Source organism: Glycine soja, chromosome 18 (assembly GCF_004193775.1).
Source record: "Glycine soja cultivar W05 chromosome 18, ASM419377v2, whole genome shotgun sequence".
NCBI classification, from domain to species: Eukaryota; Viridiplantae; Streptophyta; class Magnoliopsida; order Fabales; family Fabaceae; genus Glycine; species Glycine soja.
The window spans coordinates 14,310,569-14,382,657 of record NC_041019.1 but is presented as its reverse complement, the minus strand read 5'-3'; the positions used below and the strand labels follow the sequence as shown (position 1 = coordinate 14,382,657).

At 35.1% G+C, this 72,089-nt stretch overlaps 2 protein-coding genes and 1 pseudogene across 2 annotated transcripts in view; 1 reads left to right on the top strand and 2 right to left on the bottom strand.

Annotated features, from left to right (window-relative positions):
• The window catches only part of LOC114396764 (serine--glyoxylate aminotransferase-like), a 5,235-nt gene extending 4,190 nt beyond the window's left edge, over positions 1–1,045 (bottom strand). The window contains exon 1 of the mRNA XM_028358912.1: positions 940–1,045. The gene's annotated coding sequence lies outside the window, so the exon portion shown is untranslated. The remainder of the gene's footprint in view (positions 1–939) is intronic.
• A 25,293-nt stretch (positions 1,046–26,338) lies between these two features.
• Positions 26,339–27,243, top strand: LOC114396977 (annotated as a pseudogene).
• A 13,866-nt stretch (positions 27,244–41,109) lies between these two features.
• Positions 41,110–43,083, bottom strand: LOC114396976. Its single transcript, XM_028359128.1, has one exon. The coding sequence runs from the start codon at positions 43,081–43,083 to the stop codon at positions 41,110–41,112; it is 1,974 nt and encodes a 657-aa protein (XP_028214929.1).
• Positions 43,084–72,089: the final 29,006 nt, after the last annotated feature.

Here is a 72,089-nt window from a genome sequence, read left to right as displayed (position 1 = left end):
AGTCAGTTTTAACAACCTTCTGAATCTTTGGTCATAAACTTGGTGCATTTACTACTGATTTACTGTTTCATTAGTCCATGATAGAGGAGATTTTGTAACTGAAACATGAACCAACTATGCAAACTGCTTAATGAAATTATATGAGTTATTAAAGCAAAAACACAGAAAATCCTGTTCTAAATGCTCCAAAATTTAGACGTTGAGAAGGTAAGTAAGAAAAGGTTGATAGCAAGGAGAGAACAAAAACTGTTTAAGGTGTAGATTTTATAACTAAATAATGATTGGTGTTTTTGGTTCATCATTATATAACTGTATGGATGGCCTTGACAACAACACAAAAAGAGAAAATTAAAATAAAAAAGTAAAACTAATCACCCTTCTTCATCAACAGCTTTGTTCTGGATTTATAATTATCATTTAAAATATGCTTGGTGTGTGTCTAGCCTTTGCAAATCCTTCCATGCAATTAATAAGAAAAACTGCAATTATCTTTTGAAATATTTGAACTGATGCACAACTGAATTCTCTGCTTTTCAGAACATCAAATAGAAAGTAATTTCCTCCATAACTTTCTGATATTTGTAACTGAAAATCTTAGTTGAAAACACATCTTAGACATGAAGAAAACACAAATCATAATATACTGATGGACAGAACAAGAGGAAATAGCTGCACCTGGTTGTAATTTGCCCACCAATAACTAAATTAACCCATGAAAAAATTTTGTGCTTACTATCACCTTCACTTGATTTTTCCACTTCCAAAGCCAATTTTATAGTGAAGAGAATGACACAAAGCATGAGTAGGAGATAATTCTTAAATAAATTCAATTGAAAGAACCAACTTAAAACACACACAAAACACAAAACATATAAGTATATGTATGCAGTTGTATATGTATATGTATATGAGGAGAAAATGAGAAAAAAGTGAGTATACGTGGGAAGGAGGATCCTTGGAGAGTTCTTGTGTAATGTGGCAAAAGGAAGTGAGAGCTGTGTGTTCTGTTGTTAGAACCTTATTATTATACAAAACTATAAATGTAAAAAAATTCAATTTTTATGATCAAGAGCGCGGGAGAACCAATGAAGTGCTAAGGTGGGGCCAGATGCTGTCACATGTGGAAGATAAGAGAAAGAAACTGGGCACCTTGAGGCTGAGAATGGATGAAGAGGGAACCTCTCAGTTCTGGCACATCATATCAACATGTTTTTTTTCGAGCTTCATCTCTTAAAGGTTATCCATATTCCAACTTTCTTGCTCCTTCATTTCCTTGTAATTTTTATCATTATCGTAATTATTGATATAATATATCTGTGAGACAATCAATCTCACACGATGTCTTTAAAGAATGAGATTTTATATTCAATTTCTAATAAATGAAACAAGTATCATTTGATGGATAATACCTATCTAAAACTATAAGAAAGTCAAGGATATTTATTATTTATTTTATTTGGACTAAAATCAACTCTAGAATTTGTTTATTTTTATTTCATAAGCTTTAAAAATTCCTTAACAAAAGTGAGAATTAAAATAAGAGTAAATACTAAATAATATAGTGTAAATTATGTTTCACATGGTTCTCTAATTCCGAATCGTCATGCATACTATTTTTATTGAATTTTATAATAATTATTTTAAAATTTATATTAGTGATAACTGTTTATTGGTTGACAGTATAAGAAACTTTCATAATGATAACCAATGTATATTAAACTGAATTAAAAAATTGCTAAATGTGAAAAAAAGTACACTTGACGTGTGCATTGAAGTTGATATGTCTGCAAGTGCAAAAAGTAATAAGAGGGTATTTTACTGCCATACAAATTTTGGAATCATGAAGGTTGAGGCTAAGAAAGCAATATGAAAGATAAAGAGATAAAAGAACCACAACCACACTTCAGTTGTGGGAAATCAGACCACAAAGCCATGGCTTTTGTGCCGACGTGGATTTCTTTTCAAAGTTTGGTTTTATCCCCCCAAGTTTATGGTGTGGCTGCTTGCAAGTGCTCCACGTAGGAGCATTGGCAATCACAGTGAGTGTAGTGTTTCGCACGTATCTTTGTCTTTTGTTTCTTTCCTTTAATTTCGTTGCTGGGTTTGTTTTTGTACAACTTTGTTCTCCAACGCCTTCACTTTCTCCCTTTCTCAAAGTGCTAATTTAACAATTGGGCAGTATATATTGTAGGTGTTAGGCATGAAAAATATTTAGAAGTCATCTATGATCTATTATATCAATTGATGACTAATTTAAGTGGTTTATATTTAATTTTTCTTATATAAAGTTTTAGTTCGAATTTTATGTATGAAAAATTATTTAAATTTATTTTTCATACTATTAATGTTCCGATATAAATAAAATTATTTTTCATGAATTTAAGCATTTAGTTGTGCATAAATTCGTTACAAGTATTCAAATTTTCTCACGTTTAGAATGACAAATTTTCGTCATGTAACATATCAAATGTATTATACCTAGTTACTGTCACATTTATATCAAAATTGAAAGCGCATCATCTTCCTTAAAATTTAGAAGTACTAAAATATATACATAACCGATCACCCAAACACAGGTTTACAAGACATTTCATATGAAATCTCCAATCATCTTTTGACTAATCAAACCAGAAAAAGAAAAAGGCCATTTTCATTCATATTGCAGCTCCAATACTATCTTCGGATGATGGTGCTTCATAAGTTCTTATAAGAGACACAAACTGTTATAATAAGACGAAACATTATTTATGCAGGAATCACTAATTTTGCTTTTGTGTTTCCCTGAGTGGTCATCTTATAACATGAGAAGATCATAATTCCTCGTCTCCAAACAATATTTTCTAGAAAATGATATTTTAGAACATCAACTCTAACTTAAACTAAATGACAACCAGCATCCAACTGCTTATGCCCAAGCAATAGAGGGAAAATAATGTTAAATTCCAAGAGGAAAAAAAACTTAAAACAAGATATAGCATTTTTCAATTTCTACATATAAGAAATAGAACAGAGGTAGATAATGAGACTTGAAACAGTGGATTAAATGACCCCATAGCTCCTACATCTGTTAACATAGATGAGTCATATTTGCTGCAGTTCAATAGGACTTGGAACATATACTCGATATAACTGTTATTTATCTGCTTTTGGACTGCATTACGTGATTCTTCTATCTTTATCTTCTATTGTTTTAGTTTCTGTTTTAGTCAATAAGTGGTTCCTACACTTTAGGAATAAGTTAGGTTGCTATCTACATATTGCTAAAATCTTGGTAATGTGGTAGTTTTCTGTTTTATTTGAATTATTATAAATGTACTCTTGTTAATGAATAAAATTGATCATTCCATTCCTTCTTCAAATATTCATTGCATTCCTCTCTGCTTTGCTCCTTTGTTTTATTTTTCTTTTCTGCCATAAAATCAACAAAGTGATATCAGAGCTATCTTCTTACGGGACCTGTGAAAATGGAAGTTGAAGCAAGCTTTTCACAAGTTGCTCCTCCTGTCTTTGATGGGAAGAACTATGATCTTAGGGCAGTTAGAATGGAGTCCTACATAGAGGCATTGGATTTATGGGAATCTATGGAAGAGGATTACAATGTACCTGCACTGCCAGACAATCCCACCATGGCTCAGATAAAAAATCACAAGGAAAGAAAAACCAAGAAAGCAAAGGCAAAGTCTTGATTGTTTGCTGGTGTTTCAAAAACTGTCTTCACCAGAATCATGATCATCAAAACACCAAAAGTAATATGGGATTATTTAAAGGAAGAATACGCAGGAGATGAGAGGATTCGAGGCATGCAAGTGCTAAACTTGATGAGAAAATTTGAGCTCCAAAGGATGAAAGAGTCTGAGACAATTAAAGAATACTCAGATAGATTATTTGGCATTGCTAATAAGGTTAGATTACTGGGCACTAAATTTGTTGATTCCAGAATTGTAAAAAAAATTCTGGTTATAGTGCCTGAGAGATATGAAGCACCAATAACCACGTTGGAGAACACAAATGATTTGTCCAAGATCACTTTGGCAAGAGTGTTACATGCCTTGCAGGCCCAGGAGCAGCGAAGGCTTATGAAACAAGATTACGTGGTTGATGGTGCTTTACCAGTCAAGCATCATGAAGGTGGAAGTACTATAAATGGCCAAAGTAAAGGTAATGGTAAAAAGAAAAATTACCCACCTTGTCACCATTGTGGCAAAATGGGTCACCCACCATTCAAATGCTGGAGAAGACCAGACGCAAAGTGCAGCAAATGCAATCAACTTGGACATGAAGCTGTAATTTGCAAAGACAAGTTTCTACAACATGAAGACAATGCCCAAGTCATAGAGCAAGATGAAGAAGATCAAATGTTTGTGGCAACATCTTTTTCAGCAAGGAGTAGTTCAGAATGCTGGTTGATTGACAGTGGTTGTACAAACCACATAACATATGACAAAACACTCTTCAAGGATTTGAAGCCTACTAAAGTCTCAAAAGTCAAAATTGGAAACAATGGCTATATTTCGACAAAAGGAAAAGGAACCATTGTAATCTCAACAAGTTTAGGTATAAAGACAATCTCAGATGTTCTTCATGTACCAGATATTGACCAAAATTTGCTTAGCATAGGTCAGTTGATAGAAAAAGGATTTAAAGTATCCTTTGAAAATCAACATTGCCTTATCTTTGACATTGTTGGTTGGGAGATGCTGAGAGTTAGAATGAGAGGTAAAAGCTTCTCATTTGATCCAATTGAGGAGGAGCAGGTAACCTATTTCACTCAAGCCAGCCCCACAAAACTTTGGCATAAGAGACTTGGCCATTGTCATATTCAAAGAATGTTGAACATGAAGAAGAAAGACATGAAAAAAGGTCTACTGGTATTTTCTGATCACTTGCCAAATTGCAATGCTTGCCAGTTTGGTAAACAAAATATAATGCCATTTCCCAAATCAACTTGGAGAGCCTCTCAAAAGCTACAACTAATTCACACTAATGTGGCAGGACCTCAAAGAACACCATCACTACAAGGTAGTTCATAATTTATTCTTTTCATAGATGATTTTAGAAGAATGTGCTGGATTTTTTTTCTTCAAATTCAAGCATGAAGTGGCTGGAGTATTTATAAAGTTCAAGAAGATGGTGGAAACTCAAAGTGGCTACAAAATTCAAGTTCTAAGATCCGATAACGGGAAGGAATATACCTTAGCACAATTTAATTTATTTTGTGAAGAAGTTGGCATTGAGCATCAACTCACAACTCCATACACTCCAGAGCAAAATGGAGTTAGAGAAAGGAGAAATAAATCGGTAATGGAAATGGCTAGATGTATGTTGCATGAGAAGGAATTGCCTAAATAATTTTGGGCAGAAGCAGCTAATACAACAGTATTTTTTCAAAATCGACTTCCAACCAAGGCCTTAGAAGATAAAACTCCTTTTGAGGCTTGGTATGGGTATAAGCCTTCACTGATCTTTCTTAAAGTGTTTGGTTGTGTTTGTTTTGCACATGTTCCATAGGTTAAGCAAGACAAACTTGACAAGAAGGCGATTCCGGGTATTTTTGTGGGCTATAGTTCAGTTTCAAAGGCCTACAAAGTGTATCATCCTCAAACCGAAAAGATGGTTGTCACAAGAGATGTGCATTTCAATGAAGATCAGAATCGGGATTGGAAGAATCCACAAAGAACAAATGGATCCTTCAACAATGTTGAAGACAATCATCTTGAAAAGCAAACAATAGAGTTGTTGCAAAATGAGTTAGAAGATGAACCCTCAATTAGAGGCACAAGGCTGTTGTCTGACATCTATAAAAGATGTAAATGTAGCAATATGCGAACTTGCTAGCTGTGAAAAACCATTAAAAGACCCAAAATGGAAAATTGCAATGAAGGAGGAGATGTCAATGATTCAGAAAAACAGAACATGGGAGCTAGTTGACAAGCCTATAGATAGAAAAGTCATTGGAGTTAAATGGGTTTTCAGAACAAAGCTTAATGTAGATTGTTCAATCAACAAATACAAGGCCAGACTCGTAGTGAAAGGGTATGCACAAATTTTTGGTGTTGATTATTCTAACACTTTTGCTCCAGTGTCCAGATTAGATACAATTAGATTGGTGTTAATGGTTATTGCTCAAAAAGGCTAGAAAGTATTTCAATTAGATGTCAAATAAGCTTTTTTAAATGGAGTTTTACAAGAAGAGATATATGTGGAGCAGCCAGAAGGATTTGTGAAGCGAGGTGAAGAAGATAAAGTCTATCTACTAAAAAAGGTCCTCTATGGCCTAAAGCAAGCACCAAGGGTTTGGTATAGTAGGATAAATGATCACCTTTTGAGCATCGACTTTGTAAAAAGCTTATCTGAATCCACTCTTTATGTGAAACGTAAGGGAAACAATTTTCTCATAATTTCCCTTTATGTTGATGATCTTTTAGTGACCGGAGATAATACAAGGCTGGTTGAGGAATTCAAACAAGAAATGATGCAAGCTTTTGAAATGACAAATCTTGGTCTTATGACATTTTCTTGGAATTGAGATTAAACAAAGTGAGAATGCTGTGTTCATCTGGCAAAAAAAATATGCAAAGGAAATATTGAAGAAATTTTAGATGGAGGAGTGTAAAATAGTTACACAATGAATCAAAAAGTGAAGTTAAGCAAGGAAGATGATGCTGATAAAGTTGATGAAGGATATTATAGGAGCTTGATTGAATGTTTAATGTATCTTACAGCAACAAGGCCCGACATTCTATTTGCCGTAAGTCTCCTCTCTCGATTTATGCATTGTGCTAGTGAAATGCATTTAAGAGCAGCAAAAAAAATATTGAGGTATATTATAGGCACTCTTGATTATGGTGTCAAACTTGAGAAGTGTCAAGAATTCAAGTTATATGGATTCTCTAACAATGATTTGGCTGAATCCATTGATGACATGAAAAACACTTCGGAATATTGTTTCAGTATAGGTTGAGGAGTTTTCTCATGGTGCACAAAGAAGTAGGAGATTGTAGCACAATCCACTACAGAAGCTGAATTCATAGCAGCAATAGCAGCTGTAAATCAAGTTTTGGGGTTAAAAAAGGTTTCATGTGATTTACATATGCAGCAGAATCATATGACATTGACAACCAAGCAACAATTACAATTTCAGAGGATCCAGTGTGTCATGGAAAGATTAAACATTTTAACATTAAGCTCTACTTCTTAAGAGAGATGCAGTAAAATGAAGAAGTGATTTTGGTTTATTGCAAGTGAGAAGATCAATTGGCAGATTTGTTATCCACATATTGCTAAAATCTTGGTTAGGTGATAGTTTTCTGTTTTATTTGAATTATTATAAATGTATTGCTATTAATGAATAAAATTGATCATTCCATTCCTTCTTCAAATATTCAACGCATTCCTCCCTGCTTTGCTCCTCTGTTTTATTTTTCTTTTCTGCCATAAAACCAACAATAACGCATCCTTGGATTCATAAGCAAGCATACGAGTTCAGTCTGAAAGGGTACCTCGTGCAACATACCATGTACAATTATTCACATTTTTATGTATTTTATCCAATAATGTAAGAGTAAAACTCAAAGCCAACGAAAACCTGAAATTTCTTGGTTAATTACCACGTCATAACCACCTCAAAGGCTAGACAAAAATGCATTGGATTATCAAAATCACACTAGATTGGTCATATTTGGAGATACCAATAGTATATAACAAATTCCAAGAGAAAGATATGAATATTTATGATCTACAGTGACAGAATAATGTCTACATTTTAATATAAAGAACTATTCCAGCCAACTCCAAATTTCTTAAAAAGATGCTGGACCAATGTCACAATGATCTGGAATCTTGATACGCGCATTCTTATGTATTACTAGAAATGTGTCAAAATCATGCTGGAAACAAATTTTGGGGAAGAAGCCAAAAATTCATTTTCATTAACTACAAAATTTGTTGTAAGGGCTACACAAAATCTAGCGAGGTGATAGCTAAATTTACTACGAAAAAAATACATTTGTGTGGACCAGCTAACATAATTAGCATAGAGGAAAAATAAAATCCCATAAAATGGCAAAACTAGTAATGTACACTTTCCTAAGTACGTATCTCTATAGCGAGTATAATGTGTTTCCTTCAAGATTTATCACTATACATGTAACACTTTGCTTGGTTCATCATCAAGGGTAAGAAGAATCAATAGGAAAAAGAGGAAGAAAATGGGCAAGCTTGCATTCATCTTGCAATCCAAATGCCAGATACTCATTGGCGTCAGCCACTTTGTTCAAGGATGCAAATCCCATGTCTAGGGATATTACTCAGATCACCACAGGACACCAAAATGGGATCAAATATCTTATTCCAAAGGATGGATAAAAAATCCAGATATACAATAGCTGAAGCTGAGTAAATGTCAACAGCCAACAACACTCAAGCAATCAGCCATTCTGACCCTCATATAACTGACTGCTTGATTCATGAAGAGAATCCTTGTCTTGAAGGACGCGTCTTAAAAGGTTTCTCACTAACCAAACGTTGGTCAGATGGTCCAGTCCCAAGGATACCCAGTGAGTTAGGATCCGTAATTGGAATTCCATTACCTATGGTTCTTTGAGCTGGCAATTGACCCTGGAAATGAACATTACTTTCAGCTCTTCTACGTTTCCATGGTTCAGACATGTCAGTAATATTTATTTGTTCTGGCATTTGGTAGGTAGTCATGTTTTTGTTTCCTCTCTGCTTCTCCATATGGCGAGGGAATGGATAAGAGTGGTTAGGGTTTCTATTCCTGCTAAATGGATCAGATACTGAACCATTGGAATGAGAGGTTTTTTTTTTTTTTTTTTTTACCGTATTACACCTTCTCTCTCCAAAATATGTATGATATACACTAGTTTGAGAATTAATTTCCAAACTACACCACTTTCATGATGGGAGTCGGTTCCCTTCTTCCTTTTTTTTTTTTTATAAATAAGTATATATATTATTAAAATTAAATATTATATTATATAAAATTATTTTTAATTGATTTTAAAATTATTTATTTATTAAATTAATTTATGTAATATTATTTTATAATTTTTTGTAAAGAGAAATATACATATAAAGAAAAATATAAAAATTGGATAAAATTAGAGTATAATTTTTTTATTTATGTTATATGTAATTGTGTAGCTAAATTTATGTTTTGTTAATTTTTGTATGTTCTTGTAATTAAAAAATAATAAAATTAGTTAGTAGTATTAAAATATAGTAAAAAAAAACACCGCAAAAAAATATATGACAAATCTGTCATAGACAAAATACTCAAATTACAGTAACTGAAATGATACTCGACAATAATGAAACATATTAAAAATTATAATTACAATGCAAACATAACAAAACTAATGAGGGTCTGAAATATGTTGTGCAGAATAGTGTTCTTCTATTTATATTACTGGTTTGCTAAAGATAGCCAAAATTTCTATTGTGCATAATTGTTTCCAATACTTGGATTGTGCTAACACTTTTAGCACGTCTTCATCATTCTTCAATTCTGTTATGTCATATTCAATCAAATTTTTGGAATACGACCTGGTAGTCGAAAGAACAATCATCTAACCAATTGCGATCCGTGAATTGCATTAGGGGAACCCCTGTAGGTGCAACTTGCATGATTAAATTCTTGAGTTTCTCCATGCCACATCCCGAAGGAATGCCAAATTTTATTGGATTAGTTCCCGTAAAGGAGTAACCCAAAAACTCACCTTGATGTGGTATGTTCCACTTCCCGTTGTAATACATAATTGCATCATGAGTAGGAGTGATGGTTAGATTGAAGCAGGTTGAGTATAGCATCCAATGTTCTAATAATGGTACATAATAATTCTATAGGACCAACACACGAGTATTTCTCATTGCACATTAACATTGTGTAAACATCATCATCATTTTTCAATTGTAAAGATTGAAAAAAATATTGTTGACCTGCATCTATGAATGGTTGTCGGTAGTAGATTTCCTCCAGTAATTGATCGTTGGTGAGTTGAAGGGTGTTGTGCATTCTACGCTTGAGTGTATCAAAAGAACAATTGTTAGGAACTCGCATTGGTGTTGGAATGAGACTTTGAAAATAAACACCAGTTTGATTGTAACTGATTGATCCATTTGGAAAAATGAAAGCTAATCTGGAGTTAGTAATGATCTGACTGCTTGTTTCTCCCAAAAATGACATAGTAATAAGATGGAATTTGGTTTGTGAAAGTATGTTGTGTGAGATTGTGTGTTTGTATTGTGTCTATGTTGTGTTATTTATAGTTGTATGAGTATTCTGTCACGTTGATGTGTATTGGAATCCAATGTTTCTTTTTCCCTAGTAAGTGATGTAGTAGACGTCCATTATAATTTCAGAGTGAACAAAGAGATTATGAGTTGTCCATCTCATGTTAGTTTTGCACACGTCTCTAAAAATTAAATGTCTCACCTGTAAAACTAACATGAAATGGACAACTCATAATGCAGAGTGTTGTTAATTTGGACTGTGATTTTTCCCATGTAATTAAAACAACAGACGTTCATGATGATTTTTAGAGTGAATAAAGAGATTATGAGCTATCCATTTCATGACAGTTTTGCAGGTGAGACATTTAATTTTTAGAGACGTATGCAAATTGCAGAGTATTGTCAATTTGGATTGTGATTTTTCCCTTGTAATTAAAGCAACAAACGTCCATAATTATTTTCAGAGTGAATAAAGAGATTATGAGTTGTCCATTTCATGTCAGTTTTGTCGATGAGACATTTAATTTTTAAAAATAGTGTAGTGTAAATGACAAAGTATTGTGAATTTTGACAATTATGTTACCATGTCAACTACTGCAGTAAAAGTGGGTAAACTGAAAATTGCTAATTTAAATTTAAAGGAAAAATTATTTCAATACGTAAAGTGATAACTGAAGACAGACATAAGACATTACATGAAAATCTCAAAGAAGAAATAACTTAGACATGAATGATCCGTAGATTACCAATCCCGTTTGAATATAGGTTCGTGGGATGGAGACAGGTTACTTCCTTCGGGCCCGGAAGAGGAGTCCGTATCACTATCATGGTTTTTGAGTCAACAAGTCTCGTATTCACCTGATAAGTCCTCAAGATTAGAGGTTGAGCCATGTTGGTTGCCTGGTGGGTTATTATTGTGACAGATTATGACAAATAACTCCACAAATGGTAGTGATGGGTTGTTGTAAAAAATGTTGAACATTTGTCGTACATCAGCATCATCTCGTAGAATAAAAGATGTGTACATATAACGTTGTCTTGACTCAAATATAGGGCACCGAAAATGGAGATGTTGGATATGTTGTTCTGGGTCAATGTTTAGTTTTTGGTGAACAAGTTCAAGCAATTGTGTAAAGGTTATGACCTTGTCGACCATGAAAGTTTTTGTGTTGTTACTAACGAAGGTGGTGCCCTCGTTAGTATTGCAAATTTGGCCGTCGTAGTAAACACAAACATATGTAGTTAGGTGACACATTGTGGTAGGGATTGAGATGAAAATTTGAAATTGTTACAAATGTCTTTAGTTGTAGTGGTATTTATAGAATTTGGTTATAGTTGAGTGAGTCACTAGTTAACTGTGCATTTAGATGAATGGGTAAATGAACACTTAAGCATATTTACAAGGGTCCATAATGTGCAAATTGCTGAGTGAAAAAAAATTGAGTTGTCCACGTCATGTCAGTTTTACTGGTGCGACATTAATTTTTTTAGAGATGTGTGGAAATTGCCGAGTGTTGTCAATTTCAACTATGATTTATCCCTGGTAATTGATGGAGCAGAAGTCCATTATAATTATCAGAGTGAAAAAAATTGAGTTGTCCATGTCATGTCTGTTTTACTGGTGCGACATTTATTTTTTTAGAGACGTGTGTAAATTGTTGAGTGTTGTCAATTTTGACTGTGATTTATCTCTGGTAATTGATGGAGTATAAATCCATTATAATTATCAGAGTGAGAAAAAATTGAGTAGTGCATGTCATGTCAGTTTTACTGGTGAGACATTTATTTTTTTAGAGACCTATGGAAATTGCCGAGTGTTGTCAACTTCGACTGTGATTTATCCCTGATAATTGATGCAGCAGAAGTCTATTATAATTTTAGAGTAAAAAAAAATTGATTTGTGAAAATTGCAGTGTGTCACGAATATTTTTTTTTGGAGTTTTTGACGTTATTACCATGGAAAAAGTGTCCAAATCATAATTTTTTTTGATTTTGTACTTGTATTTTGAGGTGTTATTCTATGGAACTGGTGCACGAAATAATTTTTTTTGGATTCTTTAACGTTCAAATTATAGAAAAATTGAGTCACAAATATCATTAATGTGTTCGACATAATTTGAAAAAAATGCAGAACATGGAACCATAGTTGCAAGGGTCCAAATCATAGTTTTTTTTTTATTTTGTACTTGTATTTTGAGGTGTTATTCCATGGAACTGGTGCACGAAATAATTTTTTTTGGATTCTTTGACGTTCAAACTATAGAAAAATTGAGTCACAAATATCATTAATGTGTTCGACATAATTTGAAAAAAATGCAGAACATGGGTACTTAACCATATTTACAAGGGTCCAAATCATAGTTTTTTTTATTTTGTACTTGTATTTTGAGGTGTTATTCCATGGAATTGGTGCACAAAATAATTTTTTTTGGATTCTTTAAAGTTCAAACTATAGAAAAAATGAGTCACAAACATCATTAATGTGTTCGACATAATTTTAAAGAAATGCAGAACATGGGTACTTAAGCATAGTTGCAAGGGTCCAAATCATAGTTTTTTGATTTTGTACTTGTATTTTGAGGTGTAAGTCCATGGAACTGGTGCACGAAATAATTTTTTTTGGATTCTTTGACGTTCAAACTATAGAAAAAATGAGTCACAAATATCATTAATGTGTTCGACATAATTTGAAAAAAATGCAGAACATGGGCTCTTAAGCATAATTGCAAGAGTCCAAATCATATTTGATGATGCCGTTACAGGGGTACTTAAACATATTTGATCCCATTATCACAATATTTTATACTTCAATGACCAAGACGATGACCAGTCCCACAAGGTGGTGGACGCCGATTACGTCGCGGATTTTTTCTTTCTAGTATGACTTGTTCTTGCACGTCATGATCATGTTGTTGTTCTATGTTAGTATTTTCAATGTTGGTTGTTGCAGCTAAAGAACTTTGACCTTGTTCTCCAAATGAATGCGGTGCGTCAAACTATTGTAAAGTAGCTAAATATGATGCCGCTGAAATTGGTGTATTGAAATCGACGCCAAATAAATCGGTCATCCATTCATGGGTGGTTGCGGTGACTGACTCGCCAGTGTGGCCAAAAGTTTGATGAATAGGTGAAGGAGTAGAATATATTGACTGAGGATGTGGAATTTCAAAATGTGTTTGTTCAACACCTGACCCTGCAACATTTTGTGTAATTGTTGTGCGTGGATCATGTAGTTGTTGTTCAACAGACAAGAACAAAGTAGTGTTTTTCCTATACCATTCCATGTACGCTGGTGTATGTATCACTATTCCTTCAACCCATTGCCCAGCTAAAATATCATTGTGTTTGTTTTTCCAGATATTAATCTACTCTGCATGATATTCCATCCAATCACTGTAATGATTGCCTCGCATGTCAATTAGGTGAAGTAGATCAAGATTCATGGGATCAACAGGAATATATTGTTGTAGTCCAAACTGTAGCTTCACTCGATTTGTTACTCTGCAAATTAACATTTCTCTTATTTCAAATCGACACCCCTCAATTATAAGTGCTTACAACAACCCAAGTAACTTATGGGTCCAGGACACATCCCATTTCTTTTGCTTGCGCCACATTGCGCAAAACTTTCTTCGTGGTAACTCAAACTGCAAACATTTAAAGAAACCACTTATGTTGGCTGGTGAGAATCTATTTTATTTATTCGTTATAATTTTATTTCAATCAAATTTTATAACATAATACATTGATTAAATATTTACAGGGTACACTTACACGGAGAAGATGCACTGGCGACATCTTGGGGATATTCGTGCGAATAAGCCAAGTGCAGTTGAATGGCTTGATCAATTACCCAAACAAAAATGGGTACAATGCTTTGATGAGGGGAAACGTTGGGGACATATGACTACCAATTTGTCGGAGTCTGTTAATTCCATGTTAAAAAACACAAGACATTTGCTGGTGTCATCGTTGGTTGAGGAGACCTATTTCAAGACCGCACAACTCTTTGCTAATAGAGGTTGACAAACTCAGGCAATGATCAACTCCAGCTCACAATATTCTGAAGTCGTCTTCGATGCAATCAATAGTGGTCAACAAGAATCTAATACACACATTGTAAATGAATTCGACAGACACAATCACACTTTTATTATAACAGAGACTTAATCCCCACTTGAAACACCCAGACCACCTAGAAGGTTTAGAGTAATGTTACAATCCCAAAAGTGTGATTGTGGTGAATTTCAGGCTAAACATTTACCGTGTTCTCACGTCATGGCTGTCTGTAAATCTGTCAATGTTGATCCCATGACCTATATGCCGATGATATTCACTTTACAACACATTTTACACATCTACGATAACTCCTTTGGTTTATTGCCACACGAATCAATGTGACAAAAATATGAAGGAGATCAGTGGGGTCCTGATCCAAGGAGAAAGAGGACTGCAAAGGATCGTCCCGTTTCAACTCGCATTCCTACTGAGATGGACGAAGACGAAAATGAACGAGCAAGTAGAAAAAAATGTGGACTTTGCCGGCAACATGGTCATAGTAGAAATAATTGTCCTAATGTATCCTCATCTTAGTTTTTCCTTAGACAAATGTCATTGTTTAAATATTTTATTGATGACGTAGTATAATATTCTTATATAAATAAATTGTTAAAAGCTTTAGCTTTATCATTTTTAATTAAATATAATAACATAAACAAACTAATTATATTTAGTAAAATAGTTAAATTAAAATTTTAAAATTCAGATTATTATACAAAATAAATATTTACTAAAATAAATATATTATTATACAAAATTCAGATTTTAAAACATATATTCACCCAAAAAATATCTTAAATAATTTAAATAATATAACAAAAATACTTAAATTTAATAATATCATTTTCTTAATAACAAAATTAAATTATAAAATAATATTACATAAATTAATTTAATAAATAATTAATTTTAAAATCAATTAAAAATAATTTTATATAATATAATATTTAATTTTAATAATATATAAACTTATTTATAAAAAAAAAAAGAAAGAAAGGAAGTTGGGATGTCAGAATGTGACTTCCATGAAAAACATGAAAGTGATGTAGTTTAAGAATTAATTCCCAAACTAGTGTATATCAAATATATTTTGAAAAGAGAATGTGTACTACCGTAAAAGAACATGAGAGGGGCCAACCCCTGCCACATTTTGCTCCACTTTAAGTTTTGAATAAATTTGACAAAGCCTCTCTCTTGAAAGATGAGAAAAGGTGGAAACAGACTTCCACGATTGCATGGTCATTCCTGTAAATCAATAAGAAAAAATAAAGATTTAATCATGTACTAAAGAATTCTAAAATACACAGATAAAACCCGTCTTCGAAAAGTAATAGGAAACCGCAAGTGCTCAAGAAAATAAAAGGGCCCACACATGCATAAAGCAGATTTTGTTTTCCGAGAAAATGAGGTTACTCAGAAAATATTTAGAATGTGAATAAAGCACATACTATCTTGCTTATAGGGTTCCTCTTCATGTTCTAAGACAATTTGATCTATCATTAGCCCAAGAAGCTGTAAGTAGTTGCGGATTTTTTAAAGCACCTAAAGTAGAGAAGGAAAAACAAGTAAATAGGTAGAGTTTAACATAGGAAACTGACATAATAAATGGATAGAAGCGCCCAATAATTTTTTTTTATCAAACTACACACTCTTTTTTCTCTCCTATTAAATTCCAAAATACACTTCTTTCAGTTTTAATGCCTCAATTACACCAATTTACTGACCAGTGACAAGTCGGGATTTCACAGCCCGACTTCTCAACGGGCTATTTATTTATTTATTTTTATATAAATTTAATTTTTTTTAAAAGTTATTGACTTGTTTTTTTAAAATTATTTTTACATTAATAAAAAAGTTAAAACTTTTAATATTTATTTTATTAAATATTTTTTTGTTTATGCCATTTAATTTTTTTAAAAAATAATAATATTTTTTATTTAATAATTTATTTATAAAAGAATATTATATCATAAATAAAATACATAAACAATAATGTTTGTACAAGAAAAAGTCAAAAATAAAAGTATGTTGAGATAATTGTTCCTGTAATGGTCTTAACAAGATTTCATTTCAACAAGAATGCGAATTGAAATTGAACAACCATTTACACTACACTTTTTTCTTGGATGAGGACCCAGTCATATCCTTGCCACATTAATTCGTGTGGCATTAGACCAAAGGAGTTGTTATAGACGTGCAACATATTCCGTAAAAATAGCGACGACACATAGTTCATGGGACAACATTGACAGATTTAAAGACAGTCATGATGTAAGAACATGATAAGTGTTTATCTTGATATTCATCACAATCACAATTTTGAAACTGTAACATGACCCTAAACCTTTTGGGTGTAAATGTGTGGTTATGTCTATCGAATTCGTAATAATGTGCATATTTGATTCTTGTTTATCACTATTGGAGATGACTTCAGACTAATGTGAGATCGAACTGATCATTGTTTGAATTTGTCAGCCTCTAACAACAAATAACATGTGATAAGATATATTCATTGTGTTCTTTATAAAACATTATAAAAATCAAAATTTTGAAAGTCTTATATAAATTAATTATCATCAAACCAAAAATATTATCAACTTTTAAAAATTAAATAATATAAGCAAAAAAATTATATTTAATAACATCATTTTCTTAAAATAATATTATTTTAAAAAATTATATTTAATAAAATAATAATATTAAAAGTTTTAATTTTTTATTAATGCAAAAATAATATTAAAAAAACAAGTCAATAATTTTTTTTAAAAAATGTAAAATGTTAACTAAAAAAATTTAAATGAGAGGTGTGTAGTTTGATAAAAAAAAAATCCAGCCCCTAACAATAGGAGTAGCTTTTCCTTTGGAAGATTGGCACTGGTTGTCTGCAATCTGTGAAGACGTTTCAAGGTTTTCATTTCTTCAATCATCACATCTTGACACCATTCCATCCATTTTACTTCCTTGAACTGCTCATGTACTTCTTCGTCATCGGACATTTCACCCTCTTCTTTTACAATTGGCTCAACTTTTAAAGGTTTCTGAAGTCCATCCTTTCTTATTTTGACATTAAATTTAGAAGAACCCGATTGTTTCTTTTTCTCCTGGCCACGTGATAATGAGATGCTCATTTAAGATGTTCTCTCTCTTTCTTGGAAGGCTTCTTACCAACTTTGGCATAGGTATTTTTCACACCAAGAGAAGCAAGTTCCTATATCATTTACTCAAGGCATTAGTTTGAACTATCCAGGTCCATGGACAATAAGAAAAAAAAGGAGCACCAATTAACGATACACACATTTGGAGGTACACTTCAGATCAGAACACATCCAAGAAAGGCATCAATATGATGGTTGTTATCAGTTACTTCAAATCTTTTTAACCCAAATTGGTCATTCTATTATCTTTGACTTCATGAATCACAAAATTAGCATCTAAAAATAACAGCCTTCGCAGTAGAATTATGAAACCAACAAATGATAAAATGTCATGTCTCAGTCAACACTCATTTGCTCATCATGCACAAAAGTGCTACTCGAAATCGATACTATAAGAAAGAGTAAAAAAAATTAGAGCAAAGCTGTTCCACACAGAAGCTTTTCCCCCAAACAAAGATGACATCAGGACCAAAAGGAAAAGGAAAAAGAACACAATGCACAGAAAAAGACACAATCTTCAAGAGTGAAATTTACAGTTCAAAAACTTTGTTTAATAAGATTCAAATTAAATGAGAAAAATGTATATACACGTGAAAAATGTTAAGTACCAAAGTAAATAATGAACTGTAAGTACGAAGTCTAGAAGGAAAGGAAGCATATAAAGAAAAGAGTAGTAGAGGCAGATTAAAGATGCCTGTTGCAGATAACGTACATATACAGGGAGGGGGAGGGAAACATAGCCAAGAGAATATGATCGAAGTGATGGCATACCTGTTCCAACAGGGCATTGACACGGTCTCTCAAATTTGGAGCTCGTCGCAAGAAAGTTTCATGGTGTTGAAGTTTCACTGGTGCAATTATCAAATCCATGATAACATACTCCAAGAAGCAATCTTGCATCATCAACTATTAACAAGTACAATAGAATCAGCAAAAGCAGCAATTAACTCTCTCCTCTGAATGAATACAAACTACATAGAGGATAGCACCTACTTCGATTCCACCCACAACCTTTCGACCAATTTGAAGGTTTGAGATATGTTAAACACGGAATTGTGCAATGGGATCTTCATACCAACTAATACGCTTTACCAGGAGTTGAAGTCCTTGAACACGAGTAAGTATATCATTTGCCTTGACTGGCTCACCAAAGAAATCCAACAAAGGCCCCTGGAAGCAATATCACGTACAGGTAATAAGCATCTGAGCAAATAAAGAAAAAACAAATAACAAATTATACACATGCTCAGGGAGAAAGAATTTGATGTTATACAAACCTTGGGATCTAGACTTCCAATGTACAGCCATCAATTAGAGCATTGAAGAGTTCAGTTTGTGCTTCAGGTGGGGCTCCTCCTACTGCACCACCAACCTCTGAAGCAATTAAGTTGATTTGGCTCTCATTCCCAAATTTCATAACCTGGTGATTTAGTTAGGGATAAGCACACAGCAAAACATATACATATATAGAAATTAACTAACATGAAACATGTACCATATACACACATGCATATAGCAAGCAAGAGCTCAGAAGATAAGACATCATTAACATTAAAGAGAAAATGATGCACATTAACTTTATTAATGAAACTTGTCAAAAAACCATTTGCATTGACCCATGGGCTGGCACAAAAATCTATTCTCTCTCCACCCCCCCCCCCCCCCCCCAAAAAAAAAGAAGAAAAGTTGCAAAGGTGGAGACAGACATAACCTGCATTTGAGCTTACTTGACCCATAGTCATCCTTAGCTTGAGCATATCAGCATATGTGCACACAAACATATGCCCATACGAGAGAGGCATGTGTCTGCAAGCTTGAATTAGTTGGTTATATTATAATAAGGTTAAAATATGTTTTTTGTTCTTATAAAATTATAATGTGTTATTTTTTGGCTCACAACAAGGGTTGGTTGATTTTGAACCTACTAGGCATATGCTTGTCCACTAAAAACAAGACATGTATTAGTTTTGTTTTCTCTTTTTTCTCTATCCCTTTCTCAGACCCTTCACCACCTCAGCCAACGACGACTCCTCCTACAGCAGTAAGCCTCATTGCGCACCAAACTCAGCCCAAAGTGGCGCTTCTAGCAGTAGTGACAGTTGCCTCAGAGCAGCGACAAAGAGGTTGAGGCCAAGAAGCACGAACAGGAGAAGGAGGAGGTCACCACCACACCTTTCTCCACGTGTCATGCTCTTCGAGATTGCCCATTGCGTCCTTCATCTACCTCCTCAACTTCTTCAGCATTGACTTCTTCTCCGAGATCTGTTTGTGTTCTTGTTATTGATTCTTTTTGTTCGTTCAGATCTATGGTTGTAATGCATTTGATATTGTGGCTGTTTGTGGTCGGGGGTGGGTTCGTAACGGGGGAGGAAGAGGTCCAAATTAGGGGTGGGTAAGCGGGCCGGCTAGCCCGCATTGGCAGCGGACTGGGCCAGCCCGCCCTGCATTCTTACACGGACCAAATAAATTGGTTCGCCCCCGCCCCGCGGGTCAAACGGGCCGGTCTGCGGGCCTAGTTTTAAAAGAATTTCAATTTCAATAAAAATACAACACAATCAAATTAAGTTTAATGCAAATGTAAATAAAATCTTAACAATTAGTCAATTACATCAATAAAATAACTAATGTCTTAACAAAAGAAAATCCAAGCAATAAATCTAAAATATGAAACTTAAACATCTCCAACAACAAATGATTCCATATTTGAAGTAATAAAATCCTAATGTGGGCAACCCGCGGACCCCACGGGCCAAACCCGCATAGTCCATGGGTTAAGCGGGGTGAGCCCAAAAATATGACATAACCATGGACTGTTTAAAAAAATTGGTCCGTTACCCACGCGGACCGCGGGCCCCGTGGGCCAGTCCATGGACCTGGGATCGTTTACCCACTCCTAATCCAAATTGTTGTTGTTGTTGTGGGGTGGGGTGGTTTCGGTTTGAATTTGGATTTATGGCTGTAATGCATTTGAGATTGTGGTAGTTTCAGATTTGTGATTGGGAAAGAGATGATTGATTTGGGCTTATGGGTCAACGACAAATTGGGCTCACGTGCTTTGTTAAACTGATTACATTAGGCTCACGTGCCTTTATAAAACATAAAATAAGGATTAATATTTGCTTTTGTTTCATTCAGTACTACTAATAAACTCACGTGCCTTTTTAAAATTGGGCTCATGTGCCTTGTGAGTTTTTATTTCTATTGCATTCAACCCTTCTTTAACATTGACTTCTTCTCTGAGATTTGTTCGTGTTATTGTTAATGATTCTTGGTGTGTGTTCATATTTGTGGCTGTAATGCATTTGAGATTATGGTTGTTTGTGGGGTGGGTTCGCAATGGGGGAGGAGGAGGTCCAAACTGTTGTTGTTGTTGTTGTTGTAGTTATGGGTGGTGGTGGTTTTGGTTTGAACTTGGATCTGTGGTTGTAATGCATTTGAGATTGTGGTTCCTAATTTAGGGTAAGGAAGGAGCTGACTGATTTGGGCTTATAGGTCAATGGCAAATTGGGCTCATTTGCTTTGTTAAACTGAGTACATTAGACTCGCTTGCCTTTATAAAACATAAAATAAGGATTAAGATTTGCTTTTGTTTTATTTTGTACCACTACTAAACTCACGTGCCTTTTTAAAATTGGGTTCATGTGCCTTGTGAGTTTTTATCTCTATTGCATTCAATTTAACACCCCATTTTTTAAAATAAATAAAAAGAGTTTTACTTAAAAATTAATAGAGTTTTAGAAATTAAATAAATAAGAGAAAAGAGTTTTTGTTAATTAAAATAAGGGTTTCATAGTGTTACAAAATAAATAGAGTAAAATGATGTTTTAGAAAATAAAGAAATGTTTTAATTGGTTATTTATTCAATGAAAGAGTAAAATAAAGTTCTTTTTTATAAAATAACAAAATAAAGAAAAATAGAATAAATAATATGCTCAAAGTACCCTAGCTATAAATAGAAACGTATTAGGTCAGTTTTTGCAATTATGATATGTCTCTACGTTATCTTTTCTTCCCAAATTCGTTCTCCCTTTTTCCTTTCCCTTCTTCCTCTCTTTTTCCCGCATACACTCAAATCTGTCATAGTAAAACTATGATTTCAAACTCGTTAACCGTTGGATTATTCTAAAATTTGGACACAAACTTTGGAACTGATTTGTGCATATTCTCACCATTGGGATTTGCGAAATAATGTCTGTAGGAAGAGAAATAGCCCTTTCACAGAGACAGTGAAATTGAGACTTCAATCTCTTCTCCTTCTCTCTAATGCTTGGAAATCCTAGCAAAACAACCAAAGGAAAAACTTGAGAAATTTTAGGGAACCGCTAGAGACACTGCTATCCTTTTCAGACTACAAGCGTGAGCCCGCTTAGAGGTAAGAGATGAATTTATTGCAATTGAAGTTAGAATGAACATATGTAGGGATCCTTAAACGATCAAATTGGAGTTTATTTTGAGATGTTTACTGTATTGTAATTCTACATTTATGATTATAATCACGAGATTATTATGTTTGACAGGCCAATTGATGCCCTGATACAAATTGGTTGATAAAATTGAGTGCTCTCGTTTTCGTGTTTTTGAATCTATGATTTTGATTTCTTTGATTTTGATATGATTATGTGAAATTGTTTGAAGAGTTTTACTCCCCATGTTGTGGGAAGAATTTATGTATAATTTGTTTATATTTTGAACAATATTTACTAGATTAGCATGAGAATTAGATTGTTGGAAACATTCTTTGTCATGTTTTGGTCTCATAAACTTATTACGTGTTGATGATTATAACACATATATATGTATATAAAATGTTAAAATAAATTAGGAATTAATAGTTCAAATAATAAAATTAAATTGAAGGAAATTAATATATTAAGATTCAACGGTAAATACTTTTAATGCATTTTTAGTTTAATTATTTATTAACTTTTTTAATTGAAAATAATATAGTTCTACTTAATATATACATGTTTTGCGCCATGTAAATATTAATACCGTGTAATGTGTATATGATTCATGAGGTGTAATAATATGGTTCTTTGGGATTATAACATTGTGATTGAGATTGAAAGTATGTGATAAATTGAGTATGTGTTGAATTGTAAGATACATTTGTATTGAGATTTTGTACATATTGAGTTATGAGCTATGAACTATACAATCACACAACTGTAAAACCCTTTAAGGGTGACAAGTTAATGTGTGACGATTTTTATGATAGACTCCATTTTGGGAACCCGAAAAGTCTAATCACTTTGAGGCGTGAAGAGTTAAAATAATTTTGAAAACAAATGAGTAGTTGTGTGTATTGCATAGTTCAAACTCGAGCAACACATATATGATTTTAAATGCTTGCTTTAATGAGATGATTAATCATATGAACATACCATATTAATATTATTACTGTGTGATATGTATATGATGCATGATACTTGATAACCTGAAGTTTTGGGATTATGAAAGTGTGATGAACTGTGTGTAAGTAACAAGTTGAATGTGTTAAATTATGAGGTCACACGTGTATTGAGATATTGTGTGCATTAAGTTGTGAGCTATGAATCGTACAATCACACAACTGTAAGACCCTTTAAGGACGACGAGTTAATGTGCGATGAGTATTGTGATGGGATCCACTGTGGGAACCCGACGAGTTGAATCACTTTGAGGCATAACGAGTTAAAATTATTTTGAGAACAATTCAAAAGTCGTGTGTTTTGTATAGTTCGGAGATAGATTTTGTGTGTTAAAATGTTTTCTAGGTTGGACCTGAATCAGGAGGAAGAGGCCCTGACGAACTCTTCGAAGTCTAGGCCTTGGGGGTAAATACACCTGATTTGAGTGCTCCTTTAAGCCTGTGTCAACCCACATGGTTGGAGCATTTTCGCAAAACAACATGACCCTTACTGGTCTCCCTATGATTTTACCTAGTGAGAGTGACCTGACTTACTAGTGTGTGATTTGTCTTGTCATGTACTCCTAGGCGCCCGATGAGGTTTTTCACTGACATAGTACCACATTGCATATAGGATTGAGTCTTAGTATATCTGTTGCATAACATTTGTGTAATGATCATTGTGACTTGTTACGTGATGGTGGGTAATGAATTGTGTTAGTGTGAGATGTTGTGTTGTACTTGAGATGTGTTGTTTTGAAAACGTGATTAATGTGAAGGTGTGAAATGTGATTTTGTGATTAAATCCTAGGAACAAGTGTTGTTACTCGATGAGTGGTAAAATGATGTGAATTATGCTAAGTTGAGCTTGTTATACTTATATTATATATGTGTGCTTTCGTTTATCTCTATCTATTTAGGAATGTGATAACTCACTCCCTATGTATTGTTTGTGTTTGGATCCTATGATGATCTCGAACCTTGTATTCGTGGGAGCAAATGATTAGGAAGATGACTTTAAAGAACTGCGTGCTAGAGGAGTAGGGACACAACGCTATGATAGGATATGGCATTAGGGCATGAGTTTCTATATTATTTGCATGATCTTCTGAACATGTTACGTTATGTTGTTTCACTGCTTAACTTATTTTCCTTTTGTAAAAAAAATTGGACGACCTTGATTTCGGCCGAAAATGTTTTCATACCTTTATTTCATAAGTTTTTAATTTGATGATTAATGTGGATGTGAACCTTTTACCCATGGTAAATCTTTTATACTTAGAAAATAAAATCTCTTTTATGTAATTCTGCATTTCCATGTATATTATTATATAAATATGTATATAAGGGTAGAGGGTGTCACATTCAACCCTTCCTCCCAAAACTTCTCTTAATAAATCATTCCTCCCAAAACTAAGAATCGTCAAGCCTTCTTCTCCACTCTAGTCTCCAGTGTTTTTTTTTTATAGGTATACTAAATAAGTATTCGAATAGGACAAGAAGACGCCTATGCGGACACCTAGTGCAACATACCCTATAAAGCCAATTACGCCTCGTTAAAACCTCCTCGATAAAAACCTTTTCACATTATTATAAGGATAAAAAATCAAGGTTGGAAAAAAAAAGTACAACACTCATTACAAAAATGCATATAACTATAATAAAATTTCAAATATGTGGAGTTCCAAGTCCTCAGGAGGACCTTCCCAGATAGTTCTTCTAACTTGTAAGCTTCATTATTCAAATTGTGCCGGAATCTGAAGGACCCTTCCCAGTTGCCGCCAACTTTCCATCTGACGGGACCTTTTGGGCTTCTCCCTATGCGCTTCATACTAGGTCCCTTTTTTCAAACTATCAAGTTGCTAGATTAAAGTTGAAGCGTCGGGTCATGCACTACTTGCAAGCTTCAGTCATGATGACCACATCTTCTCATGCATGTTTGATGAGGTCTAACTCTATCCATAGTGCTTTGTTATTTTCAGCCTCTGGGAAGTAGCGCCTTCGGAGAAAAACTTCTCCCACCTCGACCGGCAACATGGCGTTCGTCCCATAGCTTATTCGGAAAGGTATCTCTTAGGTTGTAGATTGTGGGGTGCATCTATATGTCTATAGGACCTTCGCAAGCTCTTCAGCCCATCTTCCATTCACTCTATCCAGTCGCTTCCTTTGCTCACCTAGGATTATCTTGTTAGATGTCTCGGCTTGTTTATTGGTTTGAAGGTGTTCCACCGATGTCACCCTATGCTTGCTACCGAGGCTACCCAAAAACTCATTGAGCTTTCGATCAATGAATTGTAGTTCATTGTCAGTGACCAATGTATTCGAAATTCCAAAACGTGTAATGATATTCTTCCAAAAGAACTTTTGGACGGTTTGGGCTGTGATGTTTTGATAATGGTTCGACCTTAACCCATTTTGTGAAATAATTAACTGCCACTAGCAGGAATTTTCTTTGCCCTAGAGCCATGGGGAAAGGTATGAGAATATCCATTCCTCAAATAGCGAACGATCAAGGGGAGACCATAGGATGTAGTTCTTCGGCCGACCGAAGTATCAAATTCCCATGCTTTTGGAATTGGAGGCATTTCTTCACAAAGCTTGAATAATTTGTCCTCAAAGTTGGCCAATAGTAACAAACCCTTAACACTCTTGTGGCCATTGTTCTATCCCCGAAATGCATACCTCAGACGCCTTCATGTAGTTCTCAGAGCAAATAGTTAGCTTGGTCTTGGTCAAGATATTTGAGCAGATGTGAAGGGAACCCTCTCCTATATAGTTTGCCAGCCACTAAGGTATACCTGGCAGCTTGCGTTCTTAGCTTTTTCGCTTTTCCCTTGTCTGTTGGGAGGGTCTTATGCTTCAAGTATTTAACTATCTCATTCTTCCATCCCGAAGGGTTTTCTTCAACCTACAAACATTCTTTCCATGAGACATCGGGTTCAAACCTAAAGGAGTATGAACGTTTTCAGCTGCCCAGGTTTAGGTGAAGTTGTTAGTCGAGCCAACTTGTTGGCTTTGTCATTAACCGTTTGACTTATGTGAATCAGCTGAACTTTCTCATACTCTTCCTTGATCCTTTCAAATGCACAGTAGTACTTCAGGAGTTGGGGGTCTCGGATCTGAAACACTTTCTTTATCTATTCGGTGGTGACCTTGGAATCATTTCGGCACGAAACTCTTTGGGCGTTGACCTCTTTTGCAAGTCTTAGTCTCGCCAGGAGATCCTCGTATTCGACCAAGTTGCAGTTGGCCTTAAAGCTGAAACGTAAAGATTGATCTAGGGATATGCCATTGGGCCCTTCTAAGATCACCCCAGCTCCACTTCCATGCAAGTTGGAAGAGTCGTCCATATGCATTGTCCACTATTCTTGCTCCAACTGTGATTATGGAGGGTGAAGTTCGTTGATGAAGTCAGCCAGCACCTAGGCCTAGACAATCCCTCTTGGCTAGTAATCAATCTTATACTTTGAGAGTTCAATAGACCATGCCATCATCCGTCCTACCAGCTCAAGCTTGCGTAGTATTTTGGCTATGGGACAGTCAGTTTGAACAGTGACCCTTTGGCTTTGAAAATAGGAAAAATTGCACTTTAGGTCCCCCGGTAATTTAATTCACAAATTTGGTCCCCTTGTTTTATAAAATCCTGCAATGTTGGTCCCAGACGCCTCAATTGGACGTTGACCGTTAAGTAGTAACGTTGACTGCCACGTGTCAACGTCTGAGAGGCACACCTTGAAACAACTTTTTTACCCATCTGTGGTGAAAAAAAAATTTCTAACTGCTGAGAGGCACCTTCTAGAACTATAATCAGGATCGTCCTTCATCGTTTGGAACACCACCGCTTTCGGCAAGGATTTGCTTCCTAAATATTTCAAGCACAACAACTTCTCCAGCTTCGTTCGCCAACTCAACATTTATGTAATCTAATCATCTTCTCTATCAATTTCTTTTTGCCTTTTTTTTTACTTTTTATAATTTTTGTTAATTTGTAGGGATTCAAAAAAAGTTGTGTCTGACCACTGGGAGTTCTCGAACGAGTACTTCCGAAGAGGCGAGAAGTGGCTCCTCTGCGAAATACAACGACGGAAGATCCTCCTGACAACGCTGCCGACCCAAGCGATTGCGACTATGACCGTGGAGGTTCTATCGTTGCTGCCGCTATCTACGATTCCACTAGTGAAGCTAATCGTGTCACCGTCGAACTCAATGGAGGAGCAAGTGATTTCATCTAACTCGTTGCCGGCGGAGCTGTTGGATGAGAACGACTGGCTGAGGAAGGAGAGCGTTCTATTAATGAAGGAATTGGAGGAGATGAGATCACTCTACAACAATGAAAGGGAGTTTGTGGAACGCGATGGATTCAAAGAGCGAGATGAGGAAGTCTTATGACTCCACCACTATCATTGAGAGCACGAGCTTCTTTGCGAACCCGTTGGATAGACCGAGAGTAACTCCAGGCTCTCATCCGAGACCACCATCCTCTTGAGTCTAAGCTCCTCCAAGCCAACCTTGTTCTTGGCCAGTGCCTCAATCCATGGATACAAAAAGCCACCTCATGGAGAAAACCAAGATCTAAAAAAAGCAAAAGGAGGGAACGGAACAGAACAAATCATGGCACAAACAAGAGTGAGGTAATGACAAGATCTTCAAATCTAGAACATGAGGGGAAGGTCTGAAAAGAGGATACTAATAAAAATAATTGAAAATTTTATATTTCCTTAGTTGGATCTGCTTGGAGGCTTAGCCAAAAAGAGCTCAATTTTTTTCTCAGGAAAAAAAAACAACCAGAGAAGAAGAAGAAAAAATGGAAAATGGTGAGGAAGAGTTGAAAACCATAGCAGAAAAATTATGGCCCTGCAAATCAAATGGTGATGATGACGATTTACAAACAAAATAAAAAGGACAAAAAGAAGGCACGAAAGAAACAAAGAGAAAAGGGTGCAAGAAAGGAAAGAAGAAAACGCAGGCAGTCAAAGAGAAAAGGACCAAAATGTTCCTATTATTTTCTTCTTTCCTTTTTTTTTTTACTTTTACTGATGGCTAAAAAAAATACAAGCAGTTTTAATGGGCCTCTCGGACGTTGGCATGTGGCAGTCCACGTCACTACTTAATGGTCAACGTCCAATTGAGAGGTCCGGGACCAACATTGCAGGATTTTATAAAACAGGAGGACCAAATTTGTGAATTAAATTACCGGGGGACCAAATGCGAAATTGGAGCTAAAGTGGGGGACCAAAAGTGCAATTTTGCCTAGAAAATATTGGCAAAGACAATGAGCAGTGTTAACAAGTGTAAAGGCTACATTTTCCATCATCTGGTATCTCATTTCTGCGTCCTGTAGTACTCAGCTCATGAAATACACTGGCCTCAACTCACCCCCCCTCTTCCTATACTAGTACCACGATTATGGCCTCACCCGAGACCGAAAAGGTAGACAATCAGTCTTTGTTGGTGTTAGTTTTTGACAAGACATGTGGTGCTGCTAATGTTTCTTTCTAGCACCGAAAAGCTTCTTCGCACTCATCATCCCAAACAAAGTTGTTGGTTTTCTTGAGGAGGTTCATGATTGGTCTGGCCTGCTAGGCAATTGTAGGCAAAAATCTTAACAAGAAGCCTATCCTGCAAGCTAGCCTTTGAGCTTCTTTTACATTCAAGGGACTCCTCATCTCCATGATGGCTTGGCATTTTTCCGAGTTTGCATGTATTCCTCAGTGGGTTAGCATGAAGCCTAGAAAATTTCCCTTTTCCACCCCAAAGACACACTTTTCAAGGTTCAGTCTCATGTTATACTTTTTGAGCTGGCGAAAAACTTCTTCCAAATCTGTGATATGTGTGGCCAAATTATCAAACTTGACCACCAAGTCATCCACACAGACTTCCAAGTTTCGTCCAAGCTGACCCATGAATACCTTATCCATCAAACGCTGGTAGGTATCCTCGGCATTCTTGAGTTCGAATGACATGACTTTGTAGTAGTAGTTTGCGAATTTGGTGAGGAATGTCATCTTTTTCTTGTCCACTGAGTTCATCTTTATCTAGTTGTAGCCAGAATATGCACTAAGGAAACTTAATAGTTTGTGTTCGGCTGCTCCATCAACCAGTCGGTCAATGTTTGGAAGTGGGTAAGCCTCCTTAAGGCATGCTCGGTTCAGGTCAGTGTAATTTGTGCATATCTTCCACTTCTCATTTGGTTTCTTCACCATTACCACATTGGAAAGCCAAGTGGTATAGTCAATTTCTCTGACAAATTGGGCAGCCATTAACTTGGCAACCTCCTGTTGTACTGCTTGCCCCCATTTTTCTCTTCCTCTGTGCTATAGGCTTTACATCTTTGTATATGACTAACTTGTGGTAGTGGAATTCTTGATCAATCTCGAGCATGTTTTTCGCCGACCATGCAAACAAGTTAGTGTCTTGCTAGATAGTTCGTTGGATGCGGCTTTGGTTGTCACTAGAAAGTTGGTTTCCCAGTTGAGTGACCGGTTCTTCATTAGGACTGAGCTGGAGGGTGGACATATCTTCTATCGGTTTCACTTGGTTGTCATTGTTGGTTCTTCGATTGAGCTCTAGTTCATCACCTATTTGGCTTTTTTCTTGGCCTCTGTGTAGTGGGCGACTCTTAGGGCTTCCACCCTTGCATGAGGACATAACCTAAGGTTGACCATATAGCATTCTTTGGTCGTCCTCTGGTTGGCATGCATAGTTGTGATGGTTCCAATGTCCGACAGAAATTTCATCACAAGGTGAGGGATAGACATAATCACACCCAAGGCATTCAGTGAGGGACAACCGAGGAGTATATTGTATGATGTGTGAGCATGCATTATCATGTACCCTAACTTTAGACTTTTTTGCAATAGCCCCTCATGTCCGAACTTAGTGTAAAGCCAAATAGACCCCTTTGTAAATCATGAAGATTTTGATGATATCAAGAAGAATTTGCTTGAGAAAGAGGGAGATGTAAATCATGCAAGCTTTGATGGTGTCGAGAAGAAATCACATGTTTGTCATCATCAAAAAGGGGGAGAATGTGAATGTATGTATACATGATTTTGATGATGTCAAAGAAGAATCTAACAAGGCTGCTTCAAATGATAAGCATTTGCTTCAAGAATAATTCAAGATTGCTTCAACAAACAAAGCCTTGTTTCAAGATTCACTAAAGACCAAGCCTTGCCTTAAAACAATGTGCTTTCAAGACATGCAAGGCTCTGGTAATCGATTACCAGGAAGTGTAATCGATTACCAGAAGACAGGGTTGAGAAATAGCTGTTGAAAAAGGTTTTGAAATTGAATTTTCAACATGTAATCGATTACCATATGTCTGTAATCGATTACCAGCAACGAAACTTTGGAAATTCAAATTGAAAAGTCATAACCCTTCAAATTATAACTGTGTAATCGATTACACAAACATTGTAATCGATTACCAGTGGAAAGTTTTCAGAAAATCTGCCAACAGTCACATCTTTTCATTAGATTTGTGAATGGCCATCAAAGGCCTATAAATAGGTGACTTGGGCACGAATTTTATGCAGAGAGTTTTGCTTGGCAAAAATGTCTTATCCTCTCAAAAGACAATGAGAGAGATTCCAAAGGAACTTCATTGTCAAATGCTCTCTCAAAAAGAAATCCTTGGCCAAACACTTGCAAAATCTATAAGGATTCCTACATGATCTTTATTGTAATATTCTTCTCTTGAAGAGAGAATTCTTCTTCCATTCTTCTTATTCAATGAGATTGGCTAAGAGACTGTGAGTCTCTTGTTGTAAAGCATCTGAACACAAGGGATAGGTTGTCCCTGTGTGGTTCAGACTTTGTAATGGATTTTACAAAGATAGTGGAAAACTCAAGTGGGTTGCTTGAGTACTGGATGTAGGCACGGGTTGTGGCCGAACCAGTATAAAACTGTGTTTGCATTCTCTCTTCCCTTATCTCATTTATGTTATTGCAATCAATTTTGCCTTACATGTTTATAGAACATTATTAAATTGATTGTTATTGTTTCTTCTGCATTCTAAGCCTATCCCTCTTAAGATTATTGAGGCCACAAGGTCCAACAAGTGGTATCAGAGCAGGATTCTTGTATAAAGTTTAAAAACTTCAAGAATAGATATGGCCTCATCCAAATTTCCATTTTCTGAGGGAAATTCTATCAATAGGCTCTTATGTTCAATGGTGAGGGTTATCATTACTGGAAAACCCGAATACAGATCTTTATAGAAGCCATAGATCTAAAGATATGGGAAGCCATTGAATTTGATTCCTTTATTCCTACAATGGTAGAGAGAAATGCAACTATATAAAAAAAAACTAGAGAAGAAAGAAGATGATGATGAAAGAAGAAAGAAGAAGATTCCTCTTTAGCCCCAAAATGCTGAGTGCGATAAACTTGGGCACATAAGATTCAATTGTCCTATGTTTAAAAGAAGAATGGAAAAATCCGACAAGATGAATTTCAAAGAGAAGAAAGAAAAGAAAGGATATATCACTTGGGAAGATAATGTCATAAATTATTCAAGTGATTCAGAGAAGAAAATCATAAGTCTGGATATCATGATGAAAGACTATGAAAATGGAGAAGAGCAAAGTCGATACATTGATAGCAATTTCTCCAAACACATGGCATGCATCGAAGTTTATTCATATTTCTCCCCAAGAAAAGTGAATATGCGATTTATGGAGACAACAAACAAAGGCCACTTGATCAACAACCCCAACAAGTAATATCAAATGATACCAACAGGTCACTTGTCTTTGATTGATTACTTTTGATGCTTGTTTTCTACTTGAGTTTAGACTGTTCTTGATGATTGTGATTGAATTTGATTGACTGTGTTTGATGATTGATTGATTGTATTTTTGATTGTGTGTTTGATTGTATTATCTTTGATGTTTGTTCCTGATTGAGTTTTTGATTGTTTTTAAAGAATCTATTAAACTTTTCAAATTAGTTTCATGTTTTAAGAAAACTATTTCAAATTTAGAAAAGGAAATTTTGAAATTGAAATTTGAAATTTGAAATTGAAAATTGAAAATTAAAATTTGAAATTTGAAATTAAAATTTGGAAGTTGGAAGTTGGAAGTAGTTATTGGAAGTTGAAAGTTAAAAATGGAAGTTGGAAGTTGGAAGTGGAAGTTACTGGAAGTTGGAAGTTGGAAATGAAAGTTATTGGAAGTTGAAAGTTGAAAACGGAGGTTGGAAGTTGGAAGGGGAAGGGGAAGTTACTAAAAGTTGAAGTTGGAAGTTGAAATTTGAAATTTAAAATTTAAAATTTGAAATTTGAAATTTGAAATTTGAAATTTGAATTTTTTTTAGTAATATAAATTATTGTGTATAGTTAGTTGATTGTTAATTTAATTGATTTGATTTGAAATATTTGATGATTGATTGAGTTTGATTGATGTGTTATTGTACTTGTTTTTGCTTGATTAATATTGAATGATTGTTTTAATGCCTTTTGGTATCACTTATTCTCATACATTGCAACAAGTGGTAACATCTTTCTCCTTTCTATTCATGATTTGTTTTTGATGTTCACAAAGGGGGAGAGAAAGATAAAAGATAAAATAGTAAGAAAAATTATCTATTGTTTTATGAGACAACTTTTTATATATGAAAAATATGAAATCTTCAATTGTCTCATATAAGCAATCATTGTAAAACCAAGGGGGAGTAAACTATATGCAAATAGATATTTTCTTTGTTGTTGCTCCTAACCTACAGGTGGTTGTCATCATCAAAAAGGGGGAGAATGTAAATCATGAAGATTTTGATGATATCAAGAAGAATTTGCTTGAGAAAGAGGGAGATGTAAATCATGCAAGCTTTGATGGTGTCGAGAAGAAATCACATGTTTGTCATCATCAAAAAGGGGGAGAATGTGAATGTATGTATACATGATTTTGATGATGTCAAAGAAGAATCTAACAAGGCTGCTTCAAATGATAAGCATTTGCTTCAAGAATAATTCAAGATTGCTTCAACAAACAAAGCCTTGTTTCAAGATTCACTAAAGACCAAGCCTTGCCTTAAAACAATGTGCTTTCAAGACATGCAAGGCTCTGGTAATCGATTACCAGGAAGTGTAATCGATTACCAGAAGACAGGGTTGAGAAATAGCTGTTGAAAAAGGTTTTGAAATTGAATTTTCAACATGTAATCGATTACCATATGTCTGTAATCGATTACCAGCAACGAAACTTTGGAAATTCAAATTGAAAAGTCATAACCCTTCAAATTATAACTGTGTAATCGATTACACAAACATTGTAATCGATTACCAGTGGAAAGTTTTCAGAAAATCTGCCAACAGTCACATCTTTTCATTAGATTTGTGAATGGCCATCAAAGGCCTATAAATAGGTGACTTGGGCACGAATTTTATGCAGAGAGTTTTGCTTGGCAAAAATGTCTTATCCTCTCAAAAGACAATGAGAGAGATTCCAAAGGAACTTCATTGTCAAATGCTCTCTCAAAAAGAAATCCTTGGCCAAACACTTGCAAAATCTATAAGGATTCCTACATGATCTTTATTGTAATATTCTTCTCTTGAAGAGAGAATTCTTCTTCCATTCTTCTTATTCAATGAGATTGGCTAAGAGACTGTGAGTCTCTTGTTGTAAAGCATCTGAACACAAGGGATAGGTTGTCCCTGTGTGGTTCAGACTTTGTAATGGATTTTACAAAGATAGTGGAAAACTCAAGTGGGTTGCTTGAGTACTGGATGTAGGCACGGGTTGTGGCCGAACCAGTATAAAACTGTGTTTGCATTCTCTCTTCCCTTATCTCATTTATGTTATTGCAATCAATTTTGCCTTACATGTTTATAGAACATTATTAAATTGATTGTTGTTGCTTCTTCTGCATTCTAAGCCTATCCCTCTTAAGATTATTGAGGCCACAAGGTCCAACACCCTTCGTCCCTACCTCTTCTCCAAGAAAACCAAACAAGGGGTCATCATGTGGTAGGATTTCAGATTCAGGTATCTCTATTTGTTTGAAGGTATTCCAAAACAAAATGTCAGTCGAGCTCCCTTGGTTATTAGTGTATTAAGTAAGTTTTCCTTTATGATTCAGTTAAATTAGCTGCTATTTGAACGTAGTTTTATTAACTATGGGTATATTACAATGATTAAGCACAAGCCTTAGTACATTAGCATTAGGATGGCCCAATCTAAGGTGCGATATAGTTTGAGAGCTAGTACTAGGTATTGTTTTAACATCAGAAATTGGATTTACAATGGAATCATAAATTTGTGTATTAGAACAACTAGAAACAAAATAATACCAGAGGTAGACCTTTTATCATTTGGATTTAAGTTCCAATCAACATCACACATGGCTTTGATAGTAAAAGGCTGAGAGGAAGGAGCAACCTTGAAATGCATACCATGATGAATAAAGCCTTTGAGGTACCTAAGAATGTGTTGAACAACTGTTCTAACTAAATCATAACTGCTCTAACTGAATCATAAAGTAAAACATACTTAATACACTAATATTGGTCCACAAGGGTTTTCTTGATTATGCAGTTGACTATCTATATGCTAATAACCATGGGATCGTCCTACATTGGGTCGATCGCCTTGAAGTCATCTGAGGTAAAGGTTATAAGAGGCCATGTTAGGTGCTTTATGCGGGGAAACCATGTTAAGAAACGGATCTGCCATAGGTGCCTTTTTCACACAAAGGCGGTAGCCCTTCCTCCGCGATGGTGTTTATGACTCGCCTTGGTTGGTTGAGGGGTTTCTCCTTTCTCTCCTTTGAGCGTTTTTGGCTCATTCGCCTCTTTGATATAGAATATATAAGTGGCGGGCAACTCTCACCCTATGAGATAGCTTTTAGGATTGAGCTAGGCCTAAATCCACATTCTAAGATAGTATTAGAGCCTATCCTAGAGCCATTCAAAGGACCACCCACCATTTTATCCATGCATCAAGCTCAAAAGTGTTGGGCGTGAGCGGGTGTATTGGAAAAAACCCAAGTCTCACATTGACTAGAGATAGTGTCAAGAAAGAGTATATAAGTGAAGGATAATCCTCACCCTATGAGCTAACTTTTAGGGTTAAGTTGGACCTAAACTCACATTCTAAGAATCTATGGTGGTATCAAAGCCTATCCTAGATCCATTAAAAAGGTCACCCACCATGTTATCCACGCACCAAGCCCAAAAGTGTTGGGCGTGAAAGGGTGTATTGGGAAAAATCCAAGTCCCGCATCGACTAGAGATAGTGTCAAGATAAAGTATATAAGTGGGGGAAACTCTCACCCTAAGAGCTAGCTTTTGAGGTTGAGTTAGGCCCAAGTCCACATTCTAAGAGGAAGAGGTAGTGGGGTGGGAATGGTGGCGGTGTCGATGGCGGTGACGATAGGGGTCGGGGTGAAATAATGGTGGCGACGATGGTGGTGGAATGGTGATGGTAGTAGTGGTGGCATGGTGATGGCTGGGTTTTAAAACCTTTACTGACCCAGCCGATCAGACTAGTTCAACCACAATCCGAAGGTTTGATCGAGTTGAGTTGCCTATCAAATCAACCATGCATTGAACTAGGTGCAATCCAATATGACCCGACTAAGTTTGCAGTTAAATCGTTGACCCACTGCGTGAAATGGTGGTGGTGGTGGAAGCAACAATGGTAGTGTGGCAGTAATGACAGGGGTAGTGGTGGTTAGAACGAGTTTTTTAAAACTAAAAACCAAATTCACAAAACTTTTTTTTTCTTGGTTATGATAATGAATGTAAAATTGTTTTGAAATAAGTTAAAACCCAATTCAGCTCCATTTTTTCCAAACATGTTTTGTTTTGAAATTTTCATTTGAAAACCAAAAACTAGAAACTCGCAACCACCCGATCGGGGCCTTAACTAACTAGCAATTCGTATCACATGAAAAATTGAAAATGATTTTATATCTTGTGATACATTGATGAATCAGTGACTCTCTATCACCAATACAAATCGCACAATTCAGCAATTCATTATATTCTTTTGTTTTTTGCTTTCCTTTCACATTTCTTATCAAAGAATTGAAAATTCAGATAAACTTAAATCGTTAAATGAAAAGGAACTAAACAAAGACTACTAAAGGCACCCTAATTGATTATTCAGATATTCTATTTTCACTCTTCTGAAATAGGGATTTCTCCCCATTAGTCAATCATTCAATACAAGTTCCGTGAGCTATTTTTTTTTTCAATTAGGTCCCTGAATTAATATTTGTTTTTTAATTAGGTTTTAACATGAACTTAATAAAACAATAAATACAAGTTCAAGGACCCAATTGAAGGGAAAAAATAATTCATGGACATATTTAAAAATGACATAATTCAATGTATTTTTTATAAGAAAAAAATACACTATATACTAAGAGTGTAAAATAGTTTTATACTGTCATCTAATCACAATAATTATATCAAGGCAAATAAAAAGGGATGTTGAAGAAAATTATCAAGAAAGATTTTAGATTCTAATATTTCTTAAACTTTGGTTTTTAACCATACCAAATGGCGTGTGTGATCAATGTAGCCAACCTCACCTAATAGGATAAAACTTTGTTGGTGGTGGTGACTTATTAACCAAATGAACTGAAAATTGAGCCCATTAAATAAAGGAACTGAACTTAAGTTAGGTATAGTATGACTCGTTTGATTCATAATATTTAAATAAATAAATTTAATTTATATTATTAAATTCATATAAATGTTTTCTATATAATTTCCTTTTAATTTTATATGAAATAAATAAAATATGTAAAATATTTAAACAAATAAGTTTAATTTATATTAGACTTGGTAAATATTTTTATATTTTGTAATATTTTTAGAATTTCATAATTTAAATACTATTGTAAATTTATGCAAAGTTTTTGCATATTTTTTACTATTATTTATAATTTATTTTTATGTTAACATTGTTAATATATGTATATATAAATATAATTTATTAATATATTAATATTAAGAATACATAGTATGGAAAAATGTTAACAAATGCATATTAGTTATTTTTATTATATTCTTGAGTTTTAAAAAAATAAGTACGTGGTATTTTTAATTTTATGATATGTAAAATTTGTGTGTGATCTTCCTTTTATTTTTAAGAGTATTCTTTTATTTAAAATGTAAAAAAGTAATTTTTTAAAATAATTTTACACTATAATCTAATCACAATAACTATATCAACACCATACAAATGATGATTTCTAATCACAATAACTATATCAACACCATACAAATGATGATTTCTAATTGGTTGACAGTAAGAAAAATTTACATTCAAAATGCATCATCATTAACATTTTTGTTTTTGACCAAAAGAGTCTTATAAATTACTTATACGTAAATGTATGCAATTGTAAGTCTATGCAAAATATCTACATAATTTTTTACTAGGGGAAAGAGAGGCACCACTCTGTATTATTTAAAAAAATAAAAAAAGGTTGGGAGGTTAAATTAAAAAAATTAACTGAAAATATAAGGGGTAGTTACTGTAGTTTAAAAGAGAATAGTGGAAGTTTAAGAAGTCTAAGGGTAAAATTCTCTAATGAAACTCAAAGTGGGCATTCCCTTTATTATTAGTATACATTATTTTTTAAAAATTTATTTTTATATTAATATTGATAATTTACAGTATATTTAAATATAATATGTTATATTCATATTTATAATTGTATGATAAAAATTATTTATTGTTGTAATAAGTATCTTTATTGTTATTTTCATTGTTTATAATAATGAAAATATCTATGAATGCATGGTGAACATAAAGATAAATTATTTAAATTATTTTTACCATCCTGTCAACAAACCACACAATTAACATATATCACCTGCTCATTCAAGCCTTGATAGACAATCAGTAGGACCTCAAACCATTTTCAAGCATCTAGCCACACAATGATAAGACAATACCAAACAATATAAATTAAACTAAATTAAATAACTAAATAGGCAAAACCCATATCTCCAACAAGTTCAAACGAACCTAGAGAAAGAAAGGCATAGCTACAAAGCATTTTACATTTTACATCTTGTACATTGTTGTAAAAGAATTTATCTTTATAAACAGCCAAGCACACTTAGCTGTTACTAGCAAAACTACTAGCTCAAGTATCAACGAGTGGCATCGGTGAGTTGAAATCCTTGCCAAAACCACTGCTTAATGAGTTACTTGAAATCAAAATTCTTCTATACATTTTCCACCAAACCAAGTTATATTTCCTAGCAAACCAAGTTGCTGGCAAATGCACATAAATTCAAAATCTTGGTTTCTTTCAGGTGAATCTCAAAAGCAGAACAAGAAGCTGACACTCTTAGGAAATTCAAACGAGAGAAGATCTCGCCACTAAAACTCCTAGGAAATTCAAACCGCAACCTGAATCCGCAATCGGAAACCTAATTTCGCAAACATTATCGAAAACCTAACCGGAACAAATCCACAAACAGCAACAGCAAGAAACTGTTAGTGCTGGTCTTCGAGACCTAGTAAGTCTCCACGAAGAAGACGAGCTCGAGAAGAAGGATAAGAGAGAGAGAAAGAGAGATAGAAGGGATGAGAAAAGTGTTTGCTATTGCTTGCGTCTATCACTGTGATTTACATCCTTTATAGTTGGTTACAATGGCATCGTTCGTAACGACTATAACGGTATCCTAACTACTAAGTAGTTATTCGTTGAAGCTTGGAGATTCAAAGCCGTTCTTCCCATGCATGGCTTAGGTCTGCAACACGGAATCCTTCAAACGTGTGGGAATGTTAACTTGCCTCTTGGGCTTTGCTGTTTGAAACTCTTTTCTGCTATCCTCACTGCTGGATGTATCATTCATGCCGCCTTCGAAGAACACCTTGTCCTCAAGGTGATGAAGGCTTTTAAGGGCGGTCCAGTCTTCCCATGAAGCTTCATTGGGGTGTAGATCCTTCCATTGCCCCAGCACCAATTCCTTTGGGCCTGCTTCTATCGGAACTATCTTGTGGCCCAAAATGGCTAAGGGAACCAGGACTGGTTGGTTATCCACGACCGAGGGAGGCAAGTTTGTAGCTTGCGTTGATGCTGGAGATCCTATGAAAAGCTTCAAAAGGGAACAATGAAAGACTGGGTGTATGCGTGAATATTCCGGTAACACAAGCTTGTATGCCACTGGTCCCAACCTCTCCATGATCTGAAATGGTCCATAAAAGCGTTTGGCGAGCTTCGAATGAGTGGAACCCTTCATCGTTGTTTGTCTATAAGGTCGTAGTTTAACTAAGACCCAATCTCCGATATTGAAGTTGTGATCTCGGCGATGCTCATCTGCTATGTTCTTCATGCGTGCTTGGGCCTTCATCAATTTTTGCTTAAGTAACGCGATTACTTCCTCCCTTTGACTGAGCCACTCATCCACTGCTTCTATCTGCGTAGAACCTTCGACATAGCGAGGGTAATTGGGAGGTTTTCATCCAAAGGTGACTTCGAACGGAGTTAACCCAGTGGTTGAGTGAACGGAGGTGTTGCATGACCACTCCGCCCACAGCAGAAAATGTCCCCATGTCAAGGGTTTGTGATGAACACAGGCGCGTAGGTATTGCTCCACCACACGATTAGCCACCTCCGTCTGGCCATCCGTCTGAGGATGGTAGGCGAAGCTCATCCTGAGCTTGGTGCCACTCAAAGAAAAAAGAGTTTGCCAGAATTTACTGATAAAGAGTGGATCTCGGTCCGATACGATGCTTATGGGTATTCCATGGATCTTACCCACCATCTCCATGAAGAGCTGGGCAACTCCTTGTGATGTGTGTTGTGTCGGCAACATGCCAAGGTGAATCCCTTTTGAGAAGCGATCTACTACCACGAAGATGCAGGTGTGTCCCTTGTACGCCGGCAGCCCCACAATGAAATCCATTGATAGATCTTCCCACGGCTGAGACGGTACTGGCAAAGGGCAGAGATACCCTCTTGGCTTTGCAGTTTCATATTTGACAAGTTGACAGTCTGTGCACCCCGCAACGAATTTCCATGTGTCCGCGGCCATGTTTTCCCACGTGAAGTTTTCCGATAAGTGGTTCAGAGTCTTCCTGAAACCCATGTGGCCTCCTGTGGGTGTCTGGTGGAACTCAGTCATCAAGTCCTTGATGAAGGAACAGTTGTCGGGCAACCATATGCATCCATGGTGCAAGATGAAATGAGACGTTGTTGTGTGCTCAGGGAAGTCTAACGATGACTATCGTATCTGCTCTCGAAGGGAGATGAATTCTTCATGTGACTGCAGCTCCTTATATAAGTCTTCTAGAAACAAGAAGTGGGGTGTTGACAAAATGAAGAAGGAGGCAGTAGGAGGTTCTGCAACTCTTGATAGGGCATCTGCTACTACATTAGTTCTCCCTACGATAATGTATGGAGTAGTCAAATCCTAGCAATCTTGACAAGTATCGATGTTGCTCGGGTGTTTGAACTTCTTGGGTCATCAATTCCTTCAAGCTTTGATGATCTGTGAGAATTTCAAAATGGTGACCCAGAAGATACTGTCGCCACTTCTTAACGGCGTTCATCATTGCAGCAAGCTCACGTATGTATGCTGATGATCGTGCAAGCTTAGGGCAGAACTACTTACTAAAAAAAGCTATGGGGTGCCCTCCCTGGGATAGTACTGCCCCCATACCTGAGCCTGAGGCATCCGTCTCGACGACGAACGGTTTGGAGAAGTCCGGTAATGTCAGCACCGGGGCGTTCGTGACTGTGTCCTTGAGGGCCTGGAAGGCAGCTGCTGCTTCGGGTGACCACGCAAACCCCTCCCTTGTTACAAGGTTAGAGAAGGGAGCTGCCATCGCAACATATCCTTTAATGAATCTGCGATAGAAGCCTGTAATTCCCAGGAACCCTCGGAGGCTGAGAGTAGTGCACGGCATCAGCCATTGTTGAACAACTTGGACCTTGTCTAGTATTGGCTGAACACCTTCCCCCGACACAATGTGACCCAAGTACTCGATTTGGCGTTGCACGAATGAACATTTGGACAACTTAAGTGTGAACTTACCCTCTATTAACACCCAAAAAGTTGTTTCCGAGTGAAGCACGTGCTCATGAATAGATTGACTGTATATTAGAATGTCATCGAAGAAGACGACAATATATTTGCGTAAGTATGGCTAAAATAGGCGATTCATTGTGGCTTGGAAGGATGAAGGGGCATTGCAAAGCCCAAATGGCATCACGCGAAACTCGTAGTGGCCATTGTGGGTTCGAAATGTAGTTTTCGCGATGTCCGTTTCCTTCATTAGTATTTAATGGTAACCCTGCATCAAGTCTAGTTTAGAGAACCAGGTTGCGCCTCCTAATTCATCTAACAGTTCGTCCACCGTGGGGATAGGGAAACGGTCTCGAACTGTGATGGCATTTAGTGCTCTGTAGTCTATGCAAAATTGCCGTGTACCATCGCGCTTCTTAACGAGTAATACCGGAGAAGAAAAAGGACTTGAGCTAGGCTGGATATGTCCTTGACTCAACATAGCTGCTACCTGATTTTCAATTTCTTGTTTTTGAGAATAGGGGTAACGATATGGGCTCGTGTTTACAGATGCTGAATTTGGTAAAAGGTTGATTGCATGGTCAGTGGGTCTCGATGGAGGTAACGTGTTTGAAGGTTTGAAGAGTGGAGCATATTTAGTGAGGAGATGGTTAATTTCTGGGATTTGGCAAGGTGAAGGTAGGGTTGTAGTGGTGTCGGTTTCTAACTGGATATGGAAGTAGGAGCTAGTGTTACCTGTATGTACAAGACGACGCAACTGGGAGGGGGAGATCTGTTCCATGCTTTTATCGCGTTCTCCGGTGAGCTCAATCAGTTTCCCTAAATAGATGAATTTCATCGTGAGGGAAGTATAATAAGTAAGCACGGGCCTTAACAACTTGAGCCACTGCACCCCAAGGACCATGTCCGCGCCGCAAATTGGTAGTACGTGAAAATCTACCATGAATTCATGGTCTTGGATGTTCACCGGAACATCTGGGCAAAGCTGATGACACTGGAGTTCTTCTCCATTTCCCACAGTCACCTTGAGAGGAGACGTATTCTGAGGGGACAACCCTAAGGTAGTGAGCAAGGCCAGTTGGAGGAAGTTATGTGTACTTCCTCCATCAATCAGGATGCGAACCTTATGATTTCCAATAACTCCGACAACACGCAGGGTTTCAAGAGCCCCATAACTGGAAAGAGCAAGGAGGTTGATCTGAGCTGGTGGTTCCTCAACACAGGAAACTGTTGACAATGATTCCTGACTCACTTCCTCTTCATCTGTAACAAACAGGAATAACGAAGTGGTGCACTTGTGCCCCCGTGAGAACTTTTCATCACAATTAAAGCACAAACCTTTCTCACGGTGGAGGGCCAATTCTACTGGTGACAAGCGTTTAAAAGGAATCGTAGGAGGTGAGGGTTTGGTAGCTCCCTGAAGCAACGAAGGTTCCAGAGACATGGTGGGTGGTGTCGACGGTTGCGAGGGAAAAAGTTTTGCGACTCGCGTGTTCTGACAACACCCATCCATAAGCTTCTCCTCATGCAACCTTGCAAAAGAGACCGCTTGTGTCAATGACTGAGGTTGCATTACCTGAACTTCCCTGCGAATGGCTGGGCTGATCCCCGAGACAAAACAGCTGAGTACAAATGGTGCCGAAAGCCCGATGACACAGTTGGCCAAAGATTCAAATTTTGCGAGGTACTCCGCTACTGATGACTGCTGTGTCAGCTTACACAACATGCATGTGGGGTCTTCGTATGTGGAAGAGGAGAATCGCGTGTGTAAGGCGTGGAGGAACGACGACCACGATGTCAGCTGTCCATTCCGGTACATCCATTGAAACCATGCTAACGCCTTCCCCTCCATGTAGAATGAAGCAATCGTGAGACGTTCATGATCTGGTGTTGCGTGGTATTCAAAGAATTGTGAAATCTTGAATATCCACCCCGCAGGATCCGTCCCATCAAAACGTGGGACTTCTAACTTTATACGGTGGAGTGAACTCATGCTAGTTGATGGCGCCGCCGTGAACACTAGTGAGGGTCCTTGAGGCGTCTGAGAAGTCTCTAGCTGGGTAATTCTTTGAAGAAGCTCATCAAACCTAGAAGATATTGATGACGAAAGCTTTGCGAAGGCATCTTCCCATCGCTCAGTGCTTGTCTTTGAACGAGTACCTTCCTCCATAGTCACAACAATGAAAGCACCAGTGTTAGTGCTGGTCTTCGAGACCCAGTAAGTCTCCATGAAGAAGACGAGCTCGGGAAGAAGGATAAGAGAGAGAGAGAGAGAGAGAGAGAGAGAGAGATAGAAGGGATGAGAAAAGTGTTTGTTATTGCTTGCGTCTATCACTGTGATTTACATCCTTTATAGTTGGTTACAATGGCATCGTTCGTAACAACTATAACGGTATCCTAACTGCTAAGTAGTTATTCGTTGAAGCTTGGAGATTCGAAGTCGTTCTTCCCATGCATGGCTTAGGTCTGCAACACGTAATCCTTCAAATGTGTGGGAATGTTAACTTGCCTCTTGGGCTTTGCTGTTTGAAACTCTTTTATGCTATCCTCACTGCTGGATGTATCAGAAACTCACCCTTCCACCAGAAGGAAGTGCGCGCGATAGTGTTCATGCAATTACGCAAAATAGAGGAACCAATATGCGCAGGTTAACAATCGTGCGCACTTCGCCGGAGAGGAATCGCCGACGGAGAGTAACGAGAAGAGCGAGGCGCGAATATTGGAACTCCAGCGGAGAAGAAGTGGTGCTGGCGAGTGAGATTCCGAATGTTGAAGCGACGGCAGAAGCGCCAGAGAATCGCCTGATGTCGCGGCGATTGTGACGTCGGAATTTGAGCGGGGAAAAAACGAAGAGAGGAGGATGGTGTGCAGCTGATGAAAAGAGCGGAGAACCTGTCGCCTCTTATTTTTTCAAGAGAGAAAGGGTTGGTTTTTTTTTTTTGCTTTATTAAGTTAATTTTTGATTAAATAAATATTATAGCGTAATTTTTTTCAAAAATTGCTAGGTTTGGTGGAAAATGTATAGAAGAACTTTTGTGCATTAGATTTTTAAACCAATACGAAATTGCTAATAATTTTGCTAATATTGGAACATAATCTTGGAAGAGATGATGAAAGTAGAAGTTGATTTTGACCACACAACTAGAAAATAGAATCTTAAAATATCATCTTATATATCGACTTTTGCATAGTTACTTTAAAAGTTATTTCTAAGGTAATTTTTTATTAATGGACATTAGGATATAGATATTTCTACTATTATCTATTTTTTTAACACAAAAGACTTATTTCATTTCATTAATTATCTGTTGAACAATCCCATCAGGAACTTGATCAATGGATCATGGACCATGGACCAACGTATAACTTTGATGCCCTTGCAAGTGAATGGGCAATGCAATTTGCTTGTTTCCTTATCAAACTAACCTTATGGTTTGGACAAGACATTAAGATCCTTTTACACTTATTTAAAATCATCCCAAACTCAGAATCATCCATTATGTTGCGATCAAGACTATCAGTGAGTCTTTTGCAGTCAAACTCCACTTCAACATATTGGTAGTCCATATTCTTCAACCATGTCAGAGTTTGTAGTAAGACTAGTGCTTCTCCCTCGTGAACCTCAGGCATTCCATGTCTAATATTCATTGTAGCTCTCACAAACCAACCTTTATCGTCCTGAATGCACATTCCTTTCCCCCACCATTGTTGCTCTTGGAAATAAGCAACATCAATGTTGCACTTCACAAACCCTGGCCCAGGTGGTTTCCATTCTTCAAGATCACTATCAGAGGTTGTCCTATCGATATTTCTCCCTTTCTGGCAAACACTTTGCCATTCTTGCAGAACCTTTTTGCTTGAAAGTGAACATGAGTAGCAATCTAGTTCTTCTCCTCCCAAAACTTGGCATTCTTACTATTCCATATGCTCCAAAGTGCCATGATAAACATATTGAAAGCCTGCTCCACCAGTTTACTAGACGTTGCAAAGAACAATTCTGTGAAGCTCTCAACATTGTCACTAATGTTATCAATAATGTTCCAGTAAGGGCTCTCCATCCAACATGATTCCACAAATTCATACCCAATGAGCACATGCTAGCAATTCTCGATATTGTTTTCACAGAAAATATATAAACTAGGACAAACTATATCTCTCATTTGAAGCTTGAATCTTGTAGGGAGGCAATCCCTACATGCCATCCAAGCAAAGTTCTTGACCTTTGGAGGAATTTGTGCTTTCCATATCAATCCCCAATCACCTGGGACATGAAGCTAACAAGTATCCAAGATATTCTCCCTAAGGTTATGATAAGTTAATTTGACTTAATACTTGTCATTCCTATTATGTCTCCATATTCTCACATCTTCCTCCTGGAGATTAGCAAGTGGCATGCTAAACATGACCATCGTATCTTCTAGGTCTAGTATTTCCTCAATGAGTGTTTCGTTCCATCTTCCTTCTCCATTCAACATCAAATCACTAACAACCATCTCTGGGTTGGTTTTTCTCAAGACCATACTATTATTTAATTATAAAGTATTATATATAATAAATTTATTAACTTTTGTAACGAGTAAATAGATATTTTAATTCTAGAAATTAGAAGGTGATGTTACATTAGTCTTTAAAACTAAAAATGTCAAATATGTTCTTGAAAGTGTAAATTGCTAGTGACATCTATTTACGATAATACAAACATATATTTAGGGTCGAAGGTGAGCTCCAATTCTAAAGTGTTTTGGCCGAAAAAGATTCAATTTAGAAGTTAAGATTTTTCTCTTTGAGAAGCTAGAATTTTCTATCTTTATCCTTTCTTGCAATGAACTCCTTTGAATGTGGATCCGTATATAGACCTTGGAGCTAGCTGCATATGGTTGTTGGACATATTTCAAATTAGTCAAATTACATGTTTTGTCATTTTCATATAATTGTTCATCCACAGCTTTTGTATCCATCTCTACTACAATTTATTGTCCCATTTTTTACTACAACTAGAATAAATTCAAATTCTTTTGAATCAAACCAAAGGCATGGAAGATGTCTAATCCCAAAAAAATAGTATAGTTTTGATGATAACAAAGATATTAAAGTTTGATGAATTGATGAGTTTTAATGAGGTATGTAGGTTATTACATGCATCCCACAAGTATATATAAAAGTATAACGTCCTAAACTTAGATGCAAAAAAACGTCTTAAATGTGCTTACACCCAACATGCACAAGTGGATTTTCATCTAGTGCTTTCATAAGAAATAACGTCCAGTGCACTAAGTAATTGAATATGCATCCAATGCTTTTATGAAAATATCTAGCATCCAATGTGTTATCCTTTTTGTCCAACACCTTAAGGAAACTTGCACATTATCTTTTACATACACTTAAGTTTTCTTCGTTCAAGGCAAAACGAGCTCAGAATTCCATATTTGGTTTAATTGCTCTTATATTTCTTTATAATTTTTATAAAAGTAAATACACAAAAAAGAGAGTTGAATTATGATATTAAGAATTTTTAAAGCCTTTTTCAAGAAAACCAGATCAACGTCTGAAATATAATTTTGTAAGACAAATAATAGATTTTTGCAAATGCAAGTTTAGACAATAAAGACAAATTTGGCAAAACTAAGAGTTTTTAAATAAGATCAAATTCAAACTCTAGATCACTTTAAAACAAAAGAGAAATATAATGCATCTAAGACACAAGATTTGTATCAATTTGTCTCTATCAGAGAGATTACGTTCAATTCTTAGCTAAGCATCAAGTTCCACTAACTTCACAAAGTTACAAGTATTTGTCACTACCACTTTTAACTCTACATCACAAGCTCTACACCAAGCTTGAAATAAATAACCCAGTATTTTTTTGTCCTACTAAGCCACTGCTGGCTTTATACAAATCAAAAGATTTGTTGTTTGATTTGCTCACAGACTAACTCTTATCGTCTTAAAGATGAATATATGATCTAAGCACTTAGTCTTTTCTATGAAGGTGTTCAAGGTGCTTTGAGAGCTTTACAAGATTATACAAAGAACTTTTTACAAAATGAATTGAATGTTAGCACGTAGGTTTGTAAACCATGTCTTTAAAGCTTCTGGTATGTATAAATCTTCATCTTCAAGTGTTTGTTGTCTCTAAACAAATATATTTCTTCAGTTGAGCTTGCGCATGGTGTTTATGGTCATTGGCATATTTAATGCTTGCATTAAATCCATGTACTTCTTCATGTTGGAAAATCACTCTAATTAGCTTTCGTGTAGAATACTTCAGCAAAAACCACTTGCTTTTTGTCAAGCAGGTCTGTCATGGCAGAACATGTCTTTTGATGTTATTGGACAACTTCCAGATCTTGAACTTTATTTATTCTTCATATGATTTGACAAATCCTAGGAGAATATTTTGTGAGACAGTTATCCACAACAAATCACAAACATGAAGTGTTAAATGCAGTCTTTAATGTTGTATCAGATCATGGCTTATCTCTGTTATTGTCTAAAAATATAAACACATGTACGTAAGGCACAGAATGACATCGCATAAGGCACAACTTTAAACCTTTGTATTTATTACATCTAATGAAAATAATTAAGGGTCTTGATTGGTCTTAAGACATAAATGTCCTTTGACTCAACACTTTCGTTATTCCTTTTTCTTTTTTTGGAATATGCTCTTACATTTGAATTTCAAACATTTGATGAAAAACAAAGTTTCTCTGAGTATAAGTACAACTTCTAATCAAAAGCATTGTTACACAACAAGGCATAGTACAAGGAGAAGACTAAAGTGGTAAAATGCAAAAAAAGATTACACATTTTCAAAGAATGTCAATACTTTTTAGGAAATAAAGAACACTCACACTTTCTCTCTCCTCCTAAAAATTGTAGACACATTTAAAGTAGCTACATGCCAAAGTTCCCATGTATTTAAAGCAAAATTATAGCGATATAAATTACAAGGGCTCGAACATACAATGAATCTATGTACTTTAATGCCTATATAAAGAATGAAGAGAAGACATAAAGAAGTTAACGAAACTATAACTATGAACAAAATAATAGTCTATTAAAATCATTATATGGATGATACTTTGTGCTAAAACTAGTAATCCTTTGCTTTGCAAAGTCATATGTAATTTGTGCATAATGTAACGACCCTCAATATTATTACATGAAACACTAAGACCTTAATGCGGAAAGATTGATTTTTAGTCCTTTTAAAACTCTTGAATTAGTTTAAATAATGCAAATACTATAAATTCTTTTTTATGAATACAAGTGTGTCATATAAACATCACCCATAAAAGGTTCTGAAGTCGTCAAGCATAAAGGGGTGTGTGCCTCAAGGCACTACATCATCAAAACATCACGAAAAAATCTCCAAACAAATCTCAAGTGTCCCATTAAGGGAATAAATACAACATAAATCCATGAATATACATAAACCCTAAGCTAGTCCCCACTAAGACAAAACATAAATAAAAGACCATGGGTCAAGTCTCGTCACCAAGTCCATATCCACCATGAGTTACATGCTACTTAAAAACTACATCATAATCTGCTTTAGTGTCAAATGACACAATCATCACAGTTCAACTGAAAACGCGTGGGTAATCTAATTTTGAAAGAAAACAACATATAAATAGAAATTTAAGGTCACAATGTTGAAAAAGATATAGAAATCCTTCATTTTTTTCCAACAACCATGTGCTAATACAACTCCTCAAGTAACACATCATTCTCAAGTCACAATTATTAATGCACATGACAAACTATCATGTTATCTCATGCTAATTTTTTACTTCTGGAAGATTTCACCTTTTGATCAATTAATCCAAGTACATCCCTTAACAAAGTCGCACTCTATGATCTGATCATTCAAGGAGACTCGAATTAACCCTGTGAAGGAAGTATAATTTTATTGAAAATGGATGAACATGGGAAGTGGTTTACCTCGATAAGGCTTGCAAACATCTTAACCTATCTAGGGATTTACCCACTCATCCGTCAACGTTAGCCACTACGACAACCTCCAATATTAAGTTGAGGGCCTTCTTAGCACCTCCAACTTATGTGTCTACTCACATGCAATGTTATTCATCAATGCATGCATGTTATGATCATTCAAATCAATATCATATGTCATCACAAATTAATTCACCAATCTCAACATCATAAGATGTTCTAATATCATAAATATACCATTTATATGTGCATTGTTCGGTCGCGGCAAGTGCACCGGATCACACAAGTAGTATAAAATGGTAAGAACCAAGTATCGAACTCTCGGGGAACTTGTGTTACTTGGTAAAATTGTATTAAGTGAATAGGTGTCTAGTATGAAAAACAATGTGTTGACTATGAACAGGTATGTAAACTAACTATTAAAAGGAAAATCACTTAAGTAATGATGTGTAAAGACAAGCAGACAACACGCTGGTCTTCCTATTAGGTGCCTGATGTTAAAAGGATATTCTCTACTTAACAATGCTCATGTGTTCTATGGTGTCTCCTGAAATGCTAAACCTCGATTCCTCATGATAGTCTAGCCTAATCCTGATCAAGCATCGTCCTCAGATTCCTCTTGTTGGACTAAACTCGACCAGAACCACATTAAGAAGAACATATAAACAACTAGGTTACCGTACCCCGATCCCTCGTGATAATACGATAAACTAGCCTTATCCTATCAAGTTCTAAGAATCAGACCATTTCCACTGTTGAATGATCCTAACAAAGCATGCATCTACATGATCAAGGCAAAAGCACACTGAAATGACGTACTGATAGCACAGAGAACACATAAAACATCATTAAATAGATATACAGGTGTTTACATCAAGTACCTATGAGGAAGAACCAACAGAGGATTTAGCTCTCCATATCTTGGAAGCTTCCTTTACAACAAAGAGAAGAGAAAAATGAAGGATTAAAGAAATACAAGTAGTGGGGATGTCTCCTCAACCTCTAGAACCTCGCAATCACTCACAAACTCATCTCAAGCTCTAAGGACGACTTCCTCTTCAAGCTCCGTTCTCTGCAGGTCTTCGCACAACAAAATCTCTCAAAACTCTCTAGATTCAGAACCTTCTCTCTCTAGAATCTCTCACATGTAGAAGCTCTTCGAGAAAATGGCCAAAATCCTTGGAACTTGGACCTTTCCCTCTCTAGAAATCTCTAAACATGCAAAAGCTTCGAGAATTTCCCAAAACTCCTCTCCAAAATCTGATTTCAGGCTTAAATAGGTGGCTTTGTTTGTGCTAGCGCGCTTAGCATGACTATGGACCGCTCAGCGTGCATTAGTGGATTTCGGCTTAGCGCATGCTTTTCTTGCTCAGTGGATGGACTGAAGCGGTGCGCTTAGCAAGATGACCCTTCGCTCAGCAAACATGCACAGCTCATCCTTCTTCCAGATTCTTCCTCGCGCTCAGCCGAGGAGTGTTGCGCTCAGCGGATGGCTCGCTAAGCCAGAAGATTGGCTTAGCGAGAGGATGAAAATCAGCACTTCACAAACTTGCCTAATTAACCTGAAATTGAGAGGAAATGATTATTAAACACACAAAATGGGAGTATCTTTTAACAAAAAGTAATTCCAATACTACAAAATAACCATAAATTGGAGGAGTTTGATACAATTTACACAAGTTTTATACACAAAAGTTAGTCGTATTCACCGACTAACATTCATCTTACTCATGAACCCACATATAGTTCAATAAGCATAGAAAGACATTCCAACACCTCAAATTCTTGAAAACAACTCACAAAAACTCATATGAATGTGAATCTCATGATCTCAACATAAAGTCAACTCTAATTATAAAACAACAATATCTCAATCACCTCTTATATCATCGTAAGTTCATTAAGATCTCAAAACATATAATTCACACAAAGAAAACAAACATAAATCACATTCACATCAAAAATTGATTTTCTAGACTTAAAACTAATAATTGAACTCAAAACTAGTCACTTGACTCAAAATTAGTCATTGGACTTGAAACTAGTCATTGGACTTGAAACTAGTTATTGGACTCAAAACTAGTCATTAGAATCAAAATTGATCATTGGACGCGAAACTAGTCAATGTACGTGAAACTGGTCACTAGACGTGAAACAACTGGTTACTGGATGCAAAACTGTAGAGGTGAAATTGATCAATAGAGGTGAAACTGATCAATGGACACGAATTCTGTAGAATTTCAAAATTCTATAAAATTGCCTCTCATGGTTTTCAAATCATTCCAAAACAAACCCAAACCCAAATCCTTTTCTATCAATTCCAATACACAAACAAAATCAAAACTCTTTACAAATAGGAACTTTTCATCAATATTTATCAAATAATCAAAAACCCCAATTTCAAAACTCAAAACCTCAAACGTCCCTTTTTAACAACATGATTCACTTTCAAGCAACCTTGAAACCAATTCACAACAACCTAAGCATAGAAAAAGATAAAGCCTCGCTTACCTATCAAACCCAAGGAACTAGCTTTGAGATAAAGAAAAATAAGGAAATAGTGAACTTTGAGTCCAAGGAGGAAGTTTTCTTTAACTCCACTAGCAATTCAAACTACAAGGTCATTATCCATACACAAAACTAACCCAAATTCAGATTCAAACCCAAAAACTAAGCTTTTACTATGGAACCCCATGGGTGCCCTAGGGAAAAATGAAATGGAATATAAAAGAGGGAGGAGAGGTGCTTACCACATAAAGGGACAACCAATGACCACTAAAGAGAAGAGAAAAAAACCTTCTTTGAACAAGACAACGAAGTTCTCAACTCTTCAAGGAATGGATTTTCTTGGAGAGAAAGAAGAGAATAGAAATAAAGCCTTTTTTGTTTGGGTTTTAGATTTTTGAGGGTAGAAGGAGAGTTTACGACTCTTGTCATTCCTCCTTTTCACACCCAAGCCTTACAATACGCACCCACCTCCCCAAACATAAACGAAAATCTCAAAACATTAAAAACTCGCCAGCCACCTATGCACATAAAATCAAATCACCAAATTTGTTCATTAATTCATTCAAGTACTTAAATTTAATTTAATTTCTCTTATAATTTAATTAAAATCGCTTGAACAATCAATTAATTAAACACAATGTTACAATACTCCCTAACAAGAAAATTTGTGTCCTAAAAAATTTAGTTACAAGGGAATAGATTCAGATACTGCTTATGCATCTTGTCCTCAAGCTCCCACATTATATATCCCATAGTGCTGCTCCATACTACCTTAACCAAATCGATGGTCTTGCCTCTAAGTTGTTTGATCCTTTATCCTTGCGGGTTGAGTCTTATAGGTCTAATCTTCATGCACTTACACCCTGTCCGGTTCTAGGACATTAGGATCCATAATATACTTCCTCAACTATGAAACATGAAACACATTGTGTAGGTTTGCTAAGAAAGGTGGCAAATCCATCTCATAAGCTACAGGACCTACACACCTGAGAATCTGATAAGGTCCAAGGAACTTAGGGGTAAGCTTCCTGGACTTGACCTAATGAGGATCCTTTTTCATGGATCACAATCCAGCATCTTAACAGACCCAAAATTAAAGGAAAATTTGGTAGAAGAAAAGGAAAAGCACATTGAGGTGAGAAATGGAAATGAACAACGCCATAATCCCTAATGATTGATAAGTTGAGCAGAACTCACCACAAAGAATAGAAATTATTTGATAAGAACATAAGGTTCTATACAAGAACCAAGAGAGAAAAATTCTCTCACACTTAGCACAAATCTAAATTCTAATTTCTTCTAAATCTAAGTCCTGATTTCATTGATAAAATTGTGAAGTATATATAGTTGTCCTAAGGCATATCAAAAATCCCTATTCATAATGTGACTCATAATGGCAGAATTTAATCAACTTAGAGGCTTATTAATTTGCATGCAAGCCAACAACCACTTTTATTATGCCTTACTAAATATTACAACTTTATATAAAAAAAACTAAATGGCATATTTTCTTGGACCTTGTCTGATCCTCATCATGATTGCCTTTCCTACATTCATCGATGTAACCTTCAAGAACACATGATCACCCTTTTCAAACTCTAGCGGTTTCCTTCACTTATTTGCATATGACTTTTGTCTACTTTTTGATGCCTTCATTCTTTCTTGAATAAGCTTGATCTTCTTTGTAGTCCATTGTAAGAACCATGGCCCCACAACCATGTTCACACCATCTTGATACCAACAAAGAGGTGTCCTACACCTTTTATCATACAATGCTAACATGATAATTGTTGTTGTTGGTGAATTCCATAAAAGGTAAAACCTCGTCCCAACTCCCAAGGCAATCCATGACACAAGCCCTCAACAAATCTTCTAATGATTGGATCGTTCTCTCGGACTATCCATCTGTTTGTGGGTGATAAGTCGAACTAAGTCTCAGCTTAGTTCCCAAATCCTTTTGCAAACCCTATCTAAACCTTGAGGTAAACCTTGGATCTCAGTTAGAAATAATGCTAGAAAGCACTCCATGCCACCAGACAATCTCTTTGATGTACAGTTGAGTCATCTTTTCCGACCAATAACTTATGTTAATAGGTAAGAAGTGAACACACTTTTCTAACCTATCAACAATCACCCATATTGATGGAACCCTAATTTGTGGATCCAATATTTAGATTCAGCAAACTGGGAAACCAATTTGGAGCTCTATGAAATTAGGAAAAATAAAAGGAAAAAAAGGAGTTAGAGAAGAAGATGGAAAGAACAACACCACAATCTTGGGAGATTGATAAGTTGAGGATGATTTGCCACAAAGAATAGAATTCTTTGATAAGAACCTAAGGTTTCACACAAGAACTAAGAGAGGCACTCTCTTAACTGTGTCTAATATGAAAATTTCATCAAAACTGCCAACAAAGTGTTTAAGGAGTCTATATATAATTCCTACTAATAATCCTAAATTAGGCCTAAGGCCTAATAACTAATCTACTAACTAAAAGACTTAAAAATAATAATAACAAAAGGTAGCATCCCATTGCAAGTCCTAAATAGGCCCAAAAATACAATTAAAAATGAAAATAAATCTTATTCTAAAAGTTGACTAAAATAAATGAGTTTTGCTTCTTCTTTTCTTTCCTCTATGAGAAAATTTAGTCTCTCGCCAAACTCTTCTTGAAATCTCTTACTCCTTACTCAAGTGATTGGTCCATCCATGTTGAGCCCACCTAAGTCAAACTCTTCCTTCTTGGATAGTCCTCTATCGTACTCTCTTTCTTGGGAAGAATTCACCCTTGAATTGATGTCAAAGGTACCTACATCACAAAGAGTCAAGTAAGTAATATTAAAAGTGTTGCTCACACCATAGTCAAGTGGTAATGCAATTTTATATGCATTATATGTTGGATCAAGTGGCCTCGAAATAATTAAGAAGGGGGGGTTGAATTAATTATGAACGTGTCTTGACTAATTAAAAATTTATCCTTCTTAATGTTACTAGATTCAATTAGGCTTTACAACTAAGTTATGAGAAATTAAAGAACAGAAACAATAACTTAGACAAAAGTAAAGCGGAAATAAAAAGTACTCAGCGGAAAATAAAGAGTGTAAGGAAGAAGAAGACAAACACAAGATTTATACTGGTTTGGCAACAACCCGTGCCTACATCCAGTCCCCAAGCAACCACCGGTTCTTGAGATTTCCAATAACCTTGTAAAATCCTTTACAAGCAAAGATCCACAAGGGATGTACCCTCCCTTGTTCTCTTTGAACAAACAAGTGGATGTACGCTCCACTTGAACTGATCCACAAGAGATGTACCCTCTCTTGTTCTCAGTATAACAACCCAAGTAGATGTACGCTCTACTTGTACCACAAAGGATGTACGCTTCAATGTGTTAAGACAAAGAATTCTTGGGCGGTTAGTCCCTTGAAATCTTTTGTTTAAAGGAAAAGGGAAGAATCAAAAGAATTCTCAGGCAGTTAGTCCTTTGAATCTTTTGTCAAGAGGGGGAAAGGAGAATCAAAAGAATTCTCAGGTGGTTAGTCCTTTGAATCTTTTGTCAAGAGGAAGAGGGGATGAAAAGATAGCACATTTTTGTTCTCTGCAGAATTTCCACTTGCAGAAGAAAACAAAGTTTTGAAATAAAGTTTAGAAAGCTTTTTGGCAAAGAAAAAGCAATGGGCAATGGTTAGAGAAAGATTGTGAAAAAGAATTGTTTGGAAGAATATCATATATGTATATTGAATGTGTGCCAAAGTCATGCTTTTATAGACTCTTCATGTCTAGTCAAAGAAACCATTAGAAGAGTAATGACTTTTTAGAAAACCATCTTAAGAGTTATAACTCTTAACTTTTTCTACAAAACTATTCACTGGTAATCGATTACCACAAAGGTGTAATCGATTACACAATGCATTTTATGAAAAGTTGTGACTCTTCACAATTGGATTTGAATTCCAACGTTCAGATTCACTTGTAACCGATTACTAATATAGTGTAATCGATTACACTGTTTGAAAATCATTTTGGAACGTCGCAAACCATTTGAAAACATTTTGGAAACCAAGCTGGTCACTAGTAATCGATTATTGATAACTGGTAATCGATTACCAGAGAGTAATCACTCTGGTAACTTAGAAAATTTGAGAAAATTCTTTTGTAAAACAAAACTGTGCTATTTGGTTTTTGAAAAAAAAATCTTTTAATACTTATCCTATATGAAGTCTTGACTTATTGCTTCTTGATTTCTTCTCTTGAATCTTGAATCTTGGATTGGATTCTTGATGCTTGATCTTGAAGTTTTGAATCAATCACTTGGGCTTTTGGCATCATCAAAATTGTTTGGTTCATCATCATGAAGCTTGCTTCTACATTATAGTTTATGCGCTTTAAAACTTGAAAAGGACCATCTCCCATTTTTGAAGTTTAGATTTCCTGTTGGAAGTAAACCTATTCTTCCACAAGTGAATCCAAACCCAATCACCCGGTTTGTAACCTTTTCTTTCTCCCCTTATTGGAATATCTAGCATATTGTTCAATCTTTTTCTCAATTTGTGCTTTCCCCTTCTCATGCAAACTCTTAACAAAATTGGCTTTAGAAAGCCCATCCCTATTCATTATAGCAGAAGTGTTAGGCAAAGGTAACAAATTAAGAGGGGACAATGGACTAGAATCGTAAACTACCTTAAAAGGAGAATAAGTAGTAGAACTTGCTACCCTAGAAAATTTAGCATCGGGTAGGCATTCCTCCCAAGCTTTCAAATTCTTACTTACCACGTACCTTAGAAGTTGAGATAGAGTTTGATTTACCAAGATGACGGGCATAGCACGTGGACTCAAGATTTCTCTCACCCATCCTTTTTCCATCAAGCTCTCCACTTGCCTTTGGATCTCTTTTGTCTCTTCTAGATTGTTTTTATATGTTGGCTTATTTGGTAAGGAAGCTTCTGGAATGAGATCAATTTGGTGCTATATTCCTCTCAAAGGAGGCAACCCATGAGAGGGGTCTTTGGGGAAGACGTCCCCAAACTTCTTCAATAATTCTTCCATACTTAAAGGAAAAGAACTAGCAATAGAAGACAAACAATAATCACGAGGCATTAGTAAACACATAGGTTGCCTAGCTAGTAGCACTCTCTTCACCTCTTTTTCTCTCATGAACAAGCTATGTATTTTTCTCTCTTGATTTTCATCTTTTTTTTTTCTAATTTCACTCTTTTTTCTATATCCACTCTTTTCTTTCTTTTCTCTCCTTTCATGTTTCTCTCTCTTTTCATCAATTTTGTTTTTTCTCTCTTGTTCTCTTTTCACTCTCATTTTTTATTTGATCCTCACAAACCTCACTTGGAGATAAAGGTCTAAGGGTAACCTTTTGCCCTTCATGTACAAATGAAAATTTGTTTGTGACACCATTGTGGACAACATCCCTATCATACTTCCAAGGCCTTCCAAGTAAGAGATAGCTAGCCTCCATAAGGACTACATCAAATAGTATCTCATCAACATATTTTCCAACGGAGAAGCATATCAAAACTTGTCTATCTACAACTAGCTCCCCATTCTCACTCAACCATTGTAGTTTGTAAAGCCTAGGGTGAGGGGAAGTTTTCAAAGCAAGTTTTTCAATCAATCTATAGCTAGCTACTTTAATGCAACTACCCCATCAATCATCAAAGAGCATATTTTCCCCATGACCATGCACCTAGTATGAAAAGTGTTCTCCCTTTGAGTTTCATCTCTATCCTTACACACACTCCCCCATTAACCTCCTAACCATCAAAAATCACCTTCCAGGGGCTGTACATCACATTCACTTTCACTCTCACTAGAAACTAGAAGAGCTAGAAAAAGATCCACTAGTAATATCCCCATTACCCAACACAACCATAGTCCTTTTGTTAGGACATTGGGAGGCAATATGACCATTTCCTAAACACTTAAAACATTTAATAGAACTTTCCTTTGAAGAAGTAGGAGTAGGGTTAGAATTATTTTTACCAAGGGCAACGGTTATCATGAGATTTGAATGAAGATCCTCCCTCCTTCTTGAATGTCTCCTTATCTTTCCAAGTTGAAGAGCCATAGAGGGACTTCTTGTATGTTTGCTTCCTCTTTAATTGTTGATCCACCTTGATAACTTGATGAATGAGATCCTCCAAAGAGGCATAGTGGTGTAACTCTACAATGTCTTGGATCTCCCTATTAAGACCATGCAAAAACCTTGCCATGGTGGCCCCTTAAGACTCCTCAGTTTGAGCCTTAATCAAGGAAATCTCCATCTCTTTGTAATACTCATCCACACTCCTATTTCCTTGAATTAGTCTTCGGAGCTTGTTGTGAAGGTCTCTCCCACAATAGGATGGCACAAATCTCTCTCTCAAAACTTTCTTCATGTCTTGCCATGTATTAATCAAAGGCCTTTTCATCCTCTCAACATCACTCCTCAGTTGATTCCACCACACTAAGGCATATCCCTCAAACTTCGGGGAGGCCAATTTGATCTTTTTCTCTTCATTGTAGTTGTAGCAAGCAAAGACTTGCTTGACCTTCATCTCCCACTCAAGATACACTTCTGGATCATAAGTCCCTTTAAAAGTAGGGATCTACATTTTCACTCCCTCAATCCTTTCCTCTCTTTATCTACCTCCATATCTTCTATGATTTCTTCTCTCCATATAACTCTCATTCCTCCATCCTCCCTCATCTTCTCCACGAGAAGAATTAAATGATTTGTCCTCTTTTCTTCGCTCTATATTTTCAATCCTCACATTTAAAGCTTTTCTACTCTTGTGTATTCTTCCTAAACTCTCTTCATTCTCCTTTCTCGTTCTCTTCATCCTTTCTTCATTGTCATAACTCATTCTTCTCATTTGATCACCAAGTTTAATCATCTCCACAATGAGCCTTGTGGTTGTTGGAGATAGTGGAGTATCATCTCCACTTGTAGAAGTCATACCTATAAGAAAAGTTAGTGCACAAGTAAAAAATAGAATAGGGCCTCACCACTCAACTTAGTTTTTCACTCAAGTTCACTTGTGTATCACTCTTTCAAGGCTTTTAATTTTATAATATGCACTCTTGCTTCTTTTCAGTTCTTATGTAGAACCTTCAAGCCCAAAATCAAGAAGTATTCAATGTGAAATATGTCACAAATCAAAACTCAACTCAAGAAGCCAAGAAAAGAAATACTCTAAGACAAAACTAACGAATTTTAAAGACAAACAAAAATAATGAAAGGAATACTCAAAAGGAATGCCAAGCAAGACAAACTAAAAGACTCTAGAATGAAGAAAACAATTGCAAAAATTGAACTATACTAGATGTAAATAACCAACAAGCCATAATTTATTTATTTTGAAATAGAAGTATGTAAAAACAAGAAAGACTCTGAATGCAAATTTTGTTTTTTTTCATTTTTTTTGTTTTTCTTTTTGCTTCTTTTGTTTTTTATCTCTGCACTTTTTTTTGCACAAAATTCCAATTTGAATGCAAATATGTGATTGGGAAAATCCAAATCTAGACTATAATAGAATTTTGCCTCCAAATTTGAAAACTGGATTTCTTTCTTTTTTTAACTTCTTTCTTTCCTTTTTTGCACGAATTTCAATGCTATATTTATAAAAAAAAAAAAAGGAAGATCAAAAGATATTGATATTATTTATGGTTCAGAAAAGAAAGATAGACTCAAAGAAATAAAACAAAGGAAGATGAAATAATAATATAGAATTAAACAAAAAAAAATTGACATAACAAACAAAGGAGAAAAGACACATGAAACAAAAAACATAAAAGATAGATAACACCTGATTTCAAGAACCAAAGCTCTGATACCAATTGATGAAACCCTAATTTGCGGATCCAATTTTAGCTTCAGAAGATTGGGGAACCAATTTGGGGCTCTATGAAATTGAGAAAAATAAAAGGAAAAAACGCAATTAGAGAAGAGATGGAACAAACCTAAGGTTTCATAGAAGAATATAATTCTTTGATAAGAACCCAAGGTTTCATACAAGAACCAAGAGAGACACTCTCTTAACTATGTCTAATTTGAAATTTTCATCAAAATTGTCAACAAAGTGTTTAAGGAGTCTATTTATAACTCCTACTACTAATCCTAACTTAGACCCAAAGCCCAATAACTAATCTACTAGGTAAAAGACTTAAAAATAATAATAAATAAAGGTAGTAGCCCACTACAAGTCCTAAAATAGGCCCAAAAGTATATTTAAAAATGAAAATAAATATTATTCTAAAAGTTGGTTAAAATAAATGAGTTTCACTTCTTATTATCTTTCCTCCCTAAGAGAATTTAGTCTGTCGCCAAGCTCTTCTTGAAATAACAACAACTGTGTGATAAAGTCCATAGTGGTACTTTCCCATTTCCAGATAGGGATCTCCATGGTCTACAACAAACCACTGTAGAAGCAAAGACTTTGTCTTTGATGTTTTGATGATGATCGTGATGATTTGATGAAAATGCGCTTCTCAAAGGTTAATTCAAGACAATGATCCAAGAATACAAGATACAACATCAGAAGATCTCTATTATTTTAGGAAGGGAATTCCTAAATTGAAATAGCAAAAGATTTGGCCAAATTTAAGTTAAAAAGTCTTTTTCAAGAGATTTACTCTCTGGTAATCGATTACCAGAGGATCCAATCGATTACCAGTGGCCAAAATGGTTTACAACAGTTATTAGAAATTTGAATTCAAAATTTTACACTGTGTAATCGATTACACAATATTGGTAATCGATTACCATAAGTTAATAAATGTTTTAATTCAAATTTTAAAGCCTGTAATCGATTACACAAATCTTGTAATCGATTACCAGAGGAGATTTTCAGAAAATTATTTCCAAGAGTCACAACTTTTCAAATGGTTTTTACATGGCCACCAAAGGTCTATTTATATGTGACTTGGAACACGAATTTTCTCAGAGTTTTTCATAACAAAAAGTCTTATTCTCTCAAAGAGCAAAAACATTTTATCCTCTTAAGAATTCCTTGGCCAATACACTTGCAATTCAATAAGGAATTAATTGAGTGCTCAAATTGTACAATCTATCTCTTTCAAGAGAGATTTATTCTTCTCTTCTTTCTAAATTCTCAAAAGGGATTGAGAGACCGAGGGTCTCTTGTTGTAAAGAAATCTGAACACAAAGGAAGGATTGTCCTTGTTTGTTCAGAACTTGTAAAGGGATTTTATAAGATAGTGAAACTCTCAAGCGGGTTGCTTGGGGACTGGACGTAGGCACAAGGGTGTGGCTGAACCAGTATAAATCTGAGTTTGCACTTTCTCTTCCCTTAAAATATTTTATTTATTATTGCCTTACATTTATATTCAAATTGTTTTATTTGAATCATTATTTAAGAGTTCATTTTTAAGGGAACTTATAACCTGCATTGAAATTAAAATAGAATTTTAATTGGGGAAATAGTTTGTAATATCTTAATTCAACCCCCCTTCTTAAGATATATGAGGCCACCTGTCTAACAAGTGGTATCAGAGCTTCATTCTTGTATAAAGTTTAGAATCTTCAAGAATAATGGCCTCAGCAAACTTCTTATTTCCAGAAGGAAATTCAATCAATAGACCTCCAATGTTTAATGGAGAGGGTTACCACTACTGAAAAACCCTGTGACACCCTCTATCCCATACATATATGTACTAATAATAAAAGAAATAAAAAAAATTAAACTTAATTCAAGTTTTTAAAACATATTTAAATACAAGCCTTTCAAGAGGGTAGCAGGCTCACATTCACCTTTTTCATCATAAAACTTTTCTAAATAAATAATAAATTCACTTCGGCTCAAACAAGGTCATCTATAAAACCCTATACCCCAATGCCACATCCTATCAGAGCGTTGAGTCCCGACGTCCTTCAGCACATGGTTCCTCACGCTCGTGTTTTAACCACGTTCAACACAATTGCACTACGATTTAACACTGGTTCCTAAATAGGAAACCTACACTTTCTCTTTAACACTGGTTCCTAATTAGGAACCTACACTTTCTCTTTAACACTGCGCATCAACGCTTTTCTCAAGATAACACTGGTCGGGTTATTGTACAATTCATAGCTTATAACACAATGTCACATCAAGTGTTAACTACACACTTATCCACAACCAAAACTCATTCACAATTTCACATCTCATAATGTCACAATCCACCATCACATGTTTACACGTATCTCACAAATTAACATATGTTCAACTTTACACTTATACTCAATCTCAATAACAATATTATAATCTCAAAGCAACATGTTATTTCACAATTTATCACATATTCCATTTATAAACACTGCTAGTGAATTACACAATATCACGACCTCACAATCATGTTTCAACACATTTAACACATTGCGCTACAATTTAATACCGATTCCTAAGTAGGAGACCTACACATTCTCTTTAACACTGCGCATAAACAATTTTCTCAATATCAACACTAGTCGGGTTATTGTATAATTCACAACTCATAACTCAATACACACATCTCAATACACATGTATCTCAAATCTAAACATAGTATTCTCAAACTCCAACACTTGAATAATTTTTGGAATCACACAATAACAATACTACAACATTATTTACATAAAATATTAATATAAATAAATATATAACTAAATCTATATATATAAATCCAGCAACGTATATCATATTCAATCATGAATTTATAGAAAGTTTTCAATGTACTAATTCTAAATAATTATATAAACACTTTCTCATATATATATATATATATATATATATATATATATATATATATATATATATATATATATATATATATATATATATTATCTAAGAATACAACACATAGTCTATTAGAATTCTTTTCCAATTTCAAATATAATATCAATTTTAAACTATAAAAAAAACTAAAAAGCATGAAAAGGGGAAAATACAAACTCAATATCTCCTTACTTACTTTCATCAATTCATACTATGGTTCACACTCAACACAAGAGCACATTAATTTCACAAAAATTTCTCATTGGGACATCAAATGATTCATCAAACATATATAATTTATATATAACTCAGTTATAATTATAAGGATAAAGTAAAAATTGTAGAAACACCCCAAAACTCATTCCAATTGATACTCTAAGGATCCCTGCACATGTTCTCACTAATCCCCAATCGTGAATAACTCATTCCTTACCTCTAAGCGGGATCACGTGTCTTCTAACAGCGATAATAGCATCTCTATTGATTTCTCCAGCTTTTCCTCTGACTGCTCCGATAGAATTCCTAAACGTCATAGAGACGGAGAAGGGATTGAAGCCTTCATTTTTACTGTCTTCGTGCGATTCCTTTTTCTCTCTCCAGGAATATTTTCGCTTGAATCCCAATGGTGAAATATGCGGAATTGAATTTCAAACAACATATCAAAATTTCATAAAAATCCAACGGTTAACGAAACCGAGATCGTAGTTTTACTGGAACGGTTTTGGGTTTCTGCGGGAAAAGAGAGAGCTATGGTGAGAAGGGTATTTCTCTTAGCTCCGACATCTTTTGATAATTCCCAACGGTGATATTGGTCGTAAATGAGTGGCGAAACATGTACATAAATTTCACGATGATCCAACGGTGAATGAGTCCGAGATCGTTGTTTTACTGAAGCAGGTTTTGTGGGCTGCGGGAAAAGAAAATGTTTTGAGGAGGATGAGAGGGAACACGAAATTGAGAGGATGGTCAGTCGTAAAAGCTACCGTCTGACCTAACATATCGCTATTTATACCTAGGATACTAGCAAGCTATTATTTTATTTATTTTTAATATTTTATAAAAACAAACTCTATTTTATTTGTTATCAAATGCATAAATAAAATACCTTTCTATTTTTTTCTCAACTATTATTTTAATACACTTATTTCTCTTTATTTATTTAATTACAAAAACCTTACCATAAAAATCTATTTATTAACAAATAACAATTCCTTTCAAATTAGTCTACAAAAAATGGGATGTTACAAACCCGAATGCAAATTTTCATTGAGGCAATAGACTTAAACATTTGGGAAGCCATAGAAATACGACCTTATACACCCACCATAGTAGAAAGAACCACAATAAATGGAAGCACAACAATAGAAAAATCTAGAGATAGATGGTCTGAAGAAGATAGAAGACGATTACAATATAACTTAAAAGCCAAAAACATAATTACATCTGCCCTGGGAATGGATGCATATTTTAGGGTTTCAAATTGTAAGAGTGCTAAGGAAATGTGGGACACTCTACAAGTAACACATGAAGGCACAACAGATGTTAAAAGATCTAGGATAAACACATTAACTCCTGTAATTGATTACCAAACCTTGTAATCGATTACATCATGTCCTCCTCTATAAATACTTACGAAAACCAGTCACGTTGCGCAGCCACCATCTCTTCTTCGTGCCTCATTCATCCCTAATTTTCAAATCTTCATATCTCTCTCAATTCTTAACCAAAACACATCCCGCAAAGCCCAATCTTCATCATTTTCACTCCTCTTTCGATTGCATCGATTAAAATTCACTAAAACTTCATCAAATGGCAAAATCATCGAAGAAGTGAAAGGGATCATCCTCCACCACCGCTGCTGCTGGCCATCGCCGCCACGGACCATCTGAAGCACCCATAACACCTATTCATCCTTCCTTATCATCTCCAAGATCATCCACTCTGTTTTCTTCAGATGATCAACGTCTACGGTACCTTTCTCAATTTTCTTCTAGGATCATTCTAGACCCTAAGTACCTAGACATAGATTTCTTCAATGATGAGACATTTGACTGTTATCAAGTGTTTCAAAACTCTGGATTGATTGATTTCATGTCTTTAAAATTGCCTTACTATCCTGAACTTGTTAAAGTCTTTTACAACAATTTAAAAATTCAGGATGGTATTATTTCTTCTGAGGTGCATGATATTTCTATGATCATTGATCAATCTTTGTTCTTTTCTTTGACAAAATTACTCAGTCAAGGTGCACCTTTTGAGGGCACCATTGTTGATGACTGGAAATTCGATTATTCTAGTCATGATGCTCACCGTATGGTTTGTAATGACCAGGCTGAAATAATCGGTAAATTGCTGGCCGGATCATTGACATTTCATAATCGCATCATGCACTATATTATTGTTAGAATTTTGCTTCCCTGGTCTTCAAATTTGGCTCAAGCCTCTGAAGAGGACTTGATTTTGATGTGGGCTTTCCTTACTGGTCGTCAGATCGACTGGGCTCACTTAGTTCGGTACCGTATGCTTAAGGCATTACGGGCCAATGCACCACTTCCATATCCTCAGTTGGTCACCCTCTTTCTCCGTCATTTTCAAATTCCTCTTGATGATGAACCTTTTGTTCAAGTCAAGCGTTCCTTTGCTATAGGTGCTGGTGCAGTCACTTCATTTGGTTACCGTAAGGATCGTAATGGTCAATGGCTAAAGAAAGATGCACTTCCTCCACAAGATGAGCGTACTCCTTCTCCTCCTCCTCAGCGAGATGATTCATCCCTTATGTCTGAAGTTCTTTCAGAGTTACGGGGTCTTCGCACTTATGTTGGTGAACGTTTTGATTCTTTGGATAATCGCTTTGCAGGAATGGATATCCGTCTCACACAGCTTGAAGAAGATGTGGGTTATATTCGTCAGAGCTTCGATCTTCCACCACCACCACCACCTTCTTAGTGTTTAGTTTATAATTCTCTTTTTCTTATAAGCCGTGTATTTGGCTATGATCGTTAGACTATCATTTTCTGCACTTTAGTTATCTTTTGGTATTTGGACTTTAGTCTTTTATGATTGGATTCTATGTGGTTTTGAATTATGACTGTTTGGATTATATTTTTCACTTTCGAATGCTTGAATTATTTTGGTTATGACTTATTTATGTTTCGCTTATGTTTGGTTATGACTTATGATTGATTTTGTCCACTTCATTATATTATCTTGTATTGATTGCCACACACTTTGGCTTTTTGATGTTGCCAAAAGGGGAGAGAAATGGGGTGGTATAGAAGCTTGTATAGAAGTTTAGAAATCAAGTGATCATCAATTCCAAAACATAGGGGGAGTATGAAATGAGTGAACACAATATATCATGCATATACATTACTTGTATCTTGATTTCAGGAATTAAATTGTCATCATCAAAAAGGGGGAGATTGTAGAAGCAAAGACTTTGTCTTTGATGTTTTGATGATGATCGTGATGATTTGATGAAAATGCGCTTCTCAAAGGTTAATTCAAGACAATGATCCAAGAATACAAGATACAACATCAGAAGATCTCTAGTATTTTAGGAAGGGAATTCCTAAATTGAAATAGCAAAAGGTTTGGCCAATAAATTTAAGTTAAAAAGTCTTTTTCAAGAGATTTACTCTCTGGTAATCGATTACCAGAGGATTTAATTGATTACCAGTGGCCAAAATGGTTTACAACAACTATTAGAAATTTGAATTAAAAATTTTACATTGTGTAATTGATTACACAATATTGGTAATCGATTATCAGCAGTTAATAAACATTTTAATTCAAATTTTAAAGCCTGTAATCGATTACACAAATCTTGTAATCGATTACCAGAGGAGATTTTCAGAAAATTATTTCCAAGAGTCACAACTTTTCAAATGGTTTTTACATGGCCACCCAAGGTCTATTTATATGTGACTTGGAACACGAATTTGCTCAGAGTTTTTCATAACAAAAAGTATTATTCTTTCAAAGAGCAAAAACATTTTATCCTCTTAAGAATTCCTTGGCCAATACACTTGCAATTCAATAAGGAATTAATTGAGTGCTCAAATTGTACAATCTATCTCTTTCAAGAGAGATTTATTCTTCTCTTCTTTCTAAATTCTCAAAAGGGATTGACAGACCGAGGGTCTCTTGTTGTAAAGAAATTTGAACACAAAGAAAGGATTGTCCTTGTGTGTTCAGAACTTGTAAAGGGTGATGGATCGAGTGGCCTCAGAATAATTAAGAAGGGGGGTTGAATTAATTATTCCTAAACCTTTACTAATTAAAAATTACTCTTCTAAGGCTTTTACTTATGTTGTTAAGAGAATAAGGAGTAGAAGAGAAACTTAACCAAAAGTAAAAGCAGAAATTAAAATGCACAGCGGAAAGTAAGAGAGTAGGGAAGAAGGAAACAAACACACAAGAGTTTTTATACTGGTTCGGCAACAACCGGTTGTTAGACAAGTGGCCTCAGATATCTTAAGAAGGGGGGGTTGAATTAAGATATTACAAACTATTTCCCCAATTAAAATTCTATTTCACTTTCTATTCAAGTTACACATTCCCTTAATAATGAACTTCTTAAATATTGATTCAAATAGAACAATTTGAATATAAATATAAAACAATAATAAATAAAAGAGTTTAAGGGAAGAGAAAGTGCAAACTCAGATTTATACTGGTTCGGCCACACCCTTGTGCCTACGTCCAGTCCCCAAGCAACCCGCTTGAGAGTTCCACTATCTTGTAAAATCCTTTTACAAGTTCTAAACACACAAGGACAATCCTTCCTTTGTGTTTAGAATTCTTTTACAACAAGAGACTCTCGGTCTCTTAATCCCTTAGAGAATTAGAAAGAGAAGAAGAATGAATCTCTCTTGAAAGAGATAGATTTTACAATCTGAGCACTCAAATGATTCCTTAATGAATTGCAATTGAATTTGGCCAAGGAATTCTTAAGAGGATAAAATGATTTTGCTTTTTGAGAGAATAAACACTTGTTGTTCTGAAAAACTCTAAGCAAATTCGTGTTCTAAGTCACATATATATAGACCATTGGTGGTCATGTAAAAGCCTTTTGAAAAGTTGTGACTCTTAGAAATATTTTTCTGAAAATCTTGTCTGGTAATCGATTACAGGATTTGTGTAATCGATTACAGCTTTCAAAATTTGAATTAAAACATTCATTAACTGCTGGTAATCGATTACCAAGATTGTGTAATCGATTACACAGTCTAAAATTTGAATTCAAATATATAATAGCTGTTGCAAAGTATTTTTGGTCACTGGTAATCGATTACATCCTTTGGTAATCGATTACCAGAGAATAAATCTCTTGAAAAACACTTTTTAACTTAAATTACTTGGCCAAACCTTTTGCTAAATCAATTAGGAATTCCCTTCCTAAAATACTAGTGATCATCTTGATGTTGCGACTTGTATTCTTGAATCTTTGTCTTGAATTTAAACTTGAAAAGCCCATTTGCATCATTTGCATCAAATCATCATGATCATCATCAAAACACCAAAGGCATTTGCTTCTACACCGGTGCCTACATCCAATCCCCAAGCGACCTGCGGTCCTTGAGATTTCTTTTCAACCTTGTAAAAATCTTTTTACAAGCAAAGATCCACAAGGGATGTACCCTCCTTTGTTCTCTTTGAACCTAGTGGATGTACCCTCCACTAGAACTGATCCACAAGAGATGTACCCTCTCTTGTTCTTAGTCAAACCTAAGTAGATGTACCCTCTACTTGTACCACAAAGGATGTACCCTCCAATGTGTTAAGACAAAGATCTCAGGCGGTTAAACCTTTGATACTTTGTGAATGGGGATACAAAAGAATTCTCAGGCGGTTAGTCCTTTGAATACTTTTGTATAAGGGAAAGGGAAGAATCAAAAGAATTCTCAGACTGTGTCGTTTTGAATTATTTGACAAGGGAGAAGGGAGACACAAAAGAATTCAGGCGGTTAGTCCTTCATTCTTTTGGAAAAGGGAGAAGAGAGACACAAAAAGAATTCAGGCGGTTAGTCCTTGGTGAATTCTTTTTGGCAAAGGAAGAAGAGAATGAAAAGATGAATAGCACAAGTTTTCAAGGTTTAGAAAACCAGAAAACTTTGGAAAAATTTTGGTACAAAGAAGAAGAAGAAGTTCAAAGAGATTCAAGGCTTGTAAAGGATTGTAAGAGATTGATTGGAAAAGTATTGAAGATTCTTGAAATGCAAAACAAAGTCTTGCTTTTATAGACTCTTCATGTCTGGTCAAGACAACCATTTAGAAGAGTTATAACTTTTAGAAATACTTAAAACCAAATTGAAAAAGTCAAAAACCTTTATGAAGAGTTACATCTTTTGATTTATTCACAAACAGTCACTGGTAATCGATTACCAAATCAGTGTAATCGATTACACAAGGCTTTTATGTGAAAGGATGTGACTCTTCACATTTGAATTTGAATTTCAACATTCAAAGGGACTGGTAATCGATTACCAAAACATTGTAATAGATTACAGCTTTTTGAAATTAATTGGAACGTTGTAAATTCAATTTGAAAACTTTTTCAAAACAATTTTGCTACTGGTAATCGATTACAACAATCTAGTAATCGATTACCAGAGAGTAAAAACTCTTTGGTAAACTTGTTTTGAGAAAAATCATGTGCTACTCAATTTTTGAGAAAAACTTTTTATACTTATCTTGATTAAGCCTTCTCTTGATTCTTGAATCTTGAGTCTTGAATCTTGATCTTGATTTTTGAGATCTTCAACCTTGAATCTTGATTCTTGACTCTTAACTTTCTTCTTGAGTCTTGAATTCTTCTTGATTCTTATCTTGAACTCTTGAATTGTTCTTGATTCACTTAAGTTGTTCTTTGATTGATCTTTGAGTCACTTGAGTTGTTCTTTGATTGATCTTTGAGCTTTTTGTCATCACCTTTGTCATCATCTTTTGTTATCATCAAAACACCTTTGAATCACCTTTGATTCACCATGAAGCTTTGCTTCTACAAAGGGATTTTATAAGATAGTGAAACTCTCAAGCGGGTTGCTTGGGGACTGGACGTAGGCACAAGGGTGTGGTCGAACCAGTATAAATCTGAGTTTGCACTTTCTCTTCCCTTACTCTTTTATTTATTATTGCTTTACATTTATATTCAGATTGTTTTATTTGAATCATTATTTAAGAGTTCATTTTTAAGGGAACTTGTAAATTGAAATTAAAATAGAATTTTAATTGGGGAAATAGTTTATAATATCTTAATTCAACCCCTCTTCTTAAGATATATGAGGCCACCTGTCTAACAACCACTAGGACTACGACGCTCCATCTTAGTTTTTTGAGAAGTCAAGCAAGCCGTCACATAGTCTCCCACAAATTTCAACTTCATTTTTTTTAACACGTTTTGTTTTAAAAATTGTATTTGAAAACTAAAATCCAAAAACTCACAACCAGCCTGATGGACCCTTAGTTTCCTAAGTATTTTTTTAATCTAATTAAGTATCTCTATTTTAAGCTAAGCAAGTTTAATCTTTCCACCAATTTTTCTTCGACTAAAAATACCACTCAAAATATTTATTAATTGAATTAATTAAATTGTTTAAATTTACTTTTACTCAAAACTCACAAATCAATTAAAACATCAAGTTTCCTCAAAATAAAATAAAATCTCACTTTTTTTTCTTGTTCAAATCCCAAACTTGCATTTTATGAAATTCTTCCAGTTTTTTCATGTTTTCATTTCATTTTTTACTCTAAAATTTTAAAATTACTTATTGAGAATGATTGCTAAAAAGTTTTATATAGATTCTACTATTATTGAATTTTATGATATGAAAAAATGATGACACGTTAAATAAAAGAAATGATACATTTTAACTATTATGATATTATGTTTATTTAATATTTATTATTAGTTTTTCGGTACTTTTTTTATAGATGTCTATATTCACTTTTTTATGATAAAATAATTAGATATGCAGTTTTTTAAGAGAATCAGATGTACAATTAAGAAGATTAAATGTATAAATAAAATAAAAGTAATATAGTTTGAGTTTGAGAGGGAAATATTTTTGGCCAATTTCATAGACAGTATGTTGAAATGTATTTCCAAATGAGAAAAAAAATATTTAAAACATTAATTGTGAAAGTAAGGAGAATGAGTGCTAGCTGAAAGAAAAGAAAAAGGAGAATGAGAGTTTATCTCTCCAAATTGTGTATTATAATTCATAACATAGGAGCAATTTTTTTCAAAAAAAAAATCTTTATAATTTAATATAATGCATTAATTTTTAGAAATTGAAATTACATTTAAATAATAATATTAAAAAGAATAAAAATTGCAAATAAAGAAGTTAAATACATATAAGAAGAGACCTAATTCAAGGAAGATCAAAATAGTTTCTAAAAGTTCTATAGTAAAACCCAAATTTATATTAGATATATCTTTTAACTATTTTTTACTTCAAATTAATTTTCTAAATTATTAAATTAACACATATAGAAGCAAATGATTTGATACATGTGATTAATGTGCTGAAATTAAGGTTAAATTATTCGGGTAGTACTCGAGTTCAATCCATGGTAGAAACAATTCTTAACTAAACTTTTCTTATCTCCTAGTGGAATTTCATATTAGTCAGGGTTTTTTTCTTCTAATAAATCGAAGGGTTAAAACGAAAAAAAAAACATATATAGGATGACTTTGAAGAAAGAAATTGGGTGGGTGAGAAAGCAAAAGCCAGAGGGGAATTGCCTGCAAATCTCACAATTTTGTTGACTATTACTGCATAATAAAAAAGAATTTAAGTGAGTAAGACATGATAAAATTGATAGTTGCAATTAATATTTGGAATTAAGTGATTAAACACAAAGTCATATTAAGAAGGTTTAGCTTAGTTTGTTGGATAGGATATGTGAATTGTTATAAACTTCTTGGTATTTATCTTTGATTCTTATAGATAAAAAAACACAAAATTTTTGTTTCAATGTTTTAATTTAATTTTTGCCATTTTAAAATCTCGTGGCTCTTTTAAAAGGCAAAGTTACATAATTTCGAGTATTACATTATATACCAACCATGAATGTGTTAGTGTGTTAAGTGTTGATTTTTTTCATCAACAATTAAAAAATTAACATATATATATATATATATATATATATATATATATATATATATATATATATATATATATATATATATATATATATATATATAATAAATAGTGGTAATAAAATTTAAACTTAAAACTTTATATAAACTATTCAATTCTCTAGCTATAGATTGACTTTCCTAGTTCAAGTTATTTACTTTACTCATTCTTTGGAGAGACAAATTATTCTAAAATATTAGGTTGAGTGGGGCAGTTGTACCAAGAATTGTTACTTTATTTTTCTTTTTAATAGATTTCATTTATACTCAGATGTTTCTTTATCATCCAACAATTAATTAAATGACCTCATGTACATTCCTTATGGATGAATCGTGAATCTGTGCCCGTGATTCCTTTTTGTCAGAGATACTCTGAACCTTGAAATTCTTTTGCTATATACCATGACTAGGGATTCCTTGAATTTATCACATGCGACATTGAAAGAATAGAATGAAAGAATAGAAGGACTTTTAAATTTTTTCTATAGTCAACAATATTTTTTGGGCTTTGACTTTTTGAGGAAGGGTAAACTAAGTAAATTATGAAAAGGAAAATGTTAGTCATACATCCCATTTTGGTTGGAATGGGGTGGAAGTAAGAGAGATAGGCAGAAAAGAAAAAGAAAAAAGTAAAGTTACAGGTTGTGAAACTTCAAAAACTCCACATACACTAATGCCCCAAAACTGCTCCAAGTTTGAGAATAATGCAGTTAACTCCTCTTCCCCGCCAACCAGGTTGATTTTGGATTTTTCCTAATTATTTAAAACAATAATTATTTAGAGCAATATTTGGATAATGAGATAGACAAACCAATCATGTGACCTACCAATATTGCGAGTGTGAAACATGAAGAAGCTGTGAGTGATCAATATTC

Bases quoted from the DNA above. Each gene is read 5' to 3' on its own strand.
- LOC114396976 (XM_028359128.1), bottom strand. From the start codon at position 43,083: ATGGAGACTTACTGGGTCTCGAAGACCAGCACTAACACTGGTGCTTTC.